Source organism: Coloeus monedula, assembly GCF_965178545.1.
Source record: "Coloeus monedula genome assembly, chromosome: 6".
In the NCBI taxonomy this organism is placed as follows: domain Eukaryota; kingdom Metazoa; phylum Chordata; class Aves; order Passeriformes; family Corvidae; genus Coloeus; species Coloeus monedula.
In genome coordinates, this window is record NC_138786.1 from 33,330,958 (window position 1) to 33,403,046 (window position 72,089).

The window sequence follows — 72,089 nt, forward strand, 5'->3', positions numbered from 1 at the left end:
CTAGCCATTGTCATCTTGCAACTGTTAGTGTGGCTCCTTTGGATCATAAGTTATACTTTAAAGCAATTAACTACTGATTGAAGCTCTGAGAATAGAAGAAATGTCTTGCCTTTCCACAGAGCAAACCTCTGATACTCTGAGAACACAAACCAAGCATGAATCTACTTTACACTAGGAGATCATTTCAACTGGAGAACGTCACATTCAAGGATCAATATGTCAGACTGCTGTCTGGGCATGTAATTTACAACTGAATATTTGTATGAGATTGTGTACTGTAAGATTTACTTATGGATTACCTTCAGGCCACAAAGCTGGAAAGCACTCTTTCTTTCAAACCTCCATTTATTTGTGTATGCATGCATGCATGTGAACTTCTCAAGGAAAAAGTGTTAAAGAAAAAGGCAAGATGGCTGGGATGTAGTTCTCTGAAGTACAATTCAGTCAGGAGATTGGCTTAACAACACGGCTGCCACAGAGCACAAGATATGTGATCTTGGATATATATTACTGTATTTGTGTTTCTTAAACGACAGTGACCTTCAAGCTCTATGCTAGGAATGAGCTTACAACTCACTAAAAAGAATGTCACCTACTGAATGTGATTGCCAGGAATATGTAGGGTGTTTCCTTTTACCTGGAAGCAAAAGTCAGGTTGCCCCAGTCCCTGTTGTGATAATGGTATTTATCACTGCCTCTGAGAAAAGCCAGTGAGCAAAATTGATCATTTTGGAAACCTGAAGAGAAATGTGCCCTGGTTGTTGGCAGAAAATTACTTTGAATACCTGAACCTTGTCAGTTAGTCTTAAAGAATCAGTTTATGAAATCCGTGTGAATCTTGGTGTGAGGCACATTGGCATTATGATGACTAAGTAATGTTTAAAAACATAAACTGAACTCCAAAACAAGATCCTGATAATGCAGCATCTCTGGGACCCTGTACTTTTGCACTGCTCCGTTGAGTGTATTTCTCAACAAAAGACTATTTGGGCAGTTACAAGATACAGGGTAACTTTTCCCCTTCAGATTTCTTGCCTGGCCATTTCTTCTCAGAAGTGGAAAAGTTGCCAACATCGAGTTGGAAGAGCTCTCAGAAACTCCTAATCGTGATACAAGAACCATGAAAAACACTGGGGCCTCTTTCCTTGCTCTTCAATTAAACTAGAGGGACATTGTAAGGTTAAGCCTTTAAAATGGCAATCGTCACCGTGGGCATCTCAGTTTTGTGCCTCCACCTCAGCATCGCACAGAGGCTCACTTGGTGAGCCAGCCGCGTGTCCCACGGGGAGAATGACCCGGGAGCTCCCCGTCAGCCGGGCCCCGCCAGGCCCCGCCGGGCTGGGTGCGGAGGGGCCGTGCCGGCCGCTCGCCCCACGCTGCAGCCGCGGCCGGGCGAGCTCCGCTGGCGCGCCTCAGCCACGCGTGAGCCCCGGCAGCTCGGCCCGCCGTGGGGAAGGAGCTTGCTCGGAGGGGCGGAGAGGGGAGGAGAGGAGAGAGGAGGGGAGGGCAGGCCCTGCCCTGCCGGGCCGAGGAGGTACCGTGGAAAAAAGTTGCGGCAGCTTTAGAGCCGGGCGGTGAGAGCCGGGAGCGCGTGTGGGTACCTGGTAAAGCCGGCGGCTTCAGAGAAGAGCAGCCCCAGCTGAGTACTTCCTCCTGCCGATAAGATCTTCGCCAGTGCTCGTCACGGGTGGCGGCCGCCGCCGCCGTCGCTGCCCTACTTGAATCGGTTTCAGACTCCTCCCGAGACGGGAGCGGGAGAGCGGTGAGGCGGGAAGGAGGAGGCGATGCGCGGGGCCGCGCCGCTCCACCCGGCCTCCTCCGCCGCGAGCCCCTCTCCCTGCGCTGCTGGCAGAGCCGGCCGGCCGGCGGAGCCGCGGCTGGAACCGGCATGGGGACCTTAGGCAAAAGGAGAGAAAACCAGTGAGTTTGCCGTGCTGCTTTATGTCCCCGTCGCCCCCCGTCCCGCGGCGGCGGGTACCGGGGTCGGTGTCACCCCACCGCGCCTGAGAGCGTGCGGTGCCCGGTGGGGCGGGCGCGGCTCTCCCCGCGGCGGGGCTGGCGGGGTTTCCGTGGGGCTCGGGGGTGGTACTGGGGGGACCGGCCGGGGCCCTCCCGAGTGGGACAGGGAGAGGAAAGAAGCGCGGGAGGGGGTGTGTGGGGGAGGATTTTGTTTCACCCTTCGGGATGGCAGGGTGCGCCGGGCAGGCGGGTCAGCGCGGGATGGAAGAGCCTCACGTTACGGTGTCGGCTGAGCGGGAGCGGGCTCGGTTACCTGCGGCACGGCCGGGGGCCGCCGGGCCAGGGGCCGGGAACGCGGCTTTCACCGTCCTGCCGGGGAAGCAGCACCTGCTCCGGGGTCAGTCCGCGAGAAGACGGTCACTTATTGGTGATGTCCTCCCCACCGCCACAAGCGTAAGGTGGAAATGCAGGGCGGATGCCCCCCCACTGCCCCTCATCCCGCTTTCGTCTGTTTGTCGTGTCGGGTGACTGCTGCGAGAGGATCTGTTCTAAGCAATAGCCAGAGGTGCCACCGGCTGAGCTTTGCCTGTCCAGTGTGGCCATGTCGGCCACAGTATTACTGTAAACTTTTTTCGGGTGTGGAAACTTCAGGTTTTCTCCAGCCCGTTGCCAAAGCCTGAAATATCTTCGGCCTTAACTCCTGCTTTGTTACTACTTGTTAGGATCCTCTGTCCTGTGTTGAAGAGTCACTGGAATAAAGCTAGAAGAGGGACTTATCTTGTAAAAAGAAAACACTGAAAGTTAATCAGGCCCTTTTTCTTTTTATATGAGAACAGGAAGTCAGATCACAAAGCTAAGAGGGAAATTGAGAGAAAGGGGGAAGGGAAGAGAACATTTGCGTGTCGGGCACCGTCAGCCTAACTACGGCGGAGCTCAGTGATGGTTACTGCCTCTGAAGGGTCAGGTGTGTATTTTCCTGAATTTGAAACTATGGAGGCCTGGGATCAGTGTTGGGTTGTAAATGACACAATGGTCAGTTTTGAGGCTTTTCCAGCATTCAAATGAGACAGAAAGGTAAGGATAAGGCTGTGCATTCACGGGGATGAGATAGGGTCCAGATTGTCTTAATAAGGCATGCGTATTTTTAACTTCATGCAGGAGTGCCTGTTCGGGGATGTTTGTGAATTTACTTCTACTCTCTGTATGTAATACGCACACTGGATGAATTTCTGTGCCTTTTCTTCCCGGGACTGTCAGCTGATTAATAGAGTCTTGCATAGTGTTCCAAGAAAAGTTGTATGAAAGCTTAAGATAGCAGCTTAAGGATGCTGGAGTCACTTGTTTAGGAAGACTGTGGAGTGTCTGAAATAAACCCAAAGAATCCCTGAAATTTCGGGAGTCCCTGAAATAAACCCAGGTTTTATTGAAATGGCAGTACTTGTTGTTCTTTTGTGAACTGTATGGTTACACTCTCAAGTCAGATTTTGTAGTGGTTCCTGTTATTTGCAGGCAAATCTGTTTCATCACTTTTCATCAATACAATATTGTTCCTATTTACTATTTCATAGAGATATATGAACACGTATACAAGCAACATGTATTTAATATTATCCATAAACAAACACACTCTTGAAATGTAAGATATTATATGATCAAAACACAAGCCTAAAATTAGATATGTCCTTTATTTTGGTCTCATCTACAGTTGTTATTAAATATGTTTATTTGCTCATCTATACTATTTTAAAACAACTTAATAGGAAATAGTAATACAGGATAGATGCAAATTAATGTATTTGCTTTGACTGTGAAATACTCCACTATGAGGTTGTGCTGATATTTTGTTTACTTAATAGTGATTTTCCAAATTAAATGAATAAAGCTAGTCTGGTGTTTTCTGATGTGTCTAATAGTTACATTTTCTTCTCCTTTACTTTTGGTGGCCACACAAACATATGGTGGTAGGTTATTGCATACTCTTTGACAAAGAGACAAGACTTCTGGTAATCTTGACAGATCATTCGGGGAGCTCTATAACCATGTGCTCTGCAACTGACATTTAGCAGAAAATTTAAAAAAAGTCACTTACTGAGCAGTCCCTTTGGTGTACATATTAGGTGGGAGGGTTATGTCTTTCAGCACCCTAACTAGAAGGAGTTAATTGTCCTTTAAATCTCTCCTCCTTTCCCATGCAGTGTAAAATTTGCCACTCTATCTTCTTGTATTTATTTCACTATTGTGCTTTCTTTTAGACAACCTGCCCAAGCATGCAGCACTGCCCCTGAATCAGCGCTGGAGCTGCAGCAAACCAGCCCCTGTCCCAGCCTCTCAAATCATACTCAGGTCATGATGGTGCCACTGGGGCACCTAGCCAAAGGAGCCACTTTGGAAGACCTTCTGGAAACCTGCATTCAGTCTTTTGGTGAGTGCCTGGAGGTTTTTAGAGTCATATTAATTTGTTTCTGTCCTGGCTATGTTTAAATCCCTTACTAGTGAATTAAAAGGATTTATTGGTGGAGAAGAAACGTGTTAACTGAGAATTGTCTATGCTACAGGTGATTGTATTTTTGGTTGATGGATGTGTTTATGCATATGTGTATAATATATGCTAAGAGATTAGTGTAACTACTGCTTTTTCTTGAGGCAAGCAGACAAATTTCAATCATCTATACATCTGAGACTAGTTTTGTTGTTCTTTCAAGTACTAATTTTGTAAGTTTTAGAAGTTTTAGAAAGTAATCATTATATTTTTGCATATTGAAATAACATTCTCGTAATGCGTGTAAGCAACATGTTCATATTAAACCTTTGTAAACGAGAAGGGCTGCTTTTAAACTAGGTGAGATAACACTGGATTGCTTTTTGCATTATCAGTATAAAGTTGCTTCTCTATAAAAGAGAAAGAATCCAAACAGAAATCACAACTGTATTTTTTTATTTGATCCTATCGGTTATCCATTCATCTTTTTACAATAAGAATTGAAATATGGATAAACATAACCATTGCCTAAGCTATGTATCCCTAGTTTTCTTTTCCAACTTTTTCATTAGTAAATGTGTTTATATTTAATATTATTAAAATATGTTATTACTGAAGACTCTTAAAGTGATTCTGAATAATTTGCTTGTAAGTAGCACATCTGTTTGTTAATGCTGAGTCTTTCAGTGCTATGAGCTACTCCCAAAGTATATGTGGCAAAGTCTTAGTTTCAGAAGTAGTCCTTAGAAAATAAATGTACTTGAACACCCACTCAGCTGTAAAATAATTATCTATATAGTTAAATAGTAACGCATTGTGCTGATCTACTGGTACAGCGCATAAATACTGTGTAAACAATGACTAATCTTTCACATTTGTTTGAAATGATTTTTTTTAAACTTTAAAGCCTTCTAATCAGAATGTGCAGAGAAATGCATGTCTGTGAAAAGCTGGTGAAACATGTGATCGTCAGTAATGTCTTGTTTCTTTTTTGCTTCTTTTCTTCCTCAATTCATTACTGTGAAGACACTGAACTGCCATAAAGCCCTAATTCCTTAACAAATGTTGATTGATATTTTTATGAATTTCAGTTCAATAGAAGGGGGATAAGATATCTAAAACATAAGACCTTTAGGCAGTTTTAATATTGTGACTACTTGACCAATATTAATGTTTCCACATTCTAATGAAAAAGCAGTAATATAAATGTAACATTATAAAAATCTAGTAAAATTATTAAGGTGATTGTTTTTAAGTAGTGTAGGTGAAACCCTGGGTAGGAGATTATTTTTGGCTAACACTCTGTATAGCAATATAGACATGCTTAGGTGTTCTCAGATTCCTGTGCATCAGTTTATTAAAAGGACTAAGGTAATGAAGAAAAGCAAGTGTACCTGTGCAGTTCAGCTACACATGCACGTGAATCTTTCTTAAGTGTTTCATACTTCAGCTAGAAAACTTACTGCAGTCCATTAGATAGGGTTTTCTTGACCCTTGACAAGCTGTACATAGGTTGAGCAAGGTTGTAGTGCGTCAGGAAACATCAATATAACTCACTAAGGACTGCTAAAATCATGTTGTGTGCTGCAGAGCTTTAGACTTCATTGGGCAATCCATGATAGTGTCTGTATTTATGCATCTTCTGTGACATTATGGATGTTCTTATGCTATGTTGGAACTTCCCATTAAGGTATTCAAATAAAAATACAGCTTTTAAAACTCTGGATAACCTGCGTAATGAAGTTCATTAAAGAAGGCTCTTGTAGCTTTGTATCAACAAAAACAGTGGAAAAATCATTCTCATTATTGTGCCAATAAATGAAGAGGTGAAAAAAACTTTAATTTGGCATTTTGAAGAGGAGTGGGGTTAGGGAGCAAAATGGGGAGAAAAAAAGCATAGTTGCAGGATGATTACAGGAAATATGAATGGTAGAGCAGGTTTCTTCCCATGCATAGTGCTGAACTAAATCTTCTACCCTGTATGCTAATAGTTCTGTTTAGACTGAGATTATATCTTCAGTTTTGGATATGCTGACCTATAATATTTTGTATATTATTATATAAAGTCATTATTGTGAATCAAGCAAGTTTTATTTAAAAGTTTAAAGTATAGAATCTCCCCAAGACATTGTACATTTGAAGTTTACTTTCTGGGAAAAGCCCTTGATTCATTTGCTGTCTAATCTTAAGGAGGACAAGAGGCAGTAGATAGAGATGGTGATGTGTCATGTTTCAGAATATATACTGCATGAGGTTAACATTATACTGCACTTGCTGCTGTTACGTGTACAAATACAATTTCTCTGTAATGGATGCAGCTGAGTTTATGTTCCTGGACTCAATTATACAAGCTTGGAAAAAGCAAATAGTGTGTAAGAGAGGCTGCTGTCAGCAATGGTATGTGAGGAGAAGTTGGCAGTCTTTTGCCGTATAGGCAGAGAATATCACAAGAAGGTCTAGCAAAGAAGGTATTAAGAATTAATACATACTTACAGCTGTGAAGAACACAAGCATAAATAGCTTGTCTTACAACATGGATTAGGAGAAGAAAGGAGGCAGGGGATATGCTAAATTGAAATTAAGAGTGAGACAACTAAACTTTGCTGCAGTATTGTAAACAGATTCCAAGATATTTCGTAGAAAGACTTTGTCCAGAGAGCCAAGTTAATCTAAAAGTTTAGTCAGTGCAGTTAACTTAAATTCCTACTTTGGGGTGATTAGTGTGTGCTCTTTCACCTCTCAAATTTGGTCATCTTTAGCTTGAACAGGTGAAGGACAGGCCATGTGTCTTAGTGACAGAAACAGTGAGGGTCATATGAGGTAGTCTGAAGTCATGTAGGTGGTCACTACATCTGAGAGAGTAGCATTATACCAGTGTTTATTCAATAGCATGATGTGGAGATGCTAAAAGTAGAGGTTTCTTCAAGTCCCATGAAAGTTTGAATCAGAGTGACTGAGATGAATCATCCTGCAAATGAGTTGCCAAAAGTAAAGGCAACAAAAAAGCAAGGATGTAAGTGAAGGCAAGAGTATGGGGAAAAAATAACGTGATAGAGTTTCAAGGTAGGAAGTGTCTTAGAAAGGAGTATTGGTCCTCTCTTAGGAGAAGATCTGTAGACACTTGAAACCAGTCTCATCAGTTTTAAGAGAAGAGATCTAGTTATACAGGACAGTGATTCAAAACACGTTCCATGTCTATTGGAAGGCCTCCCAACATTATAAGTAGCTAGAGGATGGTGTTAGTGCTGTGATCTGGATTGACAAGAAAAATTGTAGAGCACAAGTAAATGCATCCCATGTGATTGCCTTAGAAAAGAAGGTGAAAAAAAGAGAAAGAAGGAAGGGAGAAAGAGCAGGAGGTAGGGTAAAATGATTAAAAAAACTAGAAAATACAGTAACTGCAAAAAGATTAGATTCAGTGCAACCTCTACATCAGAGATAATAACTCTGAATGAAACGGTCATAAATAGATAATTAGAAGTAGTTTTTCCATTGGCAACAAGAGGGCTGTAATTTCAGGGAAGCAAAGAAGTAGTTAAGAGATCTTGGCCTGGAATATGACAGCTTCAGGAGGGAGATAATTTATTCTGGAGGAAATCTTCATTAGTTACTGTGTTTCTGGAGTGGAATTTTACACAGGACAGTGACTTTAACCCCCTACATCCATTTTTTTCCATTATGTAGTACATAAAATGCCTGGAAAAAATGTGCTTTTCACTGGCAGACAGTTCTCTGAAAGTTGATATGGCTTTGTTTCCTATTTTGTTGCTAGTTTTAAAGTCACTTCTCTATCAGCTTTGTTGTTGAAACCAGCATAATAGGGTCTTGTTTGCTTGCAGGTCAGTAGAATACAGGAAGCATATGCTTAGTAACACAGCCTTACTTTTATGCCTCGTTCTTACAGTAATCTTTGCAAGACTGCATAAATGCATAGCATATATTTACTTCAGAAAGTGTTACAGATCAGAGAGGGAAAATGTATTGGCAGTGTTCACTGGGTACCTTAATTTGTTAACTTTATGTCTGCTAAACGTTCATCACGTTTATCACCCTAGAGCATCCTCATGCTACTGTGAACTTGAAGTTCTAACTGTGTGTTGTGAAGTCAGTTTCTGATCTAGACAAATTTTTTTTTGGTAACTTCGCAGTATGTTAATGCATGGCAAGAGGCCCCTGTTTCTTTCCTTTGACTGTCTGTTTTTATCTTATAAATGTACCTTTTATAATCTAGGGTAAGGTTTAAGGGTGCTTATTTTTTTAAACAAGCTTACCTTTCAAAGATCCACTGAGCTATTTTAACGTGCATTCAAGCTTATAAACTGTGTCGGGTCAGGGGTCCTTTTCCTTGCCCATGCAAAATGTTTGTTTAAATTGTTTTTACAAGTGTTCAAAGACTCTTATGCAATCAGTACATGTGTCTTCAACATAGTGTCAATTTGATATCTCCTTGTTTTGTCTGCAGTAAAATTCTGAAATGTTACTTAGAATTACCTAACAAACAATTCCAAGAGTGCACTTGAAAGCCATTATTTATTCAAACACTAAAAAAATCTGAGGATCATTTAAAAGCAGTGAAGTCCCTAAGAGCTCAAAATATTATTGTTATGAAGGTATTTCTGTCCTTAACCTATGAGTGCAAGATCTTACTCTTTGACTCTTATATTTGAGTGCTGGAAGTGTTTTCCGTAGCATATGGGTGACCTATGCCTATCCTACAATTCAGACACTTTAGTTAAAAAGAAATTAAGAAATACAATCTTCAAATGCATGTCACAATGCATTGTCCCCGTACAGTGTCCCCGTGTTTGGTTTCTTTAAAGAGATGTAAGTAAAGGGCTTTAGGAAAGCAACCAAAATATTTCTGAGACCATGTAGTGTAATTCCACGTGAAATCTCATCCACAATAAACTGTTCGCAGTGGAGCTAGTTGTTTATACATATATGTCAGTTTTAACCCATGGATGGCTTAAAGGAAGTTGGAAATTATAATTTCAAAAATTAGCAGTGTTCTTAATAGAATTTATGTGAAACTAATGCAATTTGCAACTTCTAATAGTTGCAATAGTCATAGACAGCTAGGTCTAAGAGCAGGTTGTGATGTTAAGTTGTTCTGCAGTGTTTGATCCATGCTAACTATCCTGTTGTCTCAATGTGTGTAAAGTGAGATGTTTGTAAACAAACCTTAGAAACTCTGGAAGCTACATCCAGACTAATCTGGATGAAAGATGCCATGGAATTGTTTTGATCGAAATAAAAAATCTCACAAAGGTGCTGATGCTGGTGGCCTCTTACATGTAATCTGCCTAAAATGATCCAAGTCAATCATAGTTCACATTTTCTGGTATAAAAAATAACTACATTATTGAGTTATCTAATTATGTGAACTGATAATGTTTTTATATTGCTCATGTCAATACCATGCAAAAACATATTGAGTCTTAGGAATTCTTTGAGAGCCAGCTACATATTGCATCCATCTCACAAACAACAACATAAGCAAGTTAGAGTTCACTCTTTAGGGCTGTAGACATCTTCTCCTCTAAATACAGAAAAAATGAAAACTATCCAGTTTTTCCCATTTCAGTTATCTGGAAAAACCCATTCTACTTGTAACATAAATACATTCTTCCAGTCTAGTTCAAACATACAATTAACTACTAAAACAATCACAGTTCAGTTAATGAGTTTATCCTTTTATCAAATTTACTATATAATGAATTCTAATACAGAATTCTTTTTCAAAGGCAATCAATTCTTTCAAGGCATATGCACCTACAGAATGCGACTGTGACCATTTGCTTTATTTCCTCTTAGGTTTGCCTGAAAAATCATTTGTTTTTGTCTCATGCTGCACAGACTTGCAGGGTTCCATTCTTTGCTCTTGAAGCCTGGGCTGAATGTTGAGGTCTCCAATTCCCCCCCAGAGTAGTTAAATTTTATTCACGATGCTGTTCTGTATGAAAATGCTGTTGATCATTGTGTGTTAAGTAATCTGAGTGCTATTTGGTCAAATACGGTGCAGAAACCTTACTATTGCTTGGCAACAGAAACTATGTTAATGATCATTTAATGACATTGTGGGAACAGAGGAGTCATTACTGCTCTGTAGAATGTATGACATTGTGGGAACAGAAAAGTAGTTACTGCTCTGGAGAATTCTAAGTGCTGTTTAGCTAACTATTAAAGTTAATTGTGGTTGTACCAAAATGAATATGATTTCTTTTTTAACCTGATGTCTGTGAAAAAAATTTCCCAAAGAAAAGGAACTTTAGATATGTTTATATATATTTTTTAAAGTTCTCTTTAGCTAATTTGACTTCAGTTTTTTCAATATAATTTTCCAAAGCCAAGAAGTAAGTAGAAAAAAAACAAAGTAAAACTTAGACTTTTTTCTTTATAAAGCAGTCTCCTATTTACTTATATTTACCACAGGGATACGACTGAAAATTCTATCTCCAGGCCTCTAAATATAACTTCAGGAAAAATCAGTATAACTTTTATTTAGCAATGCAAAATATTCTAATTGCCCATCACCAGCCAGCTGATACCCAGACAGTTCCCAAGCAACAGCAGCCCTGACAAACTTGCAGCCTGTTTTTAAATGCTAAGCATTACATGATATGACATGAAATATCCCATTGGTCAGTTGGGGTCAGCTGTCTTGGCTGTGTCTCTCCAGGCTCCTCACTGGTGGGGCAGTGTGAGAAGGCATCCCCAGCTGCTGGGTTAGGAGCTAGTTTGCCATAGAGAGTAAACACCAGTTCCAGAAATATACCTACAAGTTAAAGCAAAGACGAGAAAGGTATGTAATGGTAAGTCAGGAATACTAGAACAGGATTAGAGCTGCAGCATGCCCCAGTAATGAAAATCAAGGTCAGGAGCTGGTACCCAAGCGATGTGAAACTTCTTCAAGCCCTTGAGAGGCAAGCAGCTTGGTGTCTACCAGTGTGTTCCAGTTTGAACCTTTGGATGGGACAGGCTTCATGCTTCCTTGGATGTGATGATCAGCTGCCCCTGGATCAATCACGCAGTTAGAGGGAAGCTTGTTGTAAAACACTGTGGCTGTGGGATGTGAAGGGGTTAAGCACACATCTGGGTTCAATGGTCAGATAGTGACACTGCCCTCAGAAGTTTCTGGTTCTCTTCTGGGTGTCTGTTTGGTCCTATCCCTCAGTGCTTATGCTAGAACAGCTGTGTTGCCAAGCATTGCAGTTGAATTATTCAAGAGTTGTCTGCAGCTCAAAAAATGCATATGGCTCCAGTATCATGATTTAAAGCTTTGGAAAAAGTTTTGAATGCTCAAATTATGTTTTGTAGGCTTTGGAGAAAAGACTGTTTGATGAAAAAGTTTGCATCTAAATTTGCTAAAATCAATATTTTAAATATGTTGTAGAATGATGTGTGGTGTGTGTCTGTGTATGCAAACTTTTTATCTTCTTGTATGTACCTCATCTGAATATCCAAGGCTAATGGAATGCTTTCCACCCACATTGCATTTGGTTTCTCTCAAAGTACACTTTAGTTTCTGAAAATCATCCCATTTCCCTTTGACAAGAGCTTTTATCTCCTTGTTTTCATTTCAAAGAATTACCCACCTAGAGCTCTTTCTGCAAGATGTAGCTTTCCAAAAGAGAGTAATGGTAATGTAGCTTTCTGAGTGAGGGTAATGGTTTTCCCTGGAGATTTTTCTCCCCTAATGTTCCCTACCCTGACACAGAACAGTCTTATTCTTTTTGGATGCATATTATGCTCTCTTTTGTCTTGGATATATCTGCATTGTTTATGAGTATTTGGAGGAGCAGGAGTGGGTTCCTCCTCCTCTATTCTGTACAGAGTTTAAAGGGAGTAGACTTGATGAAACACCAAGTTTAGGGGGTTTCTTCTAACATCTGTGTTTACTTGGCTTGTTTAGAGAGCTGTTGGTGCAGGATTAATCACAAAATAGTGCAGTTCTTTCCTCTCAGGAAAATACTGATTTCTTCTAAGCTTAGTTTTGGAGTTTTTCTTCCTAAGATCAATTACTTGTGTAAATAAATTATGTATAACTCAATAGTTGCAAGCATGTATGGACAATAATCCAATTTAAAAAGACAGAAACAGACCAAACCAAAACTTTATCGCAATTTGCTAAGTTTTTTGGTGCTGTCTGCTAAACATCATGTCACTCTCATTGAGGGGGAGCACCACCATCCTGTACAGAATTAAATGTAAGCTGGAGAGCTCAAGATTCCACCTGCCTTCTGCTGCAGCTAAAACTAAAAAAAGTGTTCTATTACTTAATTACTGTGTCATCTTTTTAAGTTATTGTTAATTATTATTAAGTTATATTCTTTCTGAAAGATATTAAGCACTTAATGATTTGAAATAAAGAAAAATTCGCTAAGGATGAGTACAAAGTTCTACTTAATCAGTTGTAAAAACAGTATGACAAAATCCTTAATATGCAGCATTTCTGCAGGAAAGGATCTCGTTGTGAAGATGGACTTTAAAGCTGGAAATGGTTTAATGATACCGTATCACTGCAGAAACTAGATGGACGTGTGTGCTTTCCTATTTTCTGTATATGCATTGTACGTGTACATTTACTTACATTAAAATGTATGTGTATATAAAGGTATTACGTAAAGGATATAAAAAATAATATTCTAACTCTGGAGCTGAGATCTCCTCTGTAGTACTGTATTCAGGTTTGCTTCATAATGGTGTGAGCTACAAAGGGTTCAGAAAACAACATCAAAGTTGACCGGAGAGCTAGAAAACCTGGCCTCTGAGGAATAAAAAAATCACAGATTTGGTGTTTCTTAGCTGAGAAAGTAGATGAGGAAAGCAGCCCTTAAACAGAGAAAATATACTGATACGGGAAATTTTTTTTGTGTCTGCTGGAATCTGGGCTTTAGCAGCCCAGGTTGCCTGAAATATTTGATTAGACAGAAAGGAGCACTCTTAAATGATGAAGAAGCTCAAGTGTTGCAGTAAGTCACCTACAAAAGCTGTGAAGTCCTCATCGCTGTAGAATTTTAAAACCAAATTAAACTGGTTCTGAAGCATGATTTTGAGAAAGCTGATCCTGCATTGGAGCAGCAAAATAGAATATATTAGCTCCTAGCCCTGGTTTCTGCCATCAACTGAAGTTTCAGCTGTCATAGTTTAAGTTAAATCTGCTTGCTGACCCTCCGTAATGGTGTCGTAACTGATAAGGAGAATGATGGCGTCTTACAAATCTGATTCTGACCAAATGTATTCAATTTAATGAAGAGAGTTAAATGACTAGCTCTGTTACAGGATATCAAATACCAGAGCAAAAGTAATAAGCCTGGAGTAAGAAGGCTACTATGGGTTGCGTAAGTTTTAAGCTAAAGAGGAACAGTGTTTCCTGTCCGTAAAGGGAATTTCCGGAGATAATCTACAAAATACTCATGAAATATTTTATTTAGTTTTGGTTGCTTCCAGCCATTTTTAAGTTATCTTGCAGTACTGCACCTTGCATGTGGGGCAGATGCATTGACTTATGGCTGTTTCAGTTCAGTCACTAAACCCTACCGTGTGCTCCCACATGTATCTGCGTATTTCATACATGTCTGTGTGTTTCATCAAGGTCTTTGAGACCTTGAGATCTTAAGAACATAAGTTCCCTCAATTTTCAGGTCACACGTTGATTTAATAATCTTTGCAGACATTTATAGCACCATCCCCGCACCATCTTCTTTAAACTACCAGAAAAAAAAAATTGCAGAACCCTTGAAGAATTCTATGTAGCACATCAGAATAGCAAACCACGACTTTCAGCTTTGCACTGAACTTCTGGCAATTGCTTGATGCTTTCCTGCACTGGATTGTTTTTGGTGCCACTTTTTGATAACCACTGGAAGTCTTAAGGGAGTTTACAAGAAGTTGTTCGTGTTCTTAGTAGCTTAGTCACTGATCATGTGATGTCAGTGCTCTGTGATTCACTTCTGATTCATTTCAAATTGTACTCTAGGTGATACAGTTGGAACCTGCTTATGAAATACATACAGCGCTTATGAAATAAAGGCCTTTTAGACCTAGAAAAGCTAACTTCTCTTTCCTGCAAAATTCAGTTTGGTTAAGACATCCTTGGCATTCTTAATTGCCTTATCAATTGCATTCGTGAGTGGGAGGGAAGGTCTCAGTACAGCAATCTTGTCTACTGAACATATTCTTTTTGTTAAGTATATTTACCACAGACTCTTGGCCACCAGGACCTGGTGAAAAGCAGATAGTTTGCTCTTAAGGCCTTGGTTACCGACTTTTGAGTAATTTGTTACTCTAAAGCATTCAAGGAACAAGCAAGATTTAAGCTGTTTCTAAATCATGGATTACGAGAAGTCACTCACTGGATCATGCAGTGGAGTGGCTGATGGGCCTAGATTAGAATGTTCTTACCCTTGTGTGTTCTGAGTCTCACATAAGAAATGGGACTTTTGTAATTGTAGTCTTTAGTGGCTTTGTGCTGCTATGTAGATCATAAAATACTTATCATTAACCGTCACTGTGCTTTCACTCACGGAATTAAATGCTGGAAAAGTATATTCAACTTCTGCTTTCTTGTTTGTTTCAGAGTACATTTATTAAAAATCTCAGTACAATAAGGGAATTTACAGGAGAAAAGCATTCAACCAGTTGGTTGTTTGTATTTTGCTGCAGCGAGACAAAGCTAAGGCTTACACAGTAATTTGCAGTTTTCTTTAATGTAAATTGACTTAACTGAAACACACCCATCCCACTTTGGTTAGTGTTCACTCAGTGGTTTTGCTCAGTAGGCTGTGTGGTTAGAAGCAGGTATACAAACGGAAATGAAAAGGAGTCTCAGAATTTTGAAACAAACTGCTGGGGGTTCAAGAGAATGCTGCAGAGGCATTCAGAGGCATGCTTGCAGCACAGTCAGGAAAGCCCTCTGACTGGCTCCACCATTTGCACAAAGATGCTTTACCATAAAATTGTGTGCTGCTCCAGTTCCATGCAGTCTTGCTGTTCAGTGCTCAGCTGTACTGGGAACCTTTAGATTTCTTTTTGCAGAGTGTTTGTTTTGTTTTTTAAGCCATCATTAATACAATGTTTTCTTTGTGAAGGTGAACCTTTTAGTTAGATGAGAGAACAGATAGCCCAAAACCTAGTATTGCTTTAATGTGTGCAAAATAATTGCATGTCATTGTAATAAAGGGTATCTCAGTTGCAAGATAATTTGGTCTGGATGTGGTGAAGCATAAATACACTTTTATTATGAAGGAAAATATCATAAATGTGTTGACCTAATCACTAATAGTAGGCAGAACATACTGTTTTTCTCTGCACCTTTGTGACATGAAAAAGCTAAAATGGAAGATAGACCTTCTAGACGACAAAAAGTCAGTTGGGAACCTGGGGCCAACCTCGGTACCTGTGTTATGTCATAGCAGAGGATTTTGGAATACACACAATGAAAATGCTAAGAGAGAAAGAGTGTTATTTTTTGCCTTTGTCTGGAAATGATCTATATTGAGCATTTTTGAGAAGCTGTATATTCTTAATAGTATGTGTGCACATATCTATTGGGCTTCCAAATTAAGCATAAACTGAACTGCTTTCCTGCTTAAACAGGAGCTGGTGGATGGAGCTTCTGGCAGAACACCAAGTTTTGTCAAAGGATGAAAACTGATACAGGCCTCTGTGTGCAAGCCCTAAAACAATTTTATTCTTCCTGAAGACACTCAAAGAGTACAAAATGCCAAATACTAAAGGCCTGAATAAGTATTTATTCTTGATGTCCTAGCCTTCCTCTGCAAATTTCCCACTTCTCTAGCTGAATAACTTGCTGGTTTGCCCTCAGTGCTCATTCTGTAATGCCTAGGCGGTTTATATCTCCAAAGGATTCTTTCACTAAAGGAGTGAAATTATGTGTGAATGCAAACAAGGAACACATAACTTTGGTTCATGCTGTAAAACTGAGAACTTGTAGCATAAGCCAAAAGGCAGATCAAGAACTTCCTGTTACTTGGGGTCTATACTGCTCTCATATATGGGGCTGTAGGACAGGCAGACTTTCCCCTTGCCCATATCACTGAAGCGGGATACATTTGATATCTTCCTGTATAAGGGCATGGAAATTCTCGCCTAGTAACTGCTGTGGGTTATCTTGTTTTGCAAATGGGCTAAGTTTAACGTTGGTGATGTGCAAGTTGAAGTGCCTTCTCCCTGCCTTCTCTAGCAATAAATGCCATTTCTTATGCTGCAAATCTCCTGTTTCACATCCCTCTTCCATTTTGCTGTATTGTGCTTTGCTTCTGTATCTTGTTCCTGCTATTGCTTTTTAAAGAGATAACTACATTTATCCCCTTAGAGGTTAATCTATTAAAAATTATTCAAAAAAGATACATTTTCTTTTGTGTTTGAAAGAGTGTCAAAGTCCAATTCAAGCTACTTAGGTTTTCTTATGACAGGCTGTGGGAGAACATCGTCAATTAATATTTACAAACACTTTCACTACTGTTTGTTGCAGGAATGGAAGCTTTTTAAAGTGTTCTGCTACATTTCATTTCCTTGATCTTTTTGGAATATAGGAAAAAACCCCACAAGACCAAGAAGAGACATGTAGTCTAAAGACCTTCTTCAGCTGAAATCCTTGTAATGCATAGTTCAGGACATTTAGGTCCACCACTGGGGGTATGCACAGATTAACCTCTGGGTTTCCAGCATATGTTGTGTCTCATTCCATGTGCATCTATGTATAAACGCTATCCGGTGTGTGTACTTTGGTGTTATATATGTCATCTGTACAAAAAGCCTCACAAACACTTGAGAATATTGCTTGAGAATACTGCTTGAGAATATTTAGTCATACCAGTAACTGCCTGACATGGCTCAGTAGCTGAATTCTTTTGCTTTGCAGTTCAGTGATTTGTTTCCAAGTTTATATTCGTATGCCTAAAGCATTTAAGTACCTTGCTGGGCTTAGATCATTGTGTATAATTATCTGAGTATTCTGAGTGCTTTTGACACACAGTTGCTTTTTTGCTTTCCTTTTTCTTTTCTTTCCTTTTTTTTTGTTTTAATTTTTTAAGGGTCTTCCAAACATGGTAGTGAAATATAGTAGTTGTTATATGGCTCTCACCAGAGAAATTATGCGCTTCCTAAATTAGTAAGTTACTGCTATCTTTGAAATAGCATACATGAACAGACCTGATTGGAATTAGGATTCTGAAAAAGCCTGTTGCAAATTGTTTATGAAGGTATAGCAAGATTCCAATATGAATAATCCTTTTTGTTTTCAGATTTAGAAGGAAATGCATGTCAAAACAACCAGCTGCTGAAAATAATTCTGGCCATGCATCAGTTTATCATCTCCTCTGCAGACATGCTTCAGAAACTCGTTGATCTATATCCTTTGTAATTTTCACCTGCTTTTAAGGTAACTTGACAAGTGTGAGACGGGTAAGTAGAGGATATTTAGTCTATGGGTGTATTAGTATGCCACTAATTAAATTGTATACTTGTTCTTTACAGTTTTTTGGTTGTATGGTGTGCTTTTGTTTGGTTTAGGGTTGGAGTTTTTTGTTTGTCTGGTTTAGTTTGTTATACACAGAGCAAAAGATGACACTGCAGTTCAGGCTTTAATTAGGATCAATCACCCTCTCTTGGCTGTGGAGAGAATATCTAGCAGGTATTAGATTAATGCAGGCACCTCAGTTAGACACTGTGAACCTGGGCCTAAGTCGCAGATCCATTTCTCTCTCTGTCCACCATCAAGTTGAAGAGGAAAGAACAAAACTGTATCATCTGGATATGAAAATTTTCAACAAAAATTATTTCTCTCACACACACTCAAAATTGCTGAAATAAATCATAAGCTTTTCCTTTCTATTTGTTCCCATTTTGAGTTGTCTGCCTGGACTCATACATGTGTGTTTCTGGCTCATTAGATTTTTCGCAATGTAGCTACTAGATCATATTCACAGTACTAGCCTTTCTTTGCAGTTTTTAATTGTGGAATATGTTACCTGTCTTCTTATCTTTACAGAATGCTTACTCCTAATTAGATGAGCACAGTACAGGAAGGAGACCGGTCATGCTAAGAATCTCCATCCAGTTTTGGTACAATTCAATTTAATAATCCTTTCTTTCCTCAAACTCTGTGTCTTACAGGCATTTACAAGCAGCATCCTTGACAACAGAGCTTTACTGCAGCTTTGTCTGTAGCAGGACTGTCAGTCCTGCTGCTTCTCTAATCACGGGTGTTGGATCAAGTGTGCAAAGCTGCAGCTGTGGTGTAGTGTTGCATTTAACTTAGGCTTGTGGGCTCTTGGAAAATGAAGCAAAGTCAGTGCTTGCATCTTTCTGAGATGGAGCATATTCTGCAATCAGAAAAGCAATTCAAACTTTTATCAGACTTCCATATTTTGCAAGCTTGGTTTTTAACTCTGTGTATAGCTCCTTCTAAAGACATTGAAAGTTAAAGACAATTTTGAATGGATCAAGTAGTCTGGGCTCTTGTGTTTTGTAAAACCTTGCAAATGTTCCAGTTTCACCCTTTCCCATCCCCTGAATTACATGTGTGATTTTAGGTGGTTGTAAGCCATCTAATTTTTTAGACATTCAGAGAAGAGCCTTTAAAGATATTTGAGAACTTACTTAGACTTCACCAGTTCTATAGTCAGCCTAATGTTAAAGGGCAGATGGCTTGTCCCCTCAGCTGTGGTAGATTTAGGCTGCAGTTAGTTTCAGTCAGAGTTTGAGTGGATCCACAAGGTATTTTCGTTAAATTATGTTTTTCAGGCCTGCAAATGTATGTGTCATCTCCATCACAGAATCAAGACATGCATAATACATTTTCAAAATGGGTTTTCCGTGTCTTCAACAGATAATGCAGTACTGCTGGGTCACCGCAACAAACAGACATTGGCTACAATATCAGAACATGTTTTAAAGAGCTAATAGACTAAGAATATGGGTGTTTCTTTCAGTTGTCAGAGCAAATCAAATGAAAACTGTTGCATAGCTAGGAAGGTGAGGTTACTATGGAGAGGCATGTTACATTTTGCTCTACCATTGTCTACAACTAGTTATGTTTAACAGAAAATAGAAAATAATAGCTTTTTTTTTTTTTTAAAGCTCCAGTGAATTAGCTGAAAAGGATTTCTTCATAAATGCAGTGATTGATAAATTTGGTATTACTATTTCAAATGATCATGAGATGTGTCAGTGCGAGTTTTATGAGAGGCATGCTGTAAAGAAACATGTGAAAAACAGAATTGCTGCACTACTTAACACTGCTCAGTACTCTGGCAACTGCATCAATGTTGCTCATAGTCATAGCTGCAATAAACTTCGGTAACAACCTTGGGATATACTTTGTATATACTTACGTAAACCTTAATCTGATATAATATTTGCCATCAGCAGGATGATTCTTATTGCTTACAGGAAGCATCAAGCATGTTACATTTTACATCTTATGTGAATGGATATGGTTTTCCTTAACAGTTTTCTACCTATCTTAATGCTTTAGAAAATAACTCTTCCATGCAGTGTGTAAAGATATGCTATTTTGTGAGGTAAGTATATTCTTGGTAGCTATTAGTCATTAGTCTGCAGTCACCCGTGTGATATATATAAGTATTTTTTTGCACATCTGAAAATTGACATTAGAAAGAGAAACAGGTGTTCAGCTTTTCAAGGTTCACTTTAGCAGCTTTGCACATGAAGGTCCAACTGGCTTTGAGCAGACCTGTTTAAGTCAGTGCATGAGTTGTCGGGTCACAGTTTTGAACTGAATCTATATGAATCTGTATCTTAAACATCTGTGAAAATTGACAGTGCTCAGGGAATGATAGAAGCGTGTCTAATATTATTATATAGGTCTATTAAAAATGAGGTGGGATATTGCAGATATTTTCATACTAAGCAAAGCTCTGTTGCATTTGGTAGGTAATTCTCCTCAGTAATTCTACTTAATCACTTGCAGTGATGCTGGGACACTTTTTTTCCACCTATTAAGTATAATAAAGTTTGATAACTCAGTTTAGAGAAAACAGGAAAGAAAATATTCAGCTCTAATAGATTGATGATGCCTCTTTTTTACACAAAGGGGGAAATTATTAGTAACAGGAGAGTAGAATTTGTTTTCAGTTGTCATGATTGTATTACCTCAGAGCAGATTATTTTTGGTTATGTCAGAATGCTTTAGTATTGTGTGAAATCTGGTAACATTTTTGCTTCCAGGCAAATTTATACATACGTGCATCCGTAAGAACATGCAGTCCCATTTTTCCAACAAGCACGGATTTTTACATGTATTGTGCTGGGTACTGGGTCTGGCTGCGATGGAGTTAACTTTCTTCATAGCAGCTGCTGTGATGCTGTGCTTTGAATCTGTGGGTGAAACACAGAAGTATTTTACCTATTGCTGAACAGTGACTGCACAGTATCAAGGCCTTTTGTTTCTCACACTGCCCTGCCACAGTGTGGCCTTGGGGTGAGCTTGAAGCTGGGGCGGGACACAGCTGACCTGAACTGACCAAAGGAACATTCCAAGCCATACAGGGTCATACTCAGCAATAAAAACTTGGGGGGTAGTCATTCCAGAGTAGCTGGGCATCTTGTGTGAGATGGTGTTTGCCTTTACTTTTTTTTTTTTTTTTTAAGCTTTTCTATTTCCTTTAGTTATTAAACTGTCTTTATCTTGGCCCATGCATTTTTCTCACTTTGCCCTTTCTGTTCTCTCCCCCATTTCGCTGCAGGGGGAGAGGAGGGAGTGAACACCTGAGTGGGTACCTATGTGCTGGCCAGCGTCAACCTGCCACAATTAGTGACAAGTCACATGCAGGAGTTGAAATATAAAATATATGACTGAAAAGATTTGAATGCCCCACAACGAAAACCGTAATTCTCTGAAAAGATTTTGTGCATGTGGGACAGAATCACCTGTAAACTATTAAATATATTTAGTTAGTAGATTTTTGTGACTATCAAAGTGTATTTTTTTGATGTCCAGACCAAATAATTTCAAGTTTTAAAGAAGTTTATAAAACCTGAAATTTCGTGAAGAATACATCAGGATGCATAATGTCTAGATTTAATGTGAAGCAAGAAATTTTGATACCAAATTTACTGCAAGCTGTATGCGTAGCGTAGTTCTTTACAGCCTTAAGCCAGGTATTTTCTAATTTGTTTTTAGTCTTGAACTTTTGCTTTGTGATAAAATTAAGGTAGCCTGGCGAAAGCATCTAAAAGCAAGATTTATCCTCCAAAGTTGTTCAAAAGTAATACAACTTGTAAACAGGAGCAGATACCTAAATTTCAGCCTAACTGATGTTAGATCAAAACGGGTTTTTTTTGTGTGTGTGTTTTAATTTTAATAGGTACTGGATTACAGAATTCTGGATTATGTTCAAAATGGACTCTAAACTATCCACAGCTATGGAGGAATTTCAAGAAGTAGTTAGAGCTAATGGTGAGGAGTTACATTGTCGTCTAATTGACACATCTCAAATGTGAGTGTCAAAGTCTCAATATACTCAGAAAACAATCTTTTGCTCTGAATTTCCTTTATTCAAATATAATGTCTCTCACAAGTTTTGTGTTATGTACCCTTAGAAGAATTTATACTTCATTACAGATGAAATATACATTATGTAGTGGAACAGAATGCCTTTCAGGAATGGCTTAGGTTGAATTTAGCTGCAGTGTAAACTTTGGGCTGATTATCCATGACAGCTAAGTTTTACTCTATCCAGGGAACTTAGAAAGTTTGTAGGTGCCTAACGGTTTTGCAAGATCACGTGAAATCAATGAAAAAGCAGAATACAATTTAACTGGGTAAGAGATGAGGTAAAAAAAGTGTGTTTATATTTTAGCAGCAAAGGTAAGTGAGAGATGGTTTATTACATTGTCAGACTCTTGATATAGTTTAGATGATTTTGGTTATAAAACACTTGTTGTGGCAAGAATAAGTCCTACATCTATACGTCATGTAAGTTCTTTCTTGGGAAGACATCTTTCCCTGTTATATGAGAGTAAGATAGTTCTGTGGAAAGTTCAACTGACACAAGTGTCAGTTCCTACTTTGGAAATGCACAGGCTAAAGCAGAGCAGAATTTGGCATACATTTTGTATCTGATTATGAGGGAGGATATTTAGTTTTTCAAATTAAAATAAATTGTATTACTCTGTGGGTCAATAGCAAAAGGAGACAGTTCATACTCAGAGGCTGGTCAAGGAAATCTAAGAATTATTAAATGGAGGAGCGCTGGATGTGTTCAGTGGAGATGAAGTTACAGACAACTATTCTGAAAATGCAGAAATTACGTAGAATCTCATGCTGTTTAGTAAGACAGTTGTATTGTACTTAACATGCTACATCAATACAATAAAGACTAAGAATAATGTTTTGTCATATAATCTCTAATGCATGAAAGGAGTTTTCTGTTTAGAAGTTCAAATAATTCACTTTTTTATTGCAGTAAGGCATGAAAACAATGTTACCTCTGACTGAGGGAAAGAGAAAAATTTTGCTCTTCAGTAAATAACTTGGAGTAATTGTGTTTTAAAAGAAATTCCAGGGATTGGTCTAGAAAGCTGACACAGCGTGTAAAGGCCAACACCAGTAAGAAACGGAAAGTCTCACTTCTTTTTGATCACCTTGAGCCAGAGGAGCTGTCAGACCACCTTACCTATCTTGAATTTAAGTCTTTCAGAAGAATATCAGTAAGTTATTTTTATTTATTTATTTATTTATTTATATTAAGCAAAGATGGGAAGGACATAGAAAATATGGCAGAGAGGTAGTATTACAAGATTAACTCTGCCATATGAGATGTTGGACAATCTGAGTCTGTTTCCAGACTCTTTTTTATTTTACTCATGTTGAAGGTGGCCAGTGGAACTTACTCTGAGTAAAAACCCTTCTGCAACAACCATATGAGAGAGGGAGAAGGAACCTCAGCTGTTGAACAGTTGAGGCAAGATCAGTTGGATGGAAGAGGAGTAAACCTTCTTCCAAATCCAAGATCTTCTTCCCAAGAAGCTCTTTTTGTTAGAACAAGGGATGTCATTGGGCACGGGAGCAAGCAGCGTCCTTTGACTTAAATCAGTAATCAGGCTGAAATGGAATGAAGGAAACCTGGAATATTCTCCTAGAATGCTCACCTTCTGTGGCTGTGGTGAACAGTACAGCAATCCTGAGCAGTGATTAATGGACTGCATTGAAGATGTCCACTGGACTCTGCTTGCCTTTTTTGATTGTGCATGCAAAATAAAGACTAGAGATAAGAAAGCATTTTAGAAAATGCCGTTTTTAATGTAAGGGGGGATAAACATATTTTATTATACCAGCTTTCATGTACACAAACAATTCTTAGGGATTTATCTAATTTTTCTTTCATTTGTTTTGTTTTCTCCGTAATGTTTGTAGCTGCTAAGATGCAAACTTCCCTATGCACCTTGGCTTCATTTGCATCATTGTATGCTACAACATTACCTCTATTAAAACCTGATACAGTTTACACATGGAAAAGTGAATGTTAGAGACCAAAATCTAGGAGGGTTGCAAGCCTGTGTGATTATAAGAGTGAAAGCAAAGTGTTTTTTTCAGTGTGTTTTTTTTCTGTTGCTGTTATTTAGCTGGTTTTGGCAGGTTTTTTTGTAACACTACAATATGAAGCTGAACCTATGCAAGAAAAGGGGCTCTCACTAGATGGTGGAAGATTTCACAGTCGTGTTTTAATGTACTTTATTTTGAGCTGACAGTACGTGACTCTGTGTTTTGTGTTAAACTCAATAAGCTGTAGAACCGAAGTCATGCACAGATTGCTGCCTGTAGGCAGTAATAATATGCAAAGCTTATATAACTTATCATTTTCAGAACCTCTGTGTAGATATAAAGTAATTAACGGGTGCAACAAGTAAGGTTTTAGTTTGTGTCAGATGTGTCATGGAGTTCCAACAGCTACATACATGTATACATTTTATATGCAGGGTACCTGCGTATGTTTTTTGTATAAATGAGTTTACCAAGACTTTGGGTCAGAAAATGTGTAATTAATAATTAGCTATATTAATTAAATCTTTGTAGAATATGTTCATGATGTGCTAAGCCATAGAATCCTTTCGTTATTCTAATACAGCATCATATAGCAGGAAAAAGACTGAAGATGACTGGCTGTGCTATTGGGCACTGAAATAACTATTTAAAGGTTTGGGCATTTGAAAGTCAGGAGGGAATATTTGATCACGAACACAGCGCACAGCAAAATCTTCCATGAGATATCGCCCATCTTGTAGCAAATTAAAATGCTGGGAGTGGTGTTCACAGAGTAATGACTGCAGGCATTCTGGTGCTTGGAAAGTATTTTAATTTATAGTCATAAAGTACAGGGAGGCCACAGTCTTTTGTAAGAATCTGGATTCCTGTTGAGGCTCTTAAGTTAGTCACCGCAGTAACAGACTCCTGCATTATTTAAGTACCTAAACTTCTTTACCACATCTGCCACTAACACGCTTGTTACAGCTGACCTCATTAATAAATTTGTGCACTACAGTTAATTAAAAACTTTTAAGTAACATTTTAGGGATTAATTTTTTCAGCATTTAAAAAAAAATCTTTTCCGAAGGAGATGCTGAGAACAAAACATAGAACTGATTCATAGTTGTACTGAAACTTCTATGAAGTCCATAATTATGTAGTCAGATACTGAAAAATTATCTATCTATCTAGAGTAGTTGCTTAAATTTCGAGATCCAGCCAAACCTGGCTGGGGTTCAAAATTCAAAGAGTAATTGTAATGTAAGTACTATGTAATCTCAGAGACAGCTGTACTTATTACTAACATTTCTTCCATTTTTAATTTAATGAGAGGAGAAATCTAGAGGTGTCTGCTGTCAGTTTTGCTTTTAAAGTGCTGATAGTTCTTACTAAACAGATGGAAAAAATTTATAAAGTTGTGAGAAGGTGAGAGAGGGAGAGTAAGAAACAAACAACAGCCTGACAATTTATGGCCTTTGCTTAAAGATCAGTGCTATTCCACATATTCCTGTGGAAAGGAATATATGCCTCCTACGGCTCTGAGTGTTTTTGGTAAGATGTTAGTATTAGTGGTCATAGTAAAGAATGGACATAAAAATTGTGTGTCACATTTTCTGATGATCAAATTCTTCTGCATTTTTGTTAATGGATAAATCAACAGAATGGATAAAAATTGCATCAACAGAAGCAAATGATTGCTTCTCTTTAATCTTAATGGAAGAATGGCTTTTAAAAAAAATCTGTGTCACAGGTATCTACCAAACAATTTTAGATTGCCTTGATTAAATAAGAGATTCTCACAAGCTGTATTAAAAGTATTAAGGAATCTGTAGCCCTCATTCTTAATGGTCTTATCTCAGTTTCTTATTAATCTCATTGAACTTGCTTTTTGTATTAGTATAGCTTAATTCAGAAGTGTGCCCCAGCTACAGAATGCATAAACTGAACACTGAACTCCCTTAAACTATTACCGAGTTATTAGACTACAATTTAAATTCTGTTTAACCTTCCCTATAGAAGTCTAGACTCAATGAATCTATGAAGCCACTGAGGCTGGGAGGAAAGCCCCAGTTCTGCACATCCTGGGGTTTATAAGAGCCAAGGCCCCTGAGATACAGGAAAAAGATGCTTTCAGTTAATTCAATTAGTCGAAGCCCCTGCTTTCGAACTTAACAAAGCTTTTACAAAGGAAAGATTTCAGTCTTACGGATATTTAAGGTATAAAATATATCTTTTATATTTAATTTGAAAAGCAGACCTCTGCACACAGATCATGAGGTATATGAAACTACATGAATTTTCATTTATGTTTCTTTTGTTTGTTTAAGTTCTCAGATTATCAGAACTACATTGTGAATAGTTGTGTGAAAGAGAACCCAACAATGGAAAGATCGATTTCTCTTTGCAATGGTATCTCTCAGTGGGTGCAGCTAATGGTTCTCAGCAGACCAACACCACAGCTTCGGGCTGAAGTGTTCATTAAGTTTATTCATGTTGCACAGGTCAGTTAAAATCTGGCATGTTTGGTGTTTATTTTGTCTTTCTCTGATACAGCCCTTTTTTTTTTTGCTCTTCCCATGCTACGACTGTAGGGTGAGCTGGTAGTGTTGGCACTGGTCTCCTGCTTCATACACAGCACATGTGTATTTGTGTGTGTGTGCTGCCTTACCAAGTGCTCAGATATTACAGTGCCATGGCACCAGGTCTTTCTCATGTTCATTCTGAAGAAATTGTTTTTACTGAAAAACTGGACTTGCTTTTGAATCAGCATGTGAGATTCCCAGCTGTGGCTGTGAAGCTTTCCAAAGCATGAGCCACTTGCATGCCTTTGGCTGTAGTTAGAAGCATTCCACCAGAAACACCTTTCTGGATAAAAGCAGAGCTATGGTCATGTTCGTATTCTTTGTATAGTAATGCAAAGTTGTATGGTTGGCATACAACTGCACTCATAACCAGGATAATAGGCAGTGTTTCCTAGTTGTGGTAGACTGTGGGAAGAGGGGGAACTACTGAGGAGGTACTTTGAAGACTTACTGAATCTGAAAATCCAATATTTGATTTAGTAACAGTAGAATAAGTTCATGTTACACCCAGTAAAAAATCACAACTCATTACCAAAATACATGAAGTCAAGTGTCACAAGACTTGTAAGACTTCAGAGCAATACCAAAGAGGAAATTAAAATTTGGGTGTGCACGCTGAACAACCTGAACCTTTAAATTATAAATACTGGGGGTTTTTTTTATGTCACCATAGAAGCTCCACCAGCTGCAGAATTTCAACACATTAATGGCAGTGATAGGAGGCCTCTGTCACAGCTCCATTTCCAGGCTCAAGGAAACAAGCTCATGTGTTCCTCATGATGTAATTAAGGTTAGTATTGCTTCTCTAAGTTTTACAAATAAGGTAACTTTAACTTTTTTTTCACTGCACACACTAAAAGCAACCTTACTTCATTGGATGAGATGGAAAGACAGAACAAAAATTCTTTGGTTTTGAAGGCTTTTTATTTGTCATTTCATCTCTACATCACCAGTTACTCCTACACTTTTTGCAACCCCAAGACTTTCTTCAAGACTTGTATACATTCTCTAAGGTTTTTTGTTTAATGTCAGATGTGATGAGCTGCATTTTCATTTACATGCAGTAGTACAGAATAATATTCAAGCATGAAAACAGAGAATTGGGTCCTGGAACGTTTGAAAACAAAACTATTGTCATGCGTAGCAACACTGACCATCCTGAGTCTGTAAAATCTAGTACAGAGCTCTGCACTTGGAGTGAAAGGACTGGTTTTGTTCATCTGATCTTTCCCTATGACAGGTTTTATTTAATTCAGACTTCAGCAAGTTTAGCCCTAATGCACACATAGTATGGTTGAATGTTAGAAATCTATTTTATTTTCCAGTTAAATTCTTGTGAAATTCAGATGAAAGCTATTAAAATGGGTAAGAAGGCATATTTTTTAGCAATGCTTCTTAAGAAGTCTTCATGTGGCTTCTTAGTAGACTTCTTAAGAGAATAAGATACTTTATTCTTTTTGGGGCCTGAAATATTTCATAAAGGTATCTCATGAGCCTGTTTTGATCACAGTATGATCAGCTTAAATGAACAATGCATACCTGACCTTCCACTGGAAATGCTTACAGCTCTCAGAATCTATAAAATCAGTTAGAAAGCTTTTTTCAGAAACATGGTGTTTTTCAAATTTTGTCATTTTAAGGACTGCATGTGTGTACATCATTTGAATAACTTTTTGTATCAAGAAATCATATACTGGTGCTAATAGAAAGCAGGTAAAAAAAGGCTGGTAATTAGTGACTTGAAAACACACTTTGAGGTTTAACTGCATCAAACAGTTTGTAAAGGTTACAAATCAAGAACTTTGACAGGAACTTCCCAGAGAAAACATTGGTCCATTGATTTTGCAGTGTTATGAGTCAACTTTGTACCTGTATAATTTTAAACAAGGGAAAATATTTATAGTGGTAGACTGAAGATTATTGTGGCCTTTATAAAAAACCCAAGATATTGTTTCTAATTCATTTCCATGGAAAAAGTTTTCTTAAAAAACAGATATGCGACCTTGAACCATAGTATGACTTCTGATCACACTGCAGTGGGATCACGGCACAGTACAGGGTTTCTCTGCCAGGACCTCTCCAGCAGTTCCAGCTGGTGACCTGGAAGTCAGATAATGCATTCCACATTTTAGGGTGAAGATGACTGCTTTTATGAATGTCAGAGAGCTTGTGCTGTGCTTACACATTGACTGCATACAGATCCCCCTGATTTGAGATAATCCTATCTCCTTCTTTTCATTTGACTAAATGGGGAGTGTAAGGAGACCAGCATTATAGATTAGACTACAGATTAACTATCTGTAGTTGCATATTAGTATGTGATTTATGGGTGTAGGAAATCTAGAATACCTAGATTTCATTTGAAGTTTTATAATGTTTTTCAAGAGCCATTGTGAGTAAATTCCTTAACAATAACATGGGAAGTTCTTGTGCTGTATGACAAAAACAGAAACAGTAACCAGCATTGATTTTTTTGTTTTCTTTTTATTTTTAGGTGTTTAATGAAATGACAGAATTGCTTTCGTCTTACAGAAATTATGATAGTTACCGACGTGCCTATAATGAGTGCAGTAACTTTAAGATCCCAATCCTTGGGGTCCACCTGAAAGACTTGATATCCCTTTATGAGGGCATGCCAGACTACTTGGAAGACAAAAAAATTAATGTATACAAACTATATTCTCTGTATAACCACATAGATGAGCTGATACAACTCCAGGAAATGCCACTTCCCCTGGAGGCTAATATGGACCTTGTTCACTTGCTTACAGTAAGTCTGTGAGATAAGATAAATACATCCAATTAAAAATTTCATTTACCTATCAAACAACTAAATAGAGAATTCCATTAATTAATTAATTAATTACGAATTCATAAGAGTGTAAGATTTTTTTTAATCTAAGGGGAAATGTACAGGAATAGAAGAGAAAAAATTGGTGACACTGATTTATCTGGCAGCAAGGGTAGAGGTGCCAGTTCAGCAGTATGCTTCCAATTATTTCTACAAGGGAAGGAAATGTTTATTTCTGCTTCACTGTAGTAACATGCACTCTCTGTACTTTCAATAAGGAGGATTCCTTGTGTTAAAAACAAAATCACACAGAAGTTCAGTCCCTCAAGATACTGCATTTCTAGCCAAGTTTCTTCTGGTGCTAAAGAAACTATCTGACATAAACATTAGTCAAATGTAGTCAAATTAGTCAAATATGACTCTCCCAGTCATATCTAGTCAGTGCCATGCTACTAAAAAAATTGATACTACCTGGGACTTTGTTAAAACAATAATTATTTTAGCTTCTCCTAGTAAGTTAAACTACTACCTTCTATTAAAATACTACATCTTCCTTTCTTGTTTCTCAGTTTTGTTTGGCCCTAACAAATATCTCATCTTGGAAAAACTAGTTAGCCCGCTTCCACTTTCTGGTGATAAGCCCTGTTACAGTAAAAAACTAAGAGATAAAAATGCTTATGTGCCTGAGGTTATTTGTTCTCTCTGGGAGCACTCTTGTGTGAAATAAAGCACAGACCCCATGGCCTGAAATAAAGCTGTATGAAGTGGTGAACTTCTTACTTCTTCATGCTATTTGTTCTAAATGTTTTGTTCGAAATTATTCTAAGTATTTTTTTCTTCTAAATAATGTTTTATAAAAATGGCTATTACAACTGTGTAGAACTTTGTCCATAATTTCATGCAGCAATATATGACAGGACATAAATGAGAAGAAACATTTTATTTCAATGCAAGAGCTTCTGAACTCCCAATACTCAATGTTACAGTTTTCCAGATAATGGCAATAACAGTCTGGAATGTAGAATTGGACACATTTCAAATCACTGTGAACACCTGTGCAGCTCAAGGTCATTTTTTTCTAGGTGTAATTGAAATAAAAAAATAATGCACCAAAAAATATGAATGCATTCCAGCAACAAGTTTATAAAGTAGTAGTAGTGACTGTTCTGGGATTAAACTAATGTGTTTGTTTTCAGCTGTCCCTTGATCTTTACTACACAGAAGATGAAATTTATGAACTTTCATATGCACGAGAGCCACGAAGTCACCGAGCTGCTGTAAGGGCCTTTACAGATTCTTTACAAAAGGAGGGTTTTTATGAGTGATTTTAATTTAAAAAGAAGAGGTTTTTTTAAAGGAAGTTTTATCTCTTGCATGAAATTTATTATTTTATTTTATTGTATGTGAAATTGAAAACATTGTAGCTTTGTGGACTGAGGTAAATCTATTAAAGCACAAATTGTTTGGTTGGTGATGAAGCCTAAGTTAGAATATGTGGCAGAGTTGACACCATATCAGGTTTTATAATATGAACACAAAGAAAAATGAAGTTGCTGCATAGAGACATGACATCAGTCTCAATCTTGGTAGTTGATACTATTTTTTTCAAATGGAGAATTCTTACATGATTCAAATGATGAAACCCATGAGTGTCATGTGGTAGTTTTGTTCCTGTTTTATAAATATGGAAAAGATGGTGATTTTACAGGGTTGTCAGCAAACTGTGACAGTTCAAGGCATGACTGCTGTTTTGAACAGTTCAAGGAAGAGCTTAAGCACCATGTAATTATCAAAAGAACGATCTCGGGTCCAGCAGGTCATTTCTGCAGTCCTGTGCCACAGAGTCCACTGTCACAAATGGAAGAAGTGTAATCTTTCCGTGTGGTACTAATGAAGTTCCTTTCAATTTATTTCAGCCTATGACACCTTCCAAACCACCAGTAGTTGCAGACTGGGCCTCAGGAGTGGCTCCAAAACCTGATCCAAAAACCATCAGCAAACATGTTCAGAGGATGGTAGATGTAAGTAAGGTTGGCCAGTGTACTTTACATCATTGTAAATCTTTGTAGTCTTAATCTCAAGGTATGAGAGAATACAGGGATGGGACTTCTGTCCTCACAATCAGATATTTTTGCTTACCTGTATATAGCAGCAGCAGCCATGAGGCAGGGATGGAAATTCCTTCAGTGGCTGAAGAGCCAGCAGGAAGTGTGAATGCTGGTTTGTGTACTTCCAGAGTCACTCTTCCAAGGAGCCAGGGAGTCCGTTTCTACCAGGGACTCCAACGTCATGCAGTCCGACAGGAGGCCTCTCAGTGGCTTTGTTACAAGCAGCCGTTGCTTTTTCTCTTTCTTTTGGGTCCCCCGCTTTATGGGAAACTACTAGTTAAGGTGATTGATTCCAAAACTGGTGGGGGTAGAGAGGTAGTTTGTCTTTGCTTGCCTGTTTCATCTCTTCTTTCTAAGCACTTCTAATATTGCGAGGCATCCTTTGATACACGCTGTTTTGGAATATATTTCTAAATTTGATCTAGGTGTGCTCCTTGCCTTGTGGCCAGAGACAAACAGTAATGCATTCTGCAAGTGGAAACAGGTGTCTGCCCTGAAAATTCTGTCATATTACTGATTTTCTCATTACACTGACCTGATAAAATAAGCTAGGCAGTTACACTGATTTGGCTACAGAAACCATCATTGAGAACACTAATTGAGAGCATTAGTTCAAGTTGTACATGTGAGTCTGGGCAGAATGTTCTTAAAGCAGAAGTAGAAAACAGCTGTCATTGTGTTGTGAAACTTTTAGTCCAGCCTGTGTGGACTTTGTCTCAAACCAGTACACTATGTTTTGCTGCAAATCAAGAAATCATAATGCTTTTTTAGTCTCAAGCAAAAAAACCAATTAGACTGTTGCACTGTTTAATAAACACTGGGAGAAGATGGGAGAGGAAATCCATAACTATTACTAATGTGGAGGCTTTCTAAAGTGGTAATTCAGACCATCCTCATTATAAACTATTCTGCTATTACCTCGCGCAGTCTGTCTTCAAAAATTATGACCATGATCAGGATGGATACATTTCCCAGGAAGAATTTGAAAAGATTGCTGCCAGCTTTCCATTTTCATTTTGTGTAATGGCTAAGGACTGGTGAGTACCTGCTTATCAACTTTGCAGCATATGTTTTGGGAGGGATTTAGGGGTTTTTGTGTTTAAATTGTATTTTATCATTAGGGTGGTAAAAGCATCCTTTTCAGGCACAGACAGAAGTGAAAACGTAACTGACAAAAGCATCTTCTAAATGTGTTGTGAATGACATCTTCATGGGCTTACAGCAGTGGTGACCAAGCTGATTTAGAAGGAAAAACAGACAATTGAAAAAGAAGTATTTTTCAAATTATAGTCAGTATTTACTGCTAAAGAATTTTCCTGTGATAAAGCTGTCCCTTAAAGAATTGGCAAATGAATACTTTGATAAAATCAGGAACATTTTCGTAACATATTAGAGCATGGAAAAATACAACAGTGATTATTCAGAGGTTTACTATGAAGTAGTTTTGAGGTTGCATCGCATTTGCAGGTATTTCATTTATCCTGACAGTTTGCAGTTTAAATGTGTAGATAAGCTTCTGTGTATTTTGGAAACAATTGGCAAGATTACTGAGATCACTTTAGTTTTTTGCACATGAAACTATCGCTCTTATATAATGTAAGAAAAATGTTTCATTGTCCTTATGCATTTAACAAAATGTATGTCTCACAAACAACTTTTCTTGTTTATTTCCAGGGAAGGTCTGATTAGCAGGGATGAAATAACAGCTTACTTTATGAGAGCTAGCTCAATCTATTCCAAATTAGGACTTGGCTTTGCTCACAACTTCCAAGAGACCACTTACTTAAGGCCCACTTTCTGCGACAACTGTGCTGGATTTGTAAGCTTACTTTTTAGCAAATTATGTTAACATCCTTTGGAATTATGCCTTTTTTATCTCATAATTGCCTTGTATCATATACAGAAAAGGATCTATATAAAACATCAGTGAAGTTATATAGAACACCAGGCTTCTGCCTCTGTAGCCTTCTAAGGTGTCCTTTACTCCCTTCTTGGCAGGGCCAGTATGTTTAAACATGGTTCATACCTTGTGGAGTTTGGCTGTGTCACCAAAAACAGTCTCAGGCAAGACTTCCAAATCCAGAGACTTCCACTCCACAGGGCTGATAGAACTCATGTCCTGATACAGACATGACATGCCACTGCCTATGGCACGGAAGATTTCGTAAAATTGTCCTACTAATCTTCATTCAGCTGAGATCATACAAGGCTGCTGAAGCAGAATTCTCCATCTACTCCAGCTCCACAACTCCTCGAGGAGCTGTCAGACCTGCTGATGTATTCAGTAGACTAGCTCAAGATACTTTGTGTGTCATTGATGAACACACATAAAATATTCTGTTTACCTTATGCCAAAGAGGTAAAAAGTTCCATTTTGACCTTACGATTAGAAGTGTAGGAGAACAAGATATTCTGCAGGTGCTCAGATCTTAGAAAAGAGTGGAGCTTTTAGTGTTTGTTGTTTTGTGTTTTTTTTAACCTGGAGGTATCAAACATGCAGAGAAATATATTAATACATAGGCTTTCTGTTTGTTTGAATTTCAGCTATGGGGAGTCATTAAACAAGGATACAGATGCAAAGGTAAAGTACTTTATACTTTGTTAATTGTAATCCATAATTGATAGTGAATGGCAAAAACCTGTGATCATCATGAGATCCATTGCTACAGAGATCTATCTATGGACCCATTTAATCTGACCTCCCAGGGAGGAGAAAACTGATTCAGGAATAGTATGACAGACAGAAGAAATGCAGAGATGAAGGAACTTGTAACTGACAGCTCTAATGCTTTGCAAGACATGACTGAATTCAGAGGGTTTGGGAACAGACCCTTGGACACAAACAGCACCACTCTGTGAATATTGTGCAGCACATTCCCAACATCTGTTTCGCAGTTTTCTTCCTGCAGGTATCAGCTTTCTCTGCAGCCCCTACAGTCACTGTTGTGACTGAATGTTGCCATTTTGTACTTTCATAATGAAAAGGAGTTTTAGCCATACATAGCAAAGGGATGTCATTCTACAGATGTGTGTTGTTACAGGTAGTCGTGTAGAGAACACCAGAGAAGGCTTTTTGCTTCCCAGGAAGGCACAGTGTGAGAGCTACCTTAGATGCTACACCAGAGCCACTGAATCATGTAAACGTTGTTTTGTTTACAGACTGTGGAATGAACTGTCACAAGCAATGCAAAGACCTGGTTGTGATAGAGTGCAAGAGAAGACCCAAAACTGCAGTTGCAGACAGCAGCCCAACATCTGCCCTTGCTTCAAGCCTCTGCCCAGTAGGAGTCAAAGAACAATTCCATGGTGAGAAAAGATCACATTAAAAGTATCAAAATATGTAGATAATCTTTCCTTTTCTCCTTTTTCTTTTAAAGCTGAGTTGTACAGCATCTTTTTAAGTCTTGTTAGTTAACTGCAGTGTTTTATCAACATAGAAACTAGAACCAGGTGTATTTTAGCTTGTATCAAATAACACCATTCCTGCTTTAGACTGAGTAAGGATGGACTCCCTTTCTGGGAGATCTCGTCACACTACACAATGTATGGTGCACAAATGCCACCAAAAAATGAGTAAATCTTCTGCCAGACTCTCATGAGAACTATATGCCATGAGATGAAGGAGCTGACAGGAGTTTCCTTAACTCTCTCACCTTGTGATAAGCAAGTCTTGCTTTTTTAGCAAGTTGTAACATTGACTACTGCACTGTTACAATTCTGACTCAAATTTCAATGTGGAGTTTATAAAGTCAGTTTTCCTACATATCTGTCTGCTAGGAAAACCAGCAGCTAATTGTCCTTATATTTTCCACTTCAGTAGCAGAATCTGTAACTCCTCCCCATCTGTCCATCTTTCACAGAATCGGAAATGAAAAATGTACAGCTCTCTATTCTTTTCTCCTTCTATCAAACAAGCTGTATACAATTTTCTTACTGTGTATTACTGTGTAGGCTTCCAAAGAAGGAATGTTGTCCTTGAAAAACACCAGACTACTTCTGGTTTTGATTTTGATGTTCCAACTCTGTGAATATTCACTTTCTTTGAATTTCTTTCCTGCTTTTTGCCTGTATTTTATATGTTCTTCAAATCTGCTTCCTGCCACTTTGATTATCAGTCTTTTGTGTTGTATTTAACACTCATACTGCTGGGTTCCACCTTAGGCTTCCTATTAGCACTTACATAGAGCTCAGTGCAGCCCATTTCTCTTGATACTGACTATGTGCATCTCTGTGACTGTGTCTGAAATGGCTGCAGCACTATGTCATAACCACCTCTTACCCATAATAAAGGTTTTCTCTAGCTGACCTTGGTGCCACACCTGTTTTCTTCTTACTGATCCATATTTATGTTATTGAGACAGGGCAAAGAGTTGTTTGAAGAGATACAACCTTGAGAAACTTCTAATGACACCTATTTTGGTGAGCAATGAATGTAAAAGTCAGGAAGGAATACATGTTTTCTGTATTAAAATCATGTTTAATTACCATGCCTCCTTTTTCTCCTTTTCTGGGAGAAGATCTTGCCTCAACTTACCGTATATATTTTAAAGGACAAGAAGAAGGATCATTCACCTTTCCTAATGGAGAAGTAGTGGAGCACAGTGAAGACAGCAAGGACCGAACCATTATGCTCATGGGTTCCTCAGCTCAGAAGATCTCAGTGAGACTGAAACCAGCTGTGATTCATAAAAGTACACAGACTGATCCTGTACTGCTGGCTGGTGATGTATCTCGTAAGCGGAGAGAGAAGAAAGAACACAGGATGCCAGAAAATCCTTATCTCCAGGCAGCTCCAGCATCCACATTTCCAAGCCCAATTCTAGGCCGCAGAAAGGCATTTGTTAAATGGGAAAACAAGGACTCCAGCCAGAAAATGAAGGAGGAGCATCACAGCTGTAAACCCTCATACCAGGAACTTGAGCAGGTACATACATGATGGAACAAATTCTGTTTTACACAACAGTATGGTCAAGTGGTGGATGTGTGGGGGCGTGGCTGGCTGGGAAGGTGTCACTTTACTCCAGTGTACTTAGTTGCCAATTTAATTGCAATTAAACAATCCATGAAGTCTTAGCTACTTCAACTTCCAGCAATGCTTCATTTCAATTATAAATTTTAGTGCTAGTATGAGCTTTGAAGCCATTGTTATGATCACACTGATCCCCTGTCAGTCCTAGAATGTGAACATAATCCATTCAGGACAGAATGTTACTCCATAAAATGAGGAACATAGTTCTGAATTTCCTCCTGATTTTGGTGGCCTCCCCTCCCCTAAGTGACGGACTGTATGGGGTTGGGAGGGTAGGAGCTCTGCTTTTGTTAACTGACAAGTGCAAGCACCACCACGAAATTTTGCTACGAACAGAGATGGTGCTTCTTGCTAGATTTCACCTGCATCAGCCCAGTTGTGTCTCACCTTACTCTAAAGTGTTCTGACAAAATAGCTGTTCATGAGACTGCATCACCTCAAACATGGCCCAAATTCAGGTTTGTAGAAACACCTTTCCAGACAGATTAAAGAGACTATTACAATATCAACAGTGGAGCTAATGGATGGATCCAGCTATAATTATGAGGAACAAAGACTTATTTTCATACTTTTTACTCAATATTTACCACTATTCTTTGATGAACCAACATGAAACTGATGCCTTAGGTTTTATCAGACCACAGTCTGATCTTTGAATGATGACTATAACTTTCAAAATATCCCTTGCTGCTGATAAAGTGAACTCATGTTTTATGAAAGATGAATGGTTCATTAAGACAGAAATAAGACAATCTTCCAGTAACCACTTCCCTTTCAATCAACAGTATATTCAATGCAACAAGGATGTGAAGCATGGATGTAACTTGTAAAAATGCATTCTTTAAAATGCCCCATTCATGTGAGTCCCATAATTTACACTTGCCCTTGCTCCCTCATCAGATTCTGACCTCAGTTACTAAACAGCAGATGATGTTAGAAATTAATGGCTTAGCTTCTGGTACATCAATTTCTGCAGCAGTAGAGTGGTAAAGTGTGACCTGTGTTGTTTTCCCAGACTACTGTTGTTGTGAGAGGTGCAGTGGAGGGTGGATAAATGCAGGTTGTGGACATGACTCAGATACCAGCTGCTGGAAAGTTGTGAGAGTATACACAAAGGGTAGAGCAGTGACTGTGGAAATGTTCACAGAAGTTACTGGTTCTAATAAGAGCTACACCAATTTATGTTTATGGCAGTCAAGCTAAATTTACAACCAGACAGTCCTCAAATAATTGCAGAATAAAATACAATTCTCTGTTTGTTTGTTTGTTTATTTGTTTAGGAAAGGAATATTCTAAAGGCAGACAATGAAGGTTTAAAGATCCAACTGGAACAGGCACATAAAACAATTGAATCTCTCACAATCCAGAAAAGAAACCATGTAGTTGACAGTCTACAACACAGAGACTGCTCCTAGCAGATGAGGAAAATCTCCTATGGAAGAATGTAAGACTGAAAGAGGGGCTGTGATAAAGCTGCTTTACCAAGTGAACTGGAGAGAGAATCTGAAGGATGTTACGCAGAAACGTTCTCTTTACTCAACACATTTCCCTTTTAAACATGCACTCCCAAATGTGTAAAATCATTCCTTTGACCTTGTAAGGTAACTTAGCATTATCTGTGCAATGAAAATAGTATCTTCTGGGTTTGCTTTTAAAAGGAGTGAGAGTGTTGCTAAGTCTCTGTTCATGTTGAAAACCATATTGATTCCCCAGTGACTTCCTTGGCTGCCAGCAGCACACCTTACTGCACAAGTGTTCTGACAAAGTCGCTGTTCATAAGACTGTGTCACCTCAAACTTGGCCCAAACTCAGTTTTGCAGAAACAAATGTTTGATAACTCTGAGTAAGTAAAACTGTAGAAATACTAAATTAAGAAAAACAATTCCTTCTTGGAGCTGAAACCAATTAAAACCATGAAGTGAACTGTCACGTTTAATTCCAAAAATTAACCAGAATATTAAAATAAGTAGTTAAGGTGATGATATTTGATTGATCCTTACACTTTTAAGATAAACTGACAATTTTTTTAAACATCTTTCAGAGCTTTAGAAGTTCTGCTGCTTGAATGCTTACCTGTATTAAGGTAACAGAGGTGAGACTATAGAGACTTGACATTGAATACTGCTTCCATTTTTGTGCTCCATGCCATAACTTGGAACATGTATTCTACTTAGTTGGTTTAAGGGGTAACTTGTTGTCCCCATACAGTAAATATGGGACAAGGTTGATCATAATTCTCTCACATCAAAGTAGATAACACTGTTGAGTAGAACCTTTAGAGCCACATTATGAGGGAACCTGTACAGCAATCCCTGTGCAAAGCTACTTATTTCAGAGCTCCTAACAAGGCTTCTCCATTTTCTCTCTCCTAGATTTCACATGCACTTTACGTAAAGAGTCAAGATGAGTGTGCTCCTGTGTCTGTAAATTTTGTATAGTAAAAGGTGTGAGGGAGGTAACTTAAAGACACAAAGTGTACATATTGTTAAGAGACAATAAAACAGTCTTTCAAGTTACTGATAAATCTACTTGTCAGAATAGCCGATTTGAAAACTGCATTTGCATTCCAAGAGAATCTGTACACTTAAGAGTTGTACAAAACTTTCTTGTATTTATCAGGTATTTGTCATCACATATACAAACATCAGAAACAACCACTTAATGCTCAACGCTTCTAAGTTACCAGGTCCATTATAGATTGAAATTTAGTCAATGACAATACCATCTGTGCTTTGTGTTCAAAGTGGCATATACATTCCATCCACAATTTACAGTCACTATCAAGTATATGAATGCTTTATTTGTAAAGTTAATTTGAAACTACTTGCCAGTTTAGTGATTCTAAATTCTTGTTTTGAAATTGGGTTGTGCTTGCAACTCCATATCTAAGTAAAAATAAATGGAGGGAAAGAGTAGTAGTAGTAGATTTTCTGTTACATTACTGTAAATAACTGAAATGCATAGGAAAAACCCAGCAGCTCTGAAGACTGCACAGCTTTTTTTAACTCATACACTAAACCTGAATTATTAACAAGTAACATGGAACTGCACTTTGATCAGTGAAGCAATCAGAATGGCTGTCAGGTCATGTCTGCAAACTTGGTTTGCCCATTTTCTGTGAGCTTCTTGATTTTGTCCTCTATTCAGGGAACTACAGCAAGGCATATTTCTAATAGGCATTTAGCGAGTAAAAGTCTGTTTCTACAACTGTTAAACAAGATAAAAGTTGAATATATTTTCACTTATTTAAAAAATACCCCAAAGGAGCAGCTAAGACTCATAAATCTTGTTGTACAGCCAAGGTAACTGCTCACTGGTGGTCTAAACTCTGGATTCTAATACAATTTGTGGGTATACATATAGTTCATCTGTGATGGAATGTGGAGATCATGAACAAAACCTCAGTTAAAAGGAAAATTTCCTAACATCAGCAGCTGGCCCAAAGGCTACTGTGTAACTAGGTTAAGTACTTAATACTCAAAATTGAGTTATGACCACAGATTTGTACAGTCCTAAGTGTTTCTGTGTGATGTCTGCTTGTTCAATCTGAAAGACTTAAAAGGGATCTGTTTGCAGGAGTGTCTTACAGAACGAGTGTGCAGTGCTTCATGTGTGCTGAAAACTTCCTGCTTCAAAGAGGTCAGCTGATACCTGGGTAACTTCAGAGCTCTCTAAGTAACCTCCAGGTTCTCTGTTTGCTGAAAGCCACTAACAGTTATTCCCTCCACCTCCCCCCCCCCTTTTTTTTAAGTGCTGTTAGTCCCTTCTTTTCTTTTGGGACTTTCTTTTCCTGAAAGACTAACATGAAAGACTTAACAGCAGAACCTGATTACAGGGAAACTGTTAAAACTGACAAAAGAATCATTTGCCCCTGCATTAATCTTCAAGCTGCTTTATGTTAGGAAAAAAAGACACAATTAAAAGTGCTGTTTAAAAGTCATGTTATCAAACAATGATACTGAAATTTATCTTGTTGTGGCTTAAGTTAAATGGAAACACTCACCTTTTCCTTCTCTAGGTTCAGCTGTACTTACAAGAAGACAGAAAGAAAAAGAGCCATCCCCTGTTTATTTTTTAAGTGTTAATTCTGATTGTTTAAAGATAAAAGTAAATAGATTGAGTAATATCACAATTAAAAAGGCAGGGCTACTGTTCATATTCAGGTTAAATACAACTGCTTTTAGATTAGCTTGTATATGTTTTTGTTCTAGTAGCATCTGTTATTTTGTTGTAACTGATCTCTATGGCAACTTGAAAAAGTTCTAATGCTGTCTGAGAAGACTGAAAAAGTGTACAGATTGTAAAGATTTTATATAAATTGTAAGATTTTGGTTTAGTATTTATAATAGAAAAATATTAAAATTGCATTTTATGCCTCTGATTTTGTATCTCAGAGAAATCTGTACCATCTATATTCATCTTCCTTTACTGGCATCTGAGACCGTTAACCTAGTACTAATCTCTAGACCTGCTTCACCTTCTCTGAGCCTTGGAACAGTGCCTGGGAAAACTTAGGAAGCTAGGTATTTGCAGATTATTTGTTTGGTATTTTAGTGGTTGACACAGTACAGACATTGTTTTGCTACTCACTATTCCAAGTATTACAAAGCACCAGTCTTTGCTATCATAGTCTCTCACTTTTGTTAAGAATGCTACGTTAGAAAAGATTTCACAGCACAATAGCCAAGTTCAAGCAAGGCTTCTGCTGCCTCTGCTAATGCTGCCTATTGCACAGGCAGCACTGTAGCACCCTGAACACTTGCTATTCTTCTTCACCTTATAGTAAACGTCAAAATACCATATCCTAAATTTGTTTTTATATGGGGAAATGGACATTTATTCAGTTATCTACAATCATGAGGGAAGACAAGAGGTGAAACTCCTCTTTATATGACAAATCTGCTCTACAGTCTTATACAAAACAAGTTGTGGTTCTCTTTGTAATTACAGAAAGTAATAAAAAGAAAACTTGAGCAGTAATTGGAATATATTTCCTTAGTTTACATAAACACAAAAGCAGTGATCATATAGATCACTGTTTAATTTTTTTTTTACTAAGATAAAATGTAACTGAGATTCCTTAGTAATCCCAAACAAACTCCTTAGACAAAATCCCAGACTTGTGACATACTTCGGCTGTTAAAATTTTCCTCTAGAATTATCTACAGCTTTCTCCATTTTAGTCAAAATATATGATATTTTCATTACCATAAAAAGTAAGTTTCATCACTGTTGTAAATCACCAGCAGGAATTCTTTCTTACAAACAAAGGAGGAACATATGGTAGTGGATCCAAATCACAATACACAGATGATGCAATAATTTCAAATACAGTACTTTATTCCTCAGTGTTTACAGCTGTTAACAAAAGTATCTCTCTCAATACCTGAAAAAAATCCACAACCTTTTTTTCAGTTCTTCAACAAACAAAACAATATTAATTTAGGTATTCACTAAGTGTGAATAAACACAAAAATGTTCACAAACATATATATGAAAATCTTTTTACTTGCAACAGAATTTTTGAAAATATTTTTTTTTCAAGACAAAACTTGAGGTTTAAATCAATTACTCTCATGATGTTATTGCATTGTTTGAGAAATTAAAAGCATACATTCTGACAAGAGGACAGCAGAGGATACCTCCATGGAATATGGTGGTGCTTTAGTTTTCAACTACTGGCTTCACATTTTAAATTACTTTAAAAAATCTGAAATGGCCAGATTAAAAATCTCCAGCCTATTCATATTTCCATATTTTATATGGTCTACATACATATAATTGAAATATGATACTGAAATAATTTAACTGTTACAATTCAAGTGGGCATGTACCTGCTTCACTTGATGATTTACTTCATTTAGAACTGTCCTGCCTACTACAAACAGGATGGACTGATGAGTGTAAAAACATCAAGGCACATCCACATCTGCAGTTAAAACCCAATTAAACCTGTGCAACCTTGCATCCTAAGACTAATGAAACCTTTAAGTGTAAATAAGTAGTTTGTTTTTCAGAGTGTATTGCCTTGATGAAGTCACATGCTTGACTGCTGGTTTACTTGTAGCAAAAAATAACATTCGGATGAGCAAACAGAATTTAATCTTAAGGCTTTGGTTGTTAAAAAACTATTCTCTGTTCCTTTGCTGACCAACACTTCACTCAAGGCCAGCAGTCTCATTTGGTATGTCATCAGTTTGTGAGCTATCCCAGACCATTAGGCAAAAACCAAGCTCAGAATCAAGACAACCAGTACTGTGCTCCCACGTGACCCATGAGGGTCTCTCCATAAGATTGCAGAGGCTGCCAAGGGCTTAAGCCAGTAAGAAGCATAGAAAAAAAATTGGCAAAGGAACTATAGTGTTAGCAGTTGGGTGACATTAAGCCATTATTGCAAAAGTTCACATCCCGGCTAACAAATTCTAACAAGGAAAACTTCTGCCTCTTTTTGTCAGGCACCTGCTGGGACCCTAAAGCCTGGGTAAAGCCGTATCTATTGCATCAGAAGCAGCATTCTCAAGCAAACTGATGAGAGAGGAAATAACAGGAGAAAAACTTTTGAATGATAATAATTTGATTTGGAGCAGAGCTTTACATTCATGCACGAAGTTGCCAGTGAAACAGGATGTGATACGTATGTTTATGAAAGTAACAAAACACCAATGAACACCAATAGGAAATTTGTGCAGAAAGAACTTCTAACTGAGGAACATAAATCCGAAATCAAATCCTAAAGTTCAACCTGCAGTTGAGCCTACAGTTACAAGTGCTTCAAGTCTGCTGTGCTATTTAATCATCAGACACACCAGGTTAATCAGATGCCTTCCTGAATCTCTGCAGTAACCTGACCCTGATAAAGGCTGTCATGAGTACATTCAGGCATCATCCCCTGTTCCACCTCTGTTCTCAGGAGTGGCCTTACAACATGGGAGATCTAAGAGATACTGGGCAGCAGAAACTCACTTCTTTAAGTGACAGCTCTAAATTTAATTCCTGACTACATATATTTACACAGCCATGATGGTATGACAGCTGACTTCTGTCTCTAGTACTGTAGCCACTCCTTCTTCTAGAGTAACAGTGTATGTAAGGGAGAAGGCACCTATACCATGTCAAGACAGGGCTTCTTTTAGGTTGGCAGAGTAAGAGAGAAAGAAATCACTGAGAAAAGGCAGCTGCTGTATGAGGTGTCTTACTAACTTATTAACTAGGCAGTTGGTGATTCCCAAACACAGAGCAGGCAGGGGAGAAGAGGAAAATTATAAAAAAAAAAAAAGAGGGAAGAAGAAAAGGCAAGAAGAAATGTCATGTTCTTTTTTACGAAGCTCAGCTTATTCAAACTTTGTGTCTCAAACCTGATACACAAGGTTATACACATGAATTCTTATCAGACGTGATGGCTGCAGGTTTTCTGCCCAATCTGATCTTAAATTTTTTTTTTTTGAAACACCAATAACGGACAACAAGTCAAATGAAAATAAAACACTATCAAAACTCACTACGATTATGAGTTTACAGTACACGCTCCGACCTTTAATGAGTGTCTGATACATTATGACCACAAAAAACAACCTGATTTGATTAACCTGTGTAAAGTATTAATTCACAGTGTTACTTTAATGTGAAGTTCTGCAAGAATAACCGAATCCAATTGATAATTTTGACCAAAGCCTTAAGGATTTTAACATTTGAAATTAAAATTCATTTGTATGTCCCACATGAAAACTATGAATGAAGAACAAGCCTAAAAGCAGCATTCTTGAGTCTTTTAAAAGTGGTTTCATCTAGTTCTTAGGCCTACTTTTTTTTTTCTACACAACATTTTGGAGCAGGAGAGTAGATATGCAACATGCAATAATTAGAGAGGTCTGACCATTAATATATTTTTGTTTGTTTAGAAAGGGTTTTATTCCGTTTTCTGAGACTTACTTTAAATAACATGACAATAAAAAACACCATATAAGCAGTACGAAAACCAAGGACTTTAGTCATCAGATTTTAGTATAAAAGTTCTGTTCAGTTAACTAAAAGAACTCAGTGAGAACATCAGTTGGTCTAATGAAATGATTCATACGGTCATACTTAATTCTAGCCTAAACCCAAGTCAACATACCTAAATTCCTAATACCAGTAAATACCACCACTGTATCTTGCCAGTTACTCTGTCAAGATTTACAGTACTTTAGTATCTTCGGTATCCTCCCCCTCCTCTTCCACCATATGGATCACCATAGCCTCCCCTGCCACCATAACCTCCTCCCCTGCCACCTTGGAAGCCACCCCCACCCTGGAAGCCACCCCCACCCTGGAAGCCACCCCCACCTCTTCCACCACCTCTGAAACCTCCACCTCCTCCTCCTCTACCCCCTCCACCCCCCCAGTTACCCCTTCCACCACCACCACCACCTCCCCAGCCACCTCTTCCACCACCTTCCTGTCGTTTTTGCCATGGAGGCATTTCGGGAGGAGGTGGTTCAATCTCTGTTGGTCTGCCTCCACGGTCAGGGACTCTCCCCATCAGAACCTATATGGAAAAATTGGTGATTTTCAGAGTTAAAAAATAATAGAAATAACTTGAAGAGACACAGGATTTTCTCCTGTGGACAGAGAACTGCTGCCTGCTGTGTTCAGGAAATACAGCCCCTCAGTGCAGTGCGTGACAGCAGAATCACTATCTCCTGTCCTTGTAACACCACAACAGAACTCTTGAAAGTGTTCTCATTTTTCACCTCTAAAACAGAAATAACTGCAGCTAGCTGACTCATATTACTTTTGTGAAATTTTTATGAAGAACACTGCACACCTGAAGTATTAGTATTGCAATAAGCAATATACATACCTCATATGTAATATATACAAATACAAATATATATTCATATAGAAAAGATTCCTTATGATGTGGCTCTTCTACATAAATTTCAAAGTTCAAGTTCAAACCTCATCAGCTGGCAAAAAACAAACTGGCAAATTGATGTGCAATTCTCGAAGGAACACCAGTTTGCCTACCATCAGAAACTACTGACACTCAGTACAGAGCTGGAACGAACAAAATATGCAATAGGCTGCAGTAACACTTTCAAGAAAAGGAAAAAAAGAAAGAGCTCTTGACTATGGCAGGTATTACTCAGTGCACAAAAAGAGAAACTGTACTGGACAAAGTTACACAAAACATTAAGTTGAAGAACAAAGATGTACCCAAATAGGTCTTTTTGTTGTTGCTTTCAGATTTCCTAAACTTTGTGTGATCATTGTTAACATTCCCTGATCAGTCCCAGGCACTCCAACTAAAGTTCTCTCAAGAAAAAAACCCCAACTTTCTCTGAGATCCTACAATAATTAAGAAATTTCAGAGTGTTCAGGATCAAAACATATTAAAGGGTATAAATGAGGCAAAAAACACTAGAAAAATCTGTAAATACAGGATCAATAAAAGCAGGTTTAGTCACCATTTGAATGGTGAAACTCATGTCACTACTTGCAAGCTTCAGCTTTTACCACACACAAGAAAGCAGCACAACGTTGTTTCATTACTGTAGCCAAACCAGATAATTTTACTTTGCAGCAAAATGACATTTCCACAGAAACTTTTGTGATTTGTAACACACAACTAGATGAACTAGAGATGGTGGTTTACAAACCTAGCAACACAATCCTGGAAAGTTAGCCCAGGAACTGATACCACAAATACTTTTATGTATCCTTGATGTGCACAGTTCCACTGAACTCAAGAGGTCATTTGCACACACATGTACACCCCCCACATTGTTCCCTCTCATCTACACTACTCTGTTTCATCCTGTTGCATGACTGACTGTCCAGCAAGATAAAAAAAAGAAGTTTCTGCAATGTTTACTGGAATACTGCAAACCTTCCTTTCTTAAATGGATGAAAGCACCAAGCAAAACCAGTGTAATTCCAGAATTACTTCTGGTAGGTCTGTAAATTCCCATGTCCCTTTATCACATGCCAGAAACAAAAACCATACCTTGTTGATAGCACAGGCGGTTTTCTCCCGTGTTGATCCACTACTTGTTCGTATGATCTTGGACAAATCCTCGCGAGCAGCAAGAAGGTGAGCTAATGTAATGGTGGACTTTGGAGACAGCGCATAGCGCTTGGGCTGATAGATCCGTGCTATTTCATCTGTTTTTACCTAAAGGATAACATCAAACAACTTACTTGCCAGGCATCAAACACACCAACAGACTTCCAATAAACCACATACCGGTCTCAGTAAGTTTCACTTCTGAAAATACAGACTACCTTACAAAACATAGTGCCAGTCATCACCAGTTCTCTTCCTGTTGGTGGAGCTATTATACAGAAAGTGCTGCTGATTTCATATAATTGATGCTGAAACTTAGCACCATTACAAAAGAAACTCCTCTATCCACTGGCATCAAACAGATTCCTTAATGTCTTCCAATGTGTCTACAGACTAAAACCTAAGGAGTACCTCCTGCTCTCTCAAGAGCTTTCCATAACCATATTCAACAGACCGCTTCTAAATGTAATGAAAACAGAGCAGCTTCAAAGTATGGTAAATTTGTGGAAAAAACCTGAAAATATACCAATGCTGCAAAACACTTATGTAAGCCATGAAAAAGTGAGACTAAGAAGGAGAGAGTATGAGATTTTTTCCAAACATGCTTTGATGCTTCATTTGTTTAACAAAAAAAGAAAAATAAATATACTTTCTGGGAAAATTTGGAATGATCTTCAGAGTGAAATAAAACATCTGATATTGGCTAGATCAGACAATAGGTGCTGAACCTTTACAAGACTGTTTTCCTAGGCAATTACTCCATCCTTTGTGAACCCAATTCAGTCTGCAAACTTATCCCTCTTGGGGACTGAACAAGTTACAAAAAACTGAAAAAACCCCCAAAAATGCCACACCATCAAAAGCAGAGAAACGTATCAATACCTATTTAATGGTGGGGGAAAAAAAAGGCAAGCTAACAAATCTTAGAAAGACAACAATTTGTTTCTTTCTCTAAATTACATCAATGCCAGAACATTTTCAATTCTCAAAACCTTCTCAAAGAAGTTATGAACCTCCTTCAAGAGAAATAAGGGGAAAAAAAAGATTGAAAATAGTATGTAATTTTGAATTAGTATATCACTTGGTTATTTCTGTAACTGCATATATTTCACATCAAAAGTCTTTAAAAGACAGGAAAATGAATCATCTGACTACTTTATCATCAAAAATCTCTTTAAACTATTGTTCTATTTCAAAAGGGCATTCATGTTTTTCACATTGTTTGAATGGAACAATAGCAAGTGACAAAGTTTTAGCCTGCTTAAATTAGTCATCAGTCACCTCAACTACATTTCAGAAGTATGCTCTAAATCTGAAGACATATAATTGTATTGGTACAGCTGTAAGGAAGTTATACAAGTAGGGACATCTCCTGGCTTCTCTAAGCTAAATGCCCCCCTTTTCCTTTCTTGCAGCATAAAAGCATTCACAACCCCTTCAAAAGTTAAACAGTGAGCCATTCCAACACAGCACAGCAGCACCTAGACTCATGTCTTGCACTGATATTTAGTGAACTTCATGAAGTTGATTCTGCATGTGTCAATGACAAATTGTGATGCCGCAAAGACTGGTGACAAAGACAATCCATACTTTCAGTAAGCTTTCCAAATTTTAAGATTTATCCATCTTAAGCTTTCTACAGAAACCTTTGGCAGGAAAGCTGATCTTACCGCCTCCAGCTTCTCACACGTGCCTTCATCAAATTACAAACTTCATGTATCTTCTCTCCCTACTCTGCTGGATACACACAACATATATTTCCAGCTCAGAAATATCATGACTGTTTTTTAATATACAAAGTTCTAGGAAATAGTACAAATGAAATTAACAGAATTAAAGCAATACCTGCAGAGCAAATACAGAGGAGTGCTTTGGAATTTTTAGTGACCTGAAGGATTACAAGCAATTGTGTGATTTTCTCACACAAGTACTATTCAAATAACCTGTTCAACTGCACGGCTGTTCATCCAGCAGCACTGAATCCAAGATAGGGGGCAGTCTGTAACCGCACAGACTTCATGAGCAGCCACGTTTTACACCCAACCTATGTTAAGGCCCAGTCTTTGTCTTACTTTTGTATCTGCATGAAAAGTGCTGAATTCCCTCCTAGTTTACTTCATTGGAGGGTGTTAGATACAGAAAACAGGGAGATGGGAACTTTATATTTAAAGTGAGAAACCCCAACAAAGCATGCTAGAATTTCTAATTGTGAAGCTATAAATAGTCACAAAGGATAGGCTGTGCCACCTGGTTAAATCCATCCCCTTCCTCAATACCTAGGATTTGGATATTACAAATATTTGGATATTTGGGATGAGAAACAGGCTGGAAAAAAGATAACAGTGATAGAAGTTTATTTGTGTATTTACATGGTATGCATATTCTGTAGGAAGACTTGGGGAACTGTAGCAGACTCCCACCTACAGGAAGCAAAAAGTACATCAAGTTTTACCTTTGCTCTGTCAGACCAGCCAAAAGACTGTACAGTCACATCGAGCCTCTTCATTAACATCCGCCGTCGACACTCGTACTCACTGCAAAGAGCATCATTGATTTTTTCCAATCTTTCCTGCAGTGTTACAATAAAAAATTCAAACACTCAAATATATAAAGTTATAGAAGTCAATTCAAAGTTAATCCCATTTATCAACTAAGTTGTCTATCCCAAGGTGACTACTATAAACTACATGCATCTATGTAATGCTACAGTAGTACGTATATACAAAATGTTTTGAAACTGAACAACTGATGAATCAACACAAGGTCTGTTTTATAATGTCAATTCTGGAAGTATCTGATTATCGTTGTTAGTATTTAGCAACTGAATTTTAGTATTAATATTCAGCAATAGAACAGTGACTTTAAAAATGCAAAGTTAAATGAAGCCATATGCATTTATTTTGACCATCCTGTTAAATGGAGAAAAGAAATGGAGAAACTTTTATTTACCACTTGGTCAGAGTTCAAAGGTTTTGTTAGCAGTGATTTCCCCACATGGTTATTTTTAACTTTTGAGAGAATGTCCTTTATCTGAAAAAAAACCATACATCTCAGAACACAAATATTTAGATTTATTTCAGCACAATTTGTTACAGCCTCATTTTGTTACTTGGAAGATCAAACACAGCATGTTTGTTTCAGCAGACTCATGAAAACAGATACACATCTTCTGGCTTATGATCTGCTTTAAAAAGATTTCCTGAATACTTTAAGAAGATGACCAGCCTCTATGCAAAAATATTTTATGGCACATCACTTCTCTTCCCATCAACAGAACAGTATCTATATAGCAAATTTATCAAGTGCATACAGAAAGTAAGACTAGTTAAATTACTAATTTTACATATACCTAAGTGTTGTAATTACAACAGGAAGTTCAGAGTTCTGTTGCCAAATGCTACACTGGGCTACAAAAAAATCTGGTGATGGGTGCTATGAAGAAAGGCAGGAGGTATGATAGGTATGCAGTCATTGTTTCTCATTAATTTTATTCTAATCCTTTAAGTGGCTCCAGCTAACATTATGTTTAAAACTTCTGCATTCACTCCAAATCAAACTTGCTTATACTTCTTCCACTAGTGAAGTGAAATATGCTGTCTTCCAACCACCACCACATTCTCCTCTCTCATTACAAGAAACCTCTACCTCCTCTTCTTGAGTGAACTTCCTTTGGCAAAGGTCTTCTGAAACCATTACCAAGAATGCTCAAAACACTTGTGCATAACTTTCCAGCCAACTGGTTTTTCAGCTGGAGTTGACTGCATGCATATTATTGTTCCTTCAAGTTTTGTACCCAGTCTGATGGAGTGAACTACATCTTCATTTCCTTTAGTAAATAACCATGGGGAACCAAGCAAAACAAGTAAAACTAGAGTTAATTTTCTTTTATATGTCAAAGGAAGGATTAAGGTGGTGCACAATCTACAGTAAAACCCGTAGCTGGGGACAGCCATTAGATACATTTGCAAGGATTTTAAGACTTCATGTGAGCACACAGGCATTTACACTACATTTGTTACAGAGGCATGGTTCAAAGCTCAGTTTTGAGTGTCACATATTACAGAAATATCATCTCTAGTGATTGCTATGAAAAAAAAATCCAGAAGTCAGAAATCAAATTCTAGAGCACTCAGTTCATTGTTAAAAGAAATACTCAGAAAATCAATTCTCAGGAGTATATGTCAGGATTTTTGTAAGTATCTCAATTTTTTTTATATATATGAAGAAAAAAATCTGATCTCAAATTCTGTGTGAAAACCAAGATGTATGTATTTTGTTCTTTCTTTTTACATCACTGCTGGGCAGCACTATGGCAGGTTAAAAACACAATATCCCAGAAAAAGTATGAGGTAAATATATTGTGCAGTGAACAAACTAAGGGAAAACTGTGTTTTGACTCTATCAGAAAAGACAGCCTAGTAGTATCTGAAAGTGGCCATCTAATTACTGTAATATTTCCTGCTGTTATATTTCATTCATATCAAAAGAGGTGCAATAAGGGTGAAGTTCAGTTCCATGTACCGTACTGATCCCAACACTCCTCTTTCTCTGATAATTCTTGCTTCTCTACAACCTTTATTTTCTTTACAAAAAGCACTCCAGGGTTGTCTGTCTGTCTTCTGAATGTAGCCTTTTTTTTTTTACTGAAGCATGTACACGGTGCCTGTCATATTCTGCTCCAAAATGCAAATGTACCTAAGCACAAACTATGTTTGAATTTAAGTAAGTGTCTGAAGAATCAAAATCTAAAGTTAATAATCAGCAATAGAGTAAGATCAGTATGACAGCAAGAGATGAACAGATCAGTAATTAGTATAGAAGAAGGAATGAACAGCAGACTAATTAAAAATTCTATTGGGCAAGAGGTGTCTATTCATATACCATTGAGGTCAGAAATATTACCTCAAAGGTTGAAAGGAAGAGAGTCTATCAAAATGAGACCAGCTGCTGAAACAAAAACCAGTACAACAAAATTAAAAATCTTCAATATAATTCACAGTTAGAGTGTGAAAGAAGATCTGAAAACCAGTGATGATGAATACTATCTAGAGGCTAGAATTATTTTAAGTTTGCAGCTGCAAGGACAACCAAGAGATAAATGCAACACTGGGCTCCACATACAAAAGCCACACATTCTGCCATCACAGGTCGATCAGCGCTGCATACTCCTGATTTCTATGAACTGAAAAGTGAAAGGAAGTTTAGAGAGAACAATTAAGGAAGATAATCAATGAAAATCAGAACTAGAAGAAACAAGAGCAGCTAAATTAAACAATCCTTTATTGACTGAGAAACCAGCCCCAAATTTCTGCAACCTCTTCTTTCCAAGTTAAAAGAGAATACCGATGTAATTCTTATCCAGTACAGCCTTACTAATCAATAACAGTTAAGGAGGAATCTCTTCACTGATGAACTGGTCTATGCTTATGACACACTGTAAAGTCATATTCAGAACACTGAATCTGCACTTGCTCCTCACTCCCATCAGCAGGGCTCATGGGGAAATTCTACTGCTATAATGGCGAAATAAGATGAGCTGCCTTACAGTTGCAGAATATGTTGTCCAGCTATGACTGATGACAGAGGTATGAACACAAGAACCCTGACACACAACAGTCTGCCAAAGGACAAGAATACAATGGATGTGAGAATCATCTATGTTATAACCCATATTCCCACACACAGCAGTTGCCCTGGATTGAGAAGGATAAGCAGGAGTCCAAAAAAACACCACAACCTAAAGAGAAGCCTGCACATATAAGTGGGAACAATACTAAAAGCAGTGCCCAGATAAAAGAGCACTGAAAACACACTCAAAGAAACATAAAACAAATTCTAACAGCCAAATCATCCTAAAGATTTTACACAGTCAGGTGTAAAAAGCAAACCAAATAATTAGAACTAGATGTAGACAAGAATATTTGACTATTTGACATACTGTGTAATCAATGACCTTGGTAACACTAGAAATTTATGGGATTGCTTCGAAAGTTCACACACTCTCTAAATATAACATGAAATAAAACGTGAGACAAAAATACCAACTTCAAAATCTGCTCATAAAAATACACAGTTATTCTACTGTTACCAAATGAAGTGTACCTTTATGTATTGAACACGACATTTCTCATTTGTTTTGTAATTTTGTATTACTGAAAAAAAAATTTAGCTCACATTTCATTATCATGTTCAATATATTTATTAAATATTCTCATCTGTCAAAACAGTAATTTTTACGTTTAATACCTCTTGCACAGAAAAACATCACGTATGAATGCACCTCCAGGGTTTTTTGAGATTTTGAAAAAACCTGACCTGGGGACAGGTGTCATTTTATTAAGTCAAAATATCAACACTTTGAGGAAAGAACATTACCCTGATTAGTCATCAGGTGTACTGTACAACTGTACAGTTGCAGAGAGATCACCTAAAATCTTAAGCACAAAATATTTTTAAGCCTCTCTTTCATATACCTGCAGATAAATTCAGTATTTATCTAACTCTAAATACATTTTTGTTTGACCCTGATGTCTGGTGAACAGGACAACTCTTTTGTTTTGTTCCCTGCAGTTACATTAATACTTACTGTCCAGGCACCATTACATCCATAAAATTATCACAGATCAACAGTTAAATGTAATACATTAATTAAAGTATTAATAAATTCTAGGATGTATACCCAAATATGTAAAAAAAAAAATTCTTCTAGCATTTCACTTAAGTGTTATGTTAGCTTAATTTTGACTTAGTTTGTTTGGTAGCCCTTTATAGTTTCTTTTCATTCTACTGATATGTGAAAAGTAGCAGAGTACTTTTCATAACGCGGGCAAAAATGTTCAGAAGTCTTTTAAATAATATCACATTAAGAGTTTTTTCAGATAAACAGTATTAGAATGTCACTTTGTAATTAGGTGTGAAATTCACACTACCTGGATTGGAAAACAGCCAGATGTAAGCACTAGTTACAAAGCACAACAGTGGCATAAACTTTTCTGAATCTTTCATCAATGTTCATTTAGAATTTATGGAGGTTTTGGCACTACATTTCAGAATGACTCCTAGATTCCTGCTTTGTAAATATACTTTACAAGGGAACAGCATCTTAAACAACTGAAAAATTACTATTAGTTTTTCAGTATTATACAATAGAATAAAATACACTTAGAGGTAGAAGGCTGTTCTCTCACATTTTCACAGTGGCTATGTTGATAACCACTACCCATGGTAATTACAGGAGATGCAAAAGATACTTGCTATGATCGTATATTCAAAGTTTGAGCTACTATAAAACTCATTTTGAATGAAGAAAGGAATCCTGATTTTATACTAGTCTCTTAAATAAACTGGAAAATTACTTAAAACAATAAATGTTCTAATGTTCCATACCAAAATACAGTGTGTGATCTCTCCCTTTGGTAGGTTGCTGCTGCACAGCCAAACTATTCTCAGAACTACTCCCACAGCTACTGACAATGCTGAAGATGCTGGACAGAGACAAAGAGTAGACATGTTGAAATGCTGCAGATACATGTGCAGATACACTAAATAAAAATACTAGATCAGTATGTAAGCCTGTATTATGAATGACATAAATGACATTATGAATGACTAAACATCAACAGTGCAATTTTATGCAGAACCTAACTAAATCAAAAGCCAAAAAATATTTGGAAAAATAAATGGATCATTTCAAGTGAATTTCTGTGAGCATATAAAAAAAAGTAACAAAATGGTGCTCTTAAAAAAATGTTTACAAAGCCAATGAACTTTAATTGGTGGCACCACCTTTCTAATGCAGCTACACCTATAAATGTAGGTCTCTAACTCTTGCTCCCTGCAAATATAACTCGAAACTTGTCCTATATTAAAGTAATGAAGGACAAGTAAACACAAAGCAGAAATGCTACAAAATCTCCTGCAAGGCAGGGAAAAAATCCTTTGTTTATAAGGGATGAAACGCACAGAGAACAAATTACTCTATTAATTTGGAGTCACAGAAGATGAACGAACTAGTTTTGCCACCTTTCTACACTTTGAAGTGAGTAAAAGTGGTATAACCACTGTGGAACTGACAGATCTGAGAACTACTGGAAAATAGTCCAGGCAGCATTATTAATAAAAACCCAACCAAACGCAAAGATAAAACGCTTTTAAGATTCTGCTCATTTTAGTACTTCTGAAAGTTTAACAGTTTATACAAACTGGGACGCCAACACTATGCACAATTCAAGCCTGTGATCCTATCGGATAGGAAATCTTGGACTTTGCAAAAGGCAGCAGATACCAGCTGTCTAATAATTCAAAGGAAATGCTCTAGTATCACTACGTGTGTATGAAGGAACTGGTGCTCCAGGTCTGGTCTTGCTGTCCCACAACTGCAGAACTGGAATCCTATCCCTATAATGGGATGAAACCAAATCTGTACCTGAGAAGTGAAGCAAAGAACTGAGCAAGGAAGGCCACCAGCCATGGTTGCAGCCTATAAACACACATGGATGTAAACACAGCTAACACTCATAGAGGGAGAGCAGCACAATCAGGCCAGTTTCAATCCATTAGTTATTAGCTGTGACTCTGACATTTTCATTCTCAGAACACTGCTTTTTGAAAACAATTTTTGAAAACTGTTTTTTCATCCCTTCAAAAATATTTACTGGATGTAAAGATTTCCTTAGAACTAAATGTATCAGGCACAGTTAATAGTGTAGGAATAGTCATGTCTGTTTGCCCCTGGGTGATGCCTTTTATAAATGAACCTATTAAAGGTTTTGTCTTGTCATGCTGAAGAGAGATGTAAGAAAACCATGCAAGTAACAGGCCCCCCCCCCCAAACTCTCTGAATGTTCAACTGCCCACTGGCTGATGAAGAAGAAGAAAAAAAAGAAGCACAATCATGTAAAATTATTAAACTCAAAGACCCAGAAGCAGAGGGAGTTTTTATTCTACCCTTAAGGGGGGATTGGTCACTCTCTCCCCAGATACCAGAAAGAGATGAAGAGCAAAACTTTTATCTGTCTGATAAAGAAGGTAACTTCCACCTCAAGAGCCTATTTACATTCTGCAGCAAGGAAATCAGACTAAGGATCACATCAGTGAAATGAGTTAGAACCTAGAGGGACACCATGGAAAGAACTATCTTGCTGAATAAGGTTTAACAGGGCTTATTCACTGAATACTGGCAATTCAGGCATTTTCATCCTCTTTGCAACTTAGGCAATAGCACCAACAAAACCATACTTGCAATTAAGAAATTAATAAACTAAAAAGAATTTAAGTTTTGGATATTAAATTTAAATGCATCCCATAAATTACTACAGGTATATAAAGGCACAATCAGTTATTACCTAAAGTCTTCTGCTTGCTGCAGCACATTTGAATGGGTAAGAAGAAAACTTATAATTGAAACTTGCATGGCAAAGTATGTCTTACCAGGTACATTGCAACCTCAGGGAAATGCTGAAATACTTCAACTCAAACCAGTTTAACTTAAAACACTAAGCTGGCTTTCAGAATTAAAATTCTTTTGCACTTGTCAGATAGGGCTTTTATGGGTGAGACTGCTAGGCCTCAACTCTAGGATCAATGCTTACAGAGGTAGTGCTTACAGTTTAGCAACAGAGAGAAGATGTAAAAGCCCATACCTTTTGTTCCACGCTGGTTAACAAGGGAGGAATACCAGAAGATGGGGAGTTTGGCAGACCCAGTGCATCGCAAATAGCTTGCACTTCCTGAATAATTTCATTGTGCTTTTCCAAATGAGAGCCCTTACTTTTCTTGCTGTGCAGTATCTTTAAAGCCTGAAGTTCTGTACTTAGAAATACTAGAGAGAAAAGCACCATAATGGCAGATTTAGAGACGCTTAAGTATTTCTGCATCCACATTCTCAGTACAGCTACAATATATACATTTGTAAGATAACCATGATAAAAGGGAGACTTTCTCAGTTCTCTTCTGAACAGGTCAGTATCAGTTTCCTATTCTTTACCTCAGTTTCCTCTCACCTGACTTCCTACCTTCAGTCTACACACTGCATTTAACTGTTCAACTCCCTTCTACCACTAGACCCCAAATTCCTTGGCTACTTTCATGTTATCACACTGGTTCCTGCTGCCACTCCTTTGTCCAAGTCCAACTTAAACTTAGACGTTGTTTCTCTCAATTCTGCTTTCAGCACGTTCAAACTGTGCGGCCTTTCTGTTCAAGCTGCCCTGAGATCCCTCACAAACACAGGAAGCAAGGTCTCAGTTTAGGTGAGCTGGAACAATTGGATCAAGAGAGGGATCAGGAGGCCTCGGTAGGTTGCACCATACTTTTAAAAGAAATTTTAGTTTCTGCTAAAACAGGTTTCTAATGTTGCTCTATTTTTCACTTTGCACAAGTGAGTTGATGCATGCTGAGCTAGTAACAACTGTACACATCAACTTAAAAACACATAAAGAACTCCTCAATGTAAATTGTACAGTAATAATAAAGCATGCACCTAAAATACTGTATTATAAATGGGAAAAATTATTATTACTTACATAGGAGTTTAAGACAATCTTCTTTCTCTCTTAATCTATCTTTGATGTCTCCAGATATCAATGATGAATACGGACAAGCCATTTCTCTCAGAAAGCCACTAATTTCAAGCTGGAAGCTCTCTATATCTTTCACACCTATGGAAATAAATGCACAATTAATGGCTTTTTACAGAAACATCCAACTGCAATCTAATTTTTTTAACTTATACACTTCAATTGCAGATTTCAACAGTCCAAAGATCAACCACCTACCACCCCAGTAACATTCTTCTTTAAAAAGTCCTACATACAAGCAGACATGGTTTCTAATAGTATATTGTACTCGTGCTTTGAATGAGGTAATGCTACAGAAGTCTGTGAAGACATGAATGCAAATGAACATCAGCAGGAAGTGAACAGTTTATGTTACTAAATAGCGTGATTTTCTGATGAAGAAGTCACAGGAGTCATGAACTCATTATTTTCAGTGATTGTTTTTAGTTCCACTACTTTTCTGGTGAAAACAAAAGTAGTATAAAATCCCATCCAAATTCCAGCACTAGACAGAAATAATCAGGCAGTGCTATCTAGCACCTCGTGTGCCCACACATGGTGCTGACTGGAATATTGCATTGGATCAACAGCCCGAAAATACCCAGCACTGCAGTTTATGCCATCAAAATATGATTGCAGGTGCAAATGTACTTTTTACATTTACGTATATATATCTAAAGCCACCCCAAATCACCTTTTTTCTCCCTTTTGAAACAGTCTTCACAATACAAGTCCTTAATCTAAGAGCTGCTTATACACAAAAGCAGCCTGGGTTTGGCTACCTTTCAGCTTTCTTGTAAACTTCAACACTGTAATTTCACTATTAGCTGAACAACATGGGTCTAAATCCACTGTAAATTAACGTTCATATACCATCTGTTGCAGTGATGCTTTCTTCCATATTACAAAGTGACTTTATCTGGGAACCTAACCAAACGCAAAGCTCAAAAAATTCTGGTGAAGACAATCCATTTTCTGCTGCTTTATTCAGGGCTTCCTCCTCCAACAGGGCACCCGTGTACCTGTACAGGCAGATAAGCATTAGTAATAAGTAAGTGTAACATAAAATATACATATTTTCCAATTATTTTACTCTAAGCTGGTTAGTAACTACAGTTAAAGGAATTAGTCTTTCTACATTACTTTTGTTAACCAAAAAATTATTGGTCCTTTACAAACAAAATAGTTTGTCAGAAAATACAAGGCGGGCGTTTTCACATGTCTTTATGAAAACAGACTTTGATCTCTCAAAACACACCAGCCAGAGAAGAACTCTAGTACTAATTCAAGTGTTTAGTCAAATTGCCTCCTAACATTAACAATTCACTGCCCTGGAGTACTGGGAATAATGTAACTGAAAATTAAATTTTGCACAGATTTTGTCCCGTACCATCCGAAGCACATCGCGGGAGGTGGGCAGGCACCACAGAACGAGGTGCTGCCCCGCCAGCCTCCAGCGGCCGCCCCAGTGCTGACCACCGCTGCTGCACCCCCGCACCCCACGGAGCGCCCGGGCTCCTCTGCCCTCCCTGCACTACACCCGGGGCGAGCCCACCGCCCACGCCGTGACCCCGCTCCCGGCCGAGGCCCGGCCCCGCCGAGCCCCCACCACCCGCCGAAACGCAGGGCCCGTCCCTCTGCCGATCCCGCGCTCCCCTTCGCTCCCGCCTCCGGCCCGGCCTCTCGCCCTCGGCTGCGGTGGCCCGTTCCACGCCCAGCCGGGCTGCCCTCAGCCCCTCGCCGGGGGAGCCGCCGCTGCTCCCCGGTTACCCCAAGGCCTCCAGCGCGTCCAAGATGTCGCTCTCCATCCCCGGGCCCGGCGGCAGCTCCCTCATGCCGGCGCCGCGCCGCGCAGTGCCCGCCTCAAACCGGCCCTCCGCAACCCGCGCCCGCCGCCGCGTTCCGCTGCCGCCACACGGGAGCCCCGGCCGGGGGGAGGCCCCGGGCTGCCCCCGCCCCTCTCTCGGCGGCCGCCCCCGCCCGTGTCTGGGAATGATCCTTCCACACAGCCCTGCTGTGCCTTTCCGCCCGTGATGGGGAGAGCCTGGGTTCCCTCACCCTTCCCCGGCGGGGCTTGTCTCCTGGGCCTGCGGCTGTGGTCCGGATTTGGCCCCAAACCCCTGCCCGCTGCAGTCGCCTACCCTGCTCCATCGGGTACCAGCCACCTGGAGACATACAGGGCCAGGAGAGACCAGAGCCACCCTTTTGGGCTCCGGACGTGGCTCATACCCAGGGCAGCCAGCTCTGCCACTCTTATCCCAAGCTGCCTCTGGGATGTGGTTCGAAAAAGCAGGTTTTGAGGCCTGGACTTACGCGATATTTCTGGGACCTCTCAAATTGTGAAATTCTGCCTGAGATGGTGCAGCCTGTATCTCCTGGGCATCTGTAGTCCTGATTTTCCACTGTGGGGTACCTCAGCCCTGCTGTGCTTTATTTTGGCTGAGGTGGAGTTAACTGTCTTCACAGTGGCTGCTATGGGGCTGTGTTTTGGGTTAGTGCTGAAAACAGTGTTGGTAATATAGAGGTGTTTTTGTTATTGCTGAGCAGCAGTTGCACAGAGCCAAGGCTTTTTCAGCTTCTCGTATTGTCATAGTAGAGAGTACCTCCACCTGTGAAGGGACTGGGGACATGGGAAGCTGGGAGGGGGCACAGCCAGGACAGCTGACCCCAATTACCAAAGGGATATTCCAGGCCATGTGGCATCATGATCAGTATATAAAGCTAGGGGGAAAAGGAGTAAGGGGGGATGTTTGGAGTGATGGCATTTGTCTTCCAAGTAACTGTTGTGCTGGGGATGGCTGAACATCTCCCAGCCTGCCCATGGGAAGCAGTGAATTAATTCCTTGTTTTGCTTTGCTTGCATGCATGACTTCTGCTTTATGTATTAAATGGTCTTCTACCTCAACCCACAAGTTTTCTGGCTTTTCCTTTTTATTTTTTAACTTAAGTGTGTTCTTACTTTTTGGATTCTCTCCCAGCCCCAGTGGTGGGGGAGCGAGTGAATGGTTGCATGATGCTTAGTTGCCAGGTGGTGTTAAACCACAACAGCCCTTTTGACCTTCTTTTACCAGTGTTTTCTTATATGGACCTTCAGAAAATCCAGTGGCTGAATCTATGATGAAGACCAGAAAGGCATACAATCGGATGGAAGTAATTATAACATAGATGTTCTTAACGTATGAAATCTCCACAATTTTTGAAGCAACTATTTTGAATTATTTCTATTTAACAGAAGACGTGGCTTTATTGAGTGCTAAGCTTTAAAAAGTGAGAATCAGGATAGCCATGACATCCTCCCACACCCACAGACAGAAATCTAGAAATTAAAAACATTGTTTATGGCAGTCGGGGAAAGAAGAGCATCCTGAAGGCTGACACACTTATGTTGACCATCTGTGTACATCAGTGCCAGTACCTCAGCAGTCTCTTTCACAGCTCACAACTGTCTTGTACCATATGACTGAACTTTAAAGGGACTTTTGTTCAAAATGGGCTAACATTATTTCCCTAAATGAAGGAGCATGCATCTGAGAGCAGAGATTCCGAACATAAACTCTTGCTCCTTTTTAAACATTAACATCCAATTAATAGAATGAAAAAACAAGGGAAGCAGAACTGGACAGAAATAGCCAGTTCTCTTTTCCTTTCTGTTTTAAAGTGTTATCTCTGTGCTACCCAGAGTGATTCATCACTGTACAGTTGTTCTGCAAAACTGAGCAGTTTTCATATCAGTCAACAATGTAGGCTAAGAAAAAGAACTGGGAATAATTAGAAGTAAAACTAGCATAACATAATCTATCAAAACTAAAAAGAAATCTGGTAATTTAAGAGATACTGTGTGTACAAGTAGGTGGCAGCATTATTCCCAGGGTCTCTCTGTAAATTTTCCTACATGCCATTAAAGTATTTTGCTAATTTATGTTACAGGACAATGCCTAAATTAGTAATTTCTTCCACTGTCTTTTGATAGCATTGCTTATATCTTTCTATCTATCTATATACCTATACCTATATATATATATATATATATGATATATATGATAGCCAAACATATGTATCAGTCACTGTTTTAATTCCACAAGGTGTTCTTGAAAAATTGTAATTTTTCTTTATACTAGAGATGTTCTGTGTATGAGGGAAAACAAGTTGGAATTTCCCAAGTTGTCTCTTGACACCCACAATTGAAAGATGATTTCGGTTGTGATTATATACTTTCCTCTCATAGTGTTACCATTCATGCAGTCCACAGCTTTCTCCATGTCCATTACTGAGTTTCCCATCTGTGGGGGAAGGAAAAAGAATCATGAGAAAACTGTCTAAAATACATTTTGTAACCATCTATGCCCATGGGTGTGGACTTTGCCTTTTCCCCATGCCCTTTGCAATATACAAACATAAGACCACAAACACACAAGTGAGAATACCAAAGGAAGAGGTCTCAGCACACAGCCATTACTTTCCAACAGAAGGCCTATGTGACTTTAGCTATGTCACCAGTGCCCTAGAGCTTTTCAGTTTTTGTCAGGATTTCTTTTTCACTAGTCTGCCAGCTAGCCATCTCCCTCAGCAGTCAGATAACTCTTGGTGCTAGCACAAGGAAGAAATAGAAATGCACAGCCAGGATTAGAAAATGAAGATCTGGATCAGCACTGGCTTGAATCAGCTTGAACTGATACAAAATGGCAGCTGTGTCTGTCTGCACAGCAAAGTGAAGATGGGAATTTTGGGGAAAGGTCTTCTGCCAATTTATTATTATGTATTATTAGGTATGAAATCTCTACAATTACAAGTTGCCTGTAATCTCGCTAAAAAACAAAATACATGACTCAATTTTATATTGAGGTAGGTAAACCTCAACCATTTACTTGTGTGAATATGACAAGTCACAAATTGTTATGCTGTCAAAACTGCTTGAGAGATGTTCCTGCTGCCAGAATTGCAATGGGCATTCTTAGACAGCCTCATGGCAAGAATGGGGTGGAAGGGTTCTGCTTACTGCTGCAGCAGGGCCATCACCTCCTGGTCTGCACTGCCAGCAGAGATGGCTTTGGGTTCTATGTGGTAGGCATTAGCTATTTGCTCCTAGAAGGAAAAATAAAGCTGCCCACAGACGCATCAGCTGCACATTTAAAAACTTCATTGCTTAGTCCTTCTCATATAGGAATAAAAAATGAGATTTCTTGAATTCAAACAAAACGGAGGCAGACACTATTTTAATGCAGGAGAGGTACAAATAACTTGTAGTACTAAGAAACATTTAGCATACAATTAATTGACCACTAGAGGGGATCATAGGAGTGGAGTAGGAGTTGAATGTACTACATGATAAATGCTTTCCTCTAATCCAGGCTTGCCTACCAGCGATGTTGTACTGTATGTGCACAGTTTAAAAATTATTGAGAAAAGAAAGCACTCTCTGTGTACTTAGGTTGATATAAGAAGCTTATATTAAGTTTAAAATACATCAATAACAGGTTTACTTGTTACAATGACATAGCTTCTTTACACAGATATTTTTTCACCAGTTTAACTTAGTACAGAATAAGTCTGTTCAGCTTCCATCTGTAAAACAGTGCTAATCATTCTTTTAACCTAGAAAAAAAAATCGGTTCTGTTCTTCAGACTTGCTGTCATTTAAACAAGTGTAGCTTGCTTGTTTAAAAACTAATGTTAAGTTGCTTTTAATCCTTCTTGTTCTTATCTTTAAGGATGATTTAGGAGTAGCCACCCCAGGCAGTATAAACCTCATTACATCATTGTGGAATCAGACTGCAAGTTGACATTGATCTATGTATTTTAATTACATCAGTCTCACAAAAAAAGTATTTGCAATATGAATGATGTGATATCAATGTCACCAAACCTGAACAAATTTCCACTAGCTAAGAGGATCCTGCCCATCCTTTTACTGGCTATCCTGCTGAAACTGAACTTGACATCCCATCGTAAATATTTGATTTAGAAATCACCCTTCTAACATCTTCCAGACCAAATCAAGGCACCTGAAGTAGTGACATCAAAGTTTTCAGTCCAGAATGAATTCTTTCAAGAAACTATGCACAGTAATAAATTCTGCAGAATGCAAAATTCATTTCCTTGAAAATCGACTGCTCTCAAATGACTTTGTTGTGGCACATCTCTCTGCACAGGGGTGGGAGAGGTCAGAGCCAGGCAGCCATCAACACCTTGCACAATGACTGCAACATACTCACTAGTACCCTTTTTCCAGTACTTGTCTAAGAAGATGGTGGCTTTTCACTGTCCTTGAGTTGGAATAAAATGAATAATAGCTTTGTAAGGTTATAGACTTAATTGCACACATTTGAAGTTACTAAGTTCTGTCATTTACCTTTGAAGTAGTAGGTGTGGGGCCTAAATATTTCAGTGAGACATGCTTGTACCTTTCAGCATCACTAAATAAATATAAATAATCTGCTTCTCTTTTTTTCTAGAGGTGTATTACAAGAGAAGCATTATGACTATTGAAAGAACCTAGATTTCTTTTTGCTTAAGTGGAGTCTAACATGGAATATTAATACACAAAATACAGAAAGAAAGGCGCTGAACATAAGCAGCTTTATAAAAGGGAAAGCTGAGTGACTCGTGGAATTGCCTGCACCTTTCACCTCTGTCAGGGGACTCAGTTTGTCTTCTTGCTACCGACATAGTAATTATACTGTGAGGACTAATTACTTCTGAAATTTCTGTTGTTTTTTGTTGTTGTTGTTGTTGTTGTTGTTGTTGTTGTTTTTAAAGAAAAAGTGAGAAGATGATTTAGCCCATAGGTGCCCAGTGAACATTTGTTTGCAGAAGAGGGTGCAGAGTGCACCCTCTCCTGTATATGTTATTCCATTATGAATGAGATTGAAGCCACAAACTAGTGCAACATATTAAGCGAGCAAAAAAAGACAGACCTGCAGTAAGTCTGGCCCCTGCTACAGCAAATGTTCAGCCTGGCAGGACAAAGCAATGAATATTCCAAGTTCATATTTCTCATTCTTTTAAAAATAAACTCTGCCCGTTTTGCTCTTCAGACCATATGGCATGAATCATTTCAGGGAAGCATTCATCACATCATGATTTACACTGACATTATTTCTTAGAAGTTAAGTGGTGGGGCTTCACTGGGAGCAGCTTCGTGTATTACAGCCATTCTCTTCTCTTTCACTTGTTTCACTGAAAGGTAACTTCATTAATCTCAGCTCAAAACTGGAGTTACAGGAGTGAAACCCAAGCACAAAGTGTTCCTGTTTTTAGGTTTTCTGGTTGAAAATTAATTTACTCATAAACACAAGCTTTTTATTTTAAGCTTTTATTCTCGTGTGTGATGTAGTCATAGGTGCCCAATTGCTACTTTGTTTTCATTTTAAGAAAGTACAACAGAAAAAAGTCTTATGATAGTTATAGCAAATACAAATTTAATTAGAAAATGCTGAATATTTAAATGGAAAAGAAGGTATGTGATCAGGAGTGTGAGTTCCTGAGAGGGATTCCCTGAGAGGGATTCCCTGAGGTCAGAAACCTGCTACCGAGTCCTGTGTCAGTAACACTGGAAGACTGCAGAGTTGTCCAGGAAAGCCTGTGAACAGGGGCACCACAGACACTGTGCTGCATCCATAGGGAAACTGGGTATGCAGATTTGCAGCAGCTCCCTCTCTCAGCTCTTAACTCTCTTTTATCACTACCTGTTTCTTTTTTTCCATGGATTTCCCAAAATTAAGTGAATTTTCTGTGGGTTTTCCCCCTATTAACCCCCTGCTGAGAGATCAGAGAAAGGAAGAGCTTCTGCATATAGTAAGACAAAATTATTTCTCTGCTAGTCATGTACACAGCGTGACCTTGGGAAATCACTTAAAGCTTTATACTTCAGGTGTAAAAGAACACTGTTATCTGGGTAGTAAAGCAGGTAGACCAGAACCTAATACATATAAGAAATAATAATCATCCTTCTGACCTTGACTGATAAAATGTAAAGTATCAGAATATCTATCCTAGTGAAAATAAAAGACAGGAAACATGGAATATTATTAAATGATGGGAATAGTTTACTTCTTAAAAAAATCTGTGAATCAAAACATAAAGTGGCAAATGTTGGGTCTTAAATGTAAAGCTGAGACTTTCAGAGTATGAGACATCCATTCCACTGGGGCTTGACTCACAAGTCATACTTCACAATTTATAGCAAAACTGGGTTCTTAACATATTGGAATAAAGATTTTTAACAAGCTTCCATCTGTTAAACCAGCGAATTGGCTTGGTCTGGTCATGCTTGCTGTTTTAATAAATAGCCAGCATCATTTTTCAAACCACAGCTTTGAAATTAGTTTGGAGCATTCCAACTCACACTCGTTGTGGCCAGTCCTGAAAGATTGACGTTGCTTGTACGTTTGGAGGAGCCTACACCACAGAGAGAGCCCAACCTCCCATCCTGGTGGCTTGGAAGAAAGGCATACCAGTGCCATTTAGGAAGGGTGGGCTGAGAAGTGACCTCAGGATAGCCACTTCCTTGACTAATGGTATTGCAAATGAGACGTAATTGGTCTCAAACAGGAAGGGAGTTAACCACTAAAGTCCGAAAGCAACTCCCTGTCTGGAAGGTGTGTTTGCCACAGCAAAAAAAAGCTACTCTGTTAGCATGGGAAAATGAACTGAGGGCATATTTGTCTTTTTGCTGGGTTTTTCTTTTTCAACAGCACAAATGAAAATGTCAACAAAGAAGTGTGCATGGAATTAAATCCTTGCTTTTCCCTCTCTATAACAAGACATTTAGGGTGTACCTATATTTTTCAATCATTTTATATGTTAGTATTAAAGGTTAAAGCAAAGCATCAGTAAAGATAAAATGAATGTTTGTGGTCAAGAGTAAAGCAGTCAAGAAGCCATCAAAAAGAAGTCATAATGGGAGAAGTTATTAAAAAAAAAGGGGGGGGGGATTAAAAATATGACTATTAACAGCTAAAAAGATACACTAGCATGAAAGGCTGAACATGTTTGTGTTATGCACCATGCTTCTCAAGTCTTGAGTGATAGGAGTATCCAAACCAGAAGTGATGAGGATTTGGATGCTGACCACCAATCTATACCATTGGAGTGTTTCTTATGAGACAACAGGAATAAATGAATTGTGCAGTTTGTTGTTTCTTCTCTATTTCTACATCCATGCTCATCAGTTTCTCACTCATGCTTTTATGGGGTGTTTGATCCAAACCTTTTCTCCTTTCCATCTCAGTCTTGTCCCAGTTCTCATGAACTTCAAGAGACTGCAAAGCACAGGAAGTGACAAAGGTTCAGTGAAATGGTTGCTTAAATAATATAATCTGTTTGAAGCAGCTGAGGTGACATAGCTGAAATAATAAAAAAATGAGTAAATTAAAGGAGCATGAAGCATTTGAGCCCAAAGTATTGAAATCTGGCAGCATTAGAAGCAAATTAAAAAAGTATTATGTGGCCTTTAACGTATGGAGTCGTCCTCTCATGGAAAATTCAATACAAACTCACATGCACACATCCATACCTATATGTATGTATATATAAAAGCAGGTCCTTAACTTATATTTCAGGCTGGGGGGAGGTTTTGGTTCTGTCTCTCTTTTTCAAATGATTCACTTGGGAACTGCTTTTGTGAAAAGTTCTTAGCATAATTCTATTGGATTCTCCTAGAAAAAGAAATAAGGTATTTTTAGACAGCTTATTTTGCTTTCCCTTGAACTGTAGGGCTTTTTTTTTTTTTTTAATAGTAACTCAGTCTTTTGGTTTTCTTTCATCCCTTTCACCCCCTCTGTTGCTATTCCTTGAGAACTGTGGGTGGCTGATGAAGCGGTGAACATCACATGATGTCACTTAGCAACCTGATGTTCATAAATAGCAACAATCATTTTTCTAATGGCTATTTTCCCCATCAAAAAAAAAGTTTAGATCCATTGCATTCTGACAGTGCTGAATTCTTCGTCTGACTTCCAGTACATTTATTGCTTATGCTTTCCTTTTTGGGGGTCCAATTTCACATGATTATATCATGGCTGATGATATTAGGATGCCTCTAACTTTTTTCTGAGCTTACTGGTAACATGCAATGACAGTAATTGTCAGCACCATTGAAGATCTTTAAGAATAGTCTCCTCTCTGTTTTCCTCAATGCCTGCATTGCATGTCTCAGATGCTCTCAACACACTGTTGGTGAGATGAAATCAGAAGGGTCATCCACAAAAAATGTTTTTATTTTTAAATATCTTTGGGGAATGCTCAGGAAGCTCAGAGATTTACCAATTCTTTCAGAAAGAATCTGGTAGGATTTGTGTGTATCCTCTTAGTATAATAATTTAAAATATTGGTTTTACTGTGAAGGACTGTGTCTGTTAAATGACAATTTTTTGCAAACAGCTTACCTTCACATGAGTATTTAGATGGAAACCAAAAGAGAAAATTCTAAACTATGGAAAGTAGAATTGTTCAAGCCTTTGAAAAGGATCTTGCAAAAAATCGCTTAGGAAATACAGCAAAATTATGCAACCACCTAAGCCCAGCTTGTCCTTGAGGAGTTCTCTCTGAGAGCACGGAAGAACAACCAACCCCAAATCCTGTCCGTGCAGCATCAGTTCCCCTCTCCCTAACCATATGGCTGCTCCTCAGAGAGCTGGGGGCTCTGTAACTGAGAAGAGGGAGTAATGTGGGTGAAACCAAGACACTGTCATTGTGTGTGCGTGACTGCTTCCACAAATCCTCCAGCTACTCTGTAAATACTCCTCTCCTTTTCACTATTTGCATTGGTAATTCATACACCAAGTAAGTAGTGGCTGAACTACACAGATGGGAAAAGTATGTGGTTTTCTTGCTCCCTTAATTGTTTTTTAATTTGATTTAAAAAAAAAATATATATATACTACAGAAGAAAGAAATAAGGAAGACTGTAGTTCCTTTCTATTTCCAAGACATCTTTGTCATTCATACCTTCTTTCTGTGGATCTGCATTTCAGTTCTATAAAACTGGGGGAAAAACCTCTCAGATAGAAATACTTATGCCCCAGAGCTCTATACTGCTCTCACATAGCTGCAGTCTCTCACATCAGCAAACTATTGCTATCTGAGCCACTTTAGGCACAGCAGCTCATGTCTGGAGGGTGACAGCAATGAAATCTCTACTAGCAGTCTTGAAATTTTAGCTTCACAGTGTCTGGTGGAAGCCAAAAGAATAAAACTGCAAAATAAACTGCTTGCTCTTGTTGAGGGAAGTGAGGACAGAGGTACCTAATCAACAGCTCTCTGTCTACTAAAACCTTTAAACTCAGCTTAACAGGAGAGGCAGATAAAGTGATACATGTAATATATTAATTTCTACATTTTCTTCCTGTGAGCAAGCAAAATTAAGACTATTGGAATGAAAGATGAATTAATCCAAACTGGAAATTGATGTAAATTATGCAGACTGAGAAAATGAATATTATGGCCTCTGCAAATGCATTTTTTATTCTCTGCCAATACAAGGTTTATTTTTTTTTAATTCACATTTTTATTACTATATACTGATGGGATTATTCACAGAAACCATCACATTCTGGGTGTGCTGGCTGGAGACATAGGAAGATAAAGTCCTTAGCCTGATTACTTCCCGACATTTATTTGCCTCACAATCTTTTTGCATTTTATAGTGCGAATTAGAGTTGGAAGACATACCTAAATCAAAGAGAGGTTGTAGGGTGTAGCAAAACTAAAATCTCAAAATAGCTATGAGCTGCAATGAAGATGATTTTAGGAAGGAAGACTATTTCATGCTCTTTGTATTTCAGTAGATAGTGCTCTGTATACTATCTGCACACACAATGTATATGCATGGAATGGTTTTATAAACAGTGATTAGTATGTAGCCTTCCCTTAGTGCAATGGAAAGAACTTCTGGGGAAAAAACCTATATAGTAAATTCAAGCTATTCACAATTCTAGTTACATTTACTTGAAAATATATGTTTTGTCCCTTATTTTCTAACTCATCTTTGAGTTCAAGTATGTTCATAGAGGGGTTTCACTTCAGTAGATCTGGCTTCTGCAGCAAAATATCAGGTAGCAAGTAAAAACATGCTAGTAAATAAGCTTCACAGCTTAACTGAATTTCATTTTAAGCTCCATACACAGAACTACATGTTGTATTTAGATCTTTTTAGGTACTTATCTGAGAATGATATTCCTGAATAGTCTTTTAAAAGCCCCATTTTAACAGTAAACTTACTTTTAATACATTTTATGTTAGCTCTTGATGCTGACCTTACCAAATTATCATTCTCCTTATTTGTTCCGGACAAAAGGGGACACCTCTAACACAATTGGTATTATTTAGGACTTCTGTTGTGGGAGCTTTTGCTCATCCTTATTTTATTTTTTTTTACTCTGTAGGCACCCATTCAGATGCCAACCTACCTAGAAGATTTCCAATTATAAATAGGAATAAAAAGTAAGTAGTGCTGAGACATTACAAAACTTTGAGTTACGCTGTTTCCTATTTCTTTTACTAAATGAAGAGTTCAGCATCTTGCAAGGCAGGAAGCTCTCTGTTTGTTACAAATCACAGTATGTACAAAGTATGTAAGTTGTCAATGGCCCACTATTTTGGCAATGGAAAAGCTCCTTTAAGACAATTTGAGTACACCTTGTAGGCACCCAGGGATCTTTTCACCACTCCTTTCTCACACAGAGCTGGTGCTCCTTGCTCTCTCTTTAAACATAAAGATAAAAATAAAGATAGTGAAAAAGCATTTTTAGATGGAAGAAGTTGGTTTAGTTGGTGATTCCACTGAGACACTGCTGTGTTTCCAGAAGAAAAATTCGGTGAACATAAAGGAGGAGTCAGGATAACATCCTGGAGCAGTTTCTAGGCCAGTTTTCAGCTCTATCAGTTTTCTTGAAGACAAGTTAATGGAGGGGCTCAAGTCCCCTAGGTTTTGCATGCAACCAGCTGCAATGCTGTGGTGTAAATGCGCAGCCTATCTTTCATAAAAGATGAAGACCCTTAGATGTGGAAGGGTAAAGCTCATAAAACAGATTGATCTGAGCAAGAGATAGCTTAGTTATCCACTGGGAAATACCAAGGGACAGGCAAGGGTCCAGGTGTTGCTGTTGTTCTAAGTAACAGTCAAACTGTGTTTTTTAATCACTAAGAAAAGAGGGGAAGAGGTTGTATACTTCAACTCACTATTTCTACATTTTCTATGTTGTGGGAGATCCAAATTCGAACTTCTACTGTGCAGCCTTTGGTCACACCCCTCAGGTCACACCCCTCCAGCACCCCCAGACCCATCTGCCAACCCCCATCACCCCATCATGTGTGATGCCAACCCCACCTCCCCCTGCCCGCTGTCCCTGCTTCATGTCCCCAGCCATGGCCCCCCCATCTCACCCCCATCATGTCCCTGTCCCCATCCCATCATGCTGCAGGCTGAGGCTTTCTCAGGCAAGCCTTCTTCTTGAAGACTGTCAGTTATGAATAAATTGTTTTCACTGAGAAATTCCTAGAATGAAGTCCTCCCCTACCCAGCTGCATGCCTTGGAAATGTGCCTTTTTGACACAGCAAATGTGTGTTCTATAGAAAGCAAACTGCACTAAAGAAATTGTCAGAGAGCCCAGTGGATGGAACAATCACCATCCATTAGGAGCACTGACACTAGCTCTGATGGGGGTCTAAGCCTGGCACTCTTAGCCCAAGGGGTTACTCAGACAGGCTGAACTACTGGGACAAATTCACATGCCCTCCTTACTGGAAAATTTTAGGTAGTAAATCAAGAACCATAGATAAACTATGAGGAACCTCTGTTTTGTGAATCCTGGCAGATCCCTGGAGCTGCTCAGCAATTGGTTGGTTGGTATGATTGGAACCTGATGCACCTGTATGTCCAGCCAAAGTATAATATACATTCACACATGAAATATTAGGCACTGAGTGGTTTCAGGTGCTTTTTAGTGTGGAGTAGATAAGGCAACTGAGTGTGTCTGTAAGTGCTTACAGAGACACTTGAAGAAAAAATCCTTGCTCTGAATTTAGCTCACAATCCCTATGAGGTGCAGTTGGCTGTCCATGAAAAGGGAACACCTCCTGAAAGTATTATAAAGGAAACTTGGTAAGACTGAGAAGTGTAGAGGCAGTACAGCTGTACAGAAAGAGGGGCAGGTTAATGTACTTGATAGAATAAGACACTCTCTTGAAATACAGATCTCAGCTGGAGAAAACACATTTTCAAACAAAAATGTTAAGTAAGTTTCTTTCTAGATTCTACAGCTGTAGTAAACATTTATGAAGAAATGACCAATTTGAGAATCAAAAGGAAGATTAAGAGCTTTAGTTTTATATGCTAGCAGCCAAATTCATTTCTCACTTTGTGGAATTCATCCAGGCTTCTACTCTAACTTTAGTGAGTTATTCCAGATTTAAACCAGTGTAAGCAAGGGCAAGTTAAAAATACTTGTGCCACAATTGGCCTTGAAAATACATTTCTCCATGATAGACATTAAACTGACTGCTGAGGCAGACAGCATGTCTTGCCCATAATAATTTTGTATTTGCTTCTTTTCCTCAGTCCTTAAAATGAGTTCATGACTTCATGACTCTTAGAGTAAATGCATTATATAATGAATACACTTTTTATTCAATATTTGGGGGAAATTAAAGTAAATGTTGTATGTAATAATACTGCATGGAAAAAGCAATGATAACAATCACATGAAGGAGTTAATATGAAGGCATTTAGTTAATCCTGTGGTCTGAGGTAAATGGCAGACAATCATATAAACCTAATTAACATCATAAAACAAAGACAAACAGCATTAGCCCATCAGTTCTTGGCTAATCTCTTATTTTCTTCAGAATATCATGAATTGCATGAAAAGGTCAGGGCTTACATACTCAATTAAACCTAATTCCATAAATGATTTGTCATGCTTTAGCCAAAATTGACCCAGACTTTCAATCTACGCTCCTGCAAGCCAATCTTACACAGGCCAACCTCTGGAAACAAGCTTTGCCTAATGGCATTTCCTCCACGT

The 72,089-nt window shown here is 38.3% G+C and overlaps 2 protein-coding genes across 2 annotated transcripts; one reads left to right on the top strand and one right to left on the bottom strand.

Annotated features, from left to right (window-relative positions):
* Positions 1-1,888: 1,888 nt before the first annotated feature.
* On the top strand, positions 1,889-38,059 carry RASGRP1 (RAS guanyl releasing protein 1; the record flags this gene model as incomplete). Its single annotated transcript, XM_082283319.1, has 17 exons — positions 1,889-1,920; positions 4,212-4,381; positions 17,707-17,804; positions 19,916-19,986; positions 21,793-21,924; positions 22,984-23,137; positions 26,282-26,455; positions 27,210-27,326; positions 29,031-29,306; positions 30,524-30,604; positions 31,244-31,348; positions 32,363-32,472; positions 33,110-33,254; positions 33,980-34,016; positions 34,595-34,741; positions 35,986-36,359; positions 37,745-38,059. The coding sequence occupies 17 exons, from the start codon at positions 1,889-1,891 to the stop codon at positions 37,877-37,879; spliced, it is 2,358 nt and encodes a 785-aa protein (XP_082139445.1). The 3' UTR covers positions 37,880-38,059.
* A 4,644-nt stretch (positions 38,060-42,703) lies between these two features.
* Positions 42,704-58,948, bottom strand: FAM98B (family with sequence similarity 98 member B). Its single transcript, XM_082283334.1, has 8 exons — positions 58,836-58,948; positions 57,939-58,087; positions 57,033-57,167; positions 56,151-56,329; positions 49,459-49,539; positions 48,962-49,078; positions 46,450-46,617; positions 42,704-44,988 (listed from the first exon to the last, which is right to left on the bottom strand). The coding sequence occupies exons 1-8, from the start codon at positions 58,898-58,900 to the stop codon at positions 44,647-44,649; spliced, it is 1,236 nt and encodes a 411-aa protein (XP_082139460.1). The 5' UTR covers positions 58,901-58,948; the 3' UTR covers positions 42,704-44,646.
* Positions 58,949-72,089: the final 13,141 nt, after the last annotated feature.

What these genes read in the sequence shown, in the direction of transcription:
- FAM98B (XM_082283334.1), bottom strand. Translation starts at nt 58,900, where the DNA reads ATGAGGGAGCTGCCGCCGGGCCCGGGGATGGAGAGCGACATCTTGGAC. An exon ending in GCTGGTCTGACAGAGCAAAG is followed by an intron (nt 46,618 to 48,961) that starts GTAAAACTTGAT and finishes GTTATCCTTTAG; the next exon opens with GTAAAAACAGATGAAATAGC. An exon ending in CCGCCTGTGCTATCAACAAG is followed by an intron (nt 44,989 to 46,449) that starts GTATGGTTTTTG and finishes TTTTCCATATAG; the next exon opens with GTTCTGATGGGGAGAGTCCC.